The sequence below is a fragment of the Pan paniscus genome, chromosome Y, assembly GCF_029289425.2.
Source record: "Pan paniscus chromosome Y, NHGRI_mPanPan1-v2.0_pri, whole genome shotgun sequence".
In the NCBI taxonomy this organism is placed as follows: domain Eukaryota; kingdom Metazoa; phylum Chordata; class Mammalia; order Primates; family Hominidae; genus Pan; species Pan paniscus.
Genome location: NC_073273.2, coordinates 32,408,416 through 32,480,504, shown reverse-complemented (window position 1 = coordinate 32,480,504; position 72,089 = coordinate 32,408,416).

The window sequence follows — 72,089 nt, the reverse complement described above, 5'->3', positions numbered from 1 at the left end:
TCTCCTATTTGGGAACAATGCCCAGGCAAGGGAATCTCTTTCCTACTGTTTTCTAAGAACATCAGGGGCTTCCTCCAAACTCTTCACCCACTCCCTCCACTAATCCCTTCTCCCTCAGGGACACGGGCACAAGCCCACCTCCTGTGTGAAGATCCTGCCACAGGATGGCTCTTTGGTTTTCTGCGGGTATCCAGACAAGAAGCTAAAGGTGAATGCACTCCGGAATCCAGGAGCACTGGCGATTTTCTCTCCTTAGCTCAGCAAGCATCCCCACAGATATCCCTCATCCCACCCCGGGCCCCCTGAATCCATACCATAAAATGTATGTCACTTTGTTTAATTAAGGACTCCGCTGAGTATTTAATCCCTATTTAAAGATGATGTTTATTTTATTTTTGAGTTTAAATTAATCAGCCTCAGGATACAGAATTAGATAAGGCTGGGATTTATCTCCCCTGGAATGACTTATTTCACATCAAGGCTTCTTAACTCTTTGGCTGCAGAGGGGAAGTGCCTGTATCTTTCTCTGCAGAGTTGCCTAGGGCTGGCCAGGTGAACAGACACGCTCTCTCCTCCCCATCGTGCCAGCCAGGGCACGGTGTGTGCTTATGATGCAGGGAGTTAGAATACTAGCCTTTTCATCACAACAGTCATAAATCCTCACACAGGGAAATAGAGATAATATACAAGTAGGAAAAAAAAGAAAAAGAAGCAGTCTTGAATTCTGCTACCTAAAGATAACCATTGTTACCGTGTAGGCAAGCTTCCTTTCATGCTGTGTCAAGTGTTTAAAATATATGCCTCAATATTACAAACACACAGGACTATGTAGAGGATAATGATATCAAACTTTCATGTACCTCCCAGTTAAAATTCAAACGTGGTAGCTTTTGGATGACTTTGCTCCAGAGTTTAAGGGAAGAAAACTATGGATTCAGCCATAGTGTTCATCCTGACGCTCGAATCATATGTCCCTTTTCTAGTCCAGTTATCACCTCCCTCCCCACTATTGTGAAGTCAATGTGTGTCTTCCCATCCATGTTTAATACCTAGTGTGCATGTCCATGAAGAATGGATAGTGTTCTTTGGTCTGGTTTTGCAATTTTATACAAATAGCCGTCCATACTTACTCTCCGGAAAGTTGCTTTTCCCTTCAACAATATCTTCCAGATGAATCTAGAATTCTGCATTGCTGGTGAGCAGAGGATGGGCGACCCCCCCTGCAACCCCCACCCCAAGGTGATGCTGATGTTCTGGTCCAAGGCCTGCACATAGCCTGGTGAAGCTTGGGGTCTTGGGACAGGTCTGTTGTCAGCCCTTCCTTCCTAGGAAGCACAGCCAGATGACCTTGGGGCTGGAGACCTCACTATGCCCCTCGCCAGCAGTGCGCTCATCCGTCTTCACTCATCTTCATCAATATTTTTTATCGCACTTTCTGATATTGTTCCTGGATTTTGCTGTGCAGCTGAATGCGTGCCTTGTGTTTCCCAGCCCTTCGGGTCTCCTCCTCTGTGAATTGCTCCTGGCCCATATGTCTGTTGGGTCTTTGGGTTCTTCTTGCTGACTTGTAAGTGATATATTTTTTTTTTAGATGGAGTTTTGCACTTATTGCCTAGGTGGGAGTTCAATGGCATGATCGTGGCTCACTGCAACTTCTACCTCCTGGGTTCAAGTGATTCTCCTGCCTCAGCCTCCTGAGTAGCTGGGATTACAAGTAAGTGCCATCACTCCCAGCTAATTTTGTATTTTTCATAGAGACGGTGTTTCTCCATGTTGGTCAGACTGGTCTCGAACTCCCGACCTCAGATGATCCACCCATCTCATCTTCCCAAAGTGCTGGGATTACAAGCATAAGCCACCACGTCTGGCCAATTTTGATTTTAATGATCTGGATATCAAGGCTTTTTTGGCCAAATACCTTACAAATATGTTTTCCCTATTGGTGCACTCTATTGGTCCATTTTCACACTGCCGATAAAGACATATCCCAGACTGGGAAGAAAAAGAGGTTTAATTGGACTTACAGTTCCACGTGACTGAAGAGGTCTCAGAAACATGGTGGGAGTTGAAAGACACTTGTTTCATGGCAGTGCCCAGAGAAAAATGAGGACGATGCAAAAGTGGAATCCCCTGATAAAACCGTCAGAACTCGTGAGACTTATTCACTACCAGGAGAACAGTATGGGGGAACTGCCCCCATGATTCCAATTATCTCCCACAAGGTCCCACCCACAACACAGGAGAATTATGGGAGGACAATTCAAGATGAGATTTGGGTGGGGACATGCAGCCAAACCTTATCGTGCACTGTCTTTGTCTTTTAACTTTATTCATCGCCTTTTTTGTCAGATCAAAACTTCTACATTTAATACGACTGAATTTATCAGTAGTTTCTTTTATGGTGTCTGTGTTTTGTGTCATATTAAAAAAAGTTTTTCTCTGCTTAGTGTCATAAAATCTGTCCTCTGTTTTCTTCTAAAAATTGGAAATCTGCTTTTCACATTTTGTTTCATTTCCTTTGTCCTTTGATTCATAGGGATGTGAGGTAGAAATCTCTATTAGTTAATTCTTGCTTTGTAACTAGTAACCCCACACCTCAGAGGCCTACTACCACAGGCCACCATTTCTCACTCATGGGCATGAGTTGCTTGGGAGGTTTCAGCTCAAACCATGGTGGCTGAGCTGGATATGCTCCAAGTGTCTCTGATCCTCCTCGGGTTGGGGCCTGCCAGAGTGCCTTCTTCCCATGGCAATGGCAGGAGTACAAAGAACAAAGGGAAATGTGAAGGTCTCTTATCCTACCACCCAGGCTCAGAATGGGCAGTTTACCACATTCATTGGCCAAAGTGAGACACATGGCCAAACCAGAAGTCAAGGGCAGAAAGTTTAAGTATGAATCCCATCTCCACCTGCTATGATTTCCGGGACTTTCAACTTCTTAAGGCTGAATTGTTTTATTCTCACCTCCCCAGCCTGCAGAAAACACATTTTCTCCAGGACTCGTTGAGCCATAGGGCAGAATGATTGTAGTTGACAAGGACTAGATGGAACTCAAGGCTCCAGCCTCTGTGCAGTGGACAGGTGTCATCGGGCCACTGAGGCCACTTCCTTCCCCTTGTCCCCATCTAGGGCCTCTGTTCTGCTCCAATCTCCCTGTCATTCTGCCCAGGCCTCCTAGGCATCAGCCTCTTAATAGTTCCTGGCTTCATTCCCTCTCTTCACTTCTATTATGTGGGGGTTTCCATCATTATTTGGTGTAGGAGGACTGGACTGAGTCAACTCAGCCTGTCAAGTCCCCACTCTCAGCACCTGGGTACCCCTGAGTGCTCAGCATGAGTGGGATCCCCCGGTGTCTCCCTCCACAGCACGTTCTGAAGACATATGAGCTGGACTGACATTCAGGACACCTAAACGTTTGTTCCACCTCTGCCATGAAAGCTTCATTGGTCCAGGCAAATCATGGCAGCTCTCTATGCCTCATTTTTTTATTCCTCATACAATGGAATGACATAACCCTCAGTGCTTACCTAAGGGAGGAGAAATGATTCCCCTGCCTTCTCCCCATTTCTGCATTTGCCAGAGCATCAGATTTTTGTGTCTGGCCAAGAATATAGGGAAAGAAGAGAAGGTAAGCTTTGGGCACAAAGAAGACGTTTAGGGGTTTCACTTATGGAAAGAAAGTCAGAAGGCAGAGAGGGGTGATGGAGCATGATCTTGGACCAATGGTGAGGAATTAATGAAGTGCAATGTTCATGGGTTAGGTTGTGTAGCAGCCTGGGTCCCATCAAGAGATAGAAACCACATAGTGGGTCTAACGGGGAAGTGTAGTATAAAGGATTGCAACTATGATAAAAGAGTCACTGTAAGACATAAAGCAACTCTGCCTGGTGCCCTATTGGAAAGAGAGGTACCCAAGGAAGCACAGATTTGAAAGGTGTTCAGATGTCATAAAATGTTGTTCAGCCACCACATAAGAGACGTTTGTGGATTTGGGCAGGCTGGAGCTAGTCAGCAGCTTTTGCACAAGCACTGGGCCACCCACTGGAGTGCAGGTGAGGGAGCTGGCCATGAGCTGCTGGAATGCAGGGGAGGGAGCGGGCCGTGAGCTGCTGGTTTGCAAGGGAGGGAGTGGGCCATGAGCCACTGGTGTGCAGGGGAGGGAGCCGGACATGAGCTGCTGGTGTGCAGGGGAGGGAGCCGGCCAAGAGCCACTGGTGCAGGTGAGGGAGCTGGCCATGAGCCGCTGGAGTGCAGATAAGGGAGCTAGCCGTGAGCCACTGGTGCAGGGATGCATGGTGGGTGTCTGGCTGCCTTTGTAGGGCAGGAAGCCTCCAGAATGCATGAGTGCAGGTTCTGGCAGAAGGAATGGCAGCTCTGTGAGGACCCTCTAGAATACAAGTCACCGTGTGCGGGTTGCACAAGGGGTACAAGAGGGGGTCTGGGAAACTTTTCAGGAACCTTCAGATCACATGGGCCCTGCTGCGTTTTGGTTTCCATGTCGAGATGTTGCAAGCCAAGGTTATAAGGTGGCTGAGGGACCACGCCTAGGTCTGAGGTTGGGGATTGAACATGATCAAGGCCCAGACAGAGAGCTCCTGCCCCCTGGAGTCTCTCCATCCTCTACCTAGATGCCTGCAGAATGTTCACTTCCAGAAGGTATATTGAACAGTGTTTCCCAGTTTATCACAGTGCACATATTGAAAGGTACACTAGGAGCTTGGAGGCAACAGACTGAAAACTGACACTGGAGATGCTGGCTCATAGCAATGAAGAGAAGCTGAAAAGGAGTCGGAAGGAACTAACAGTAATTTTACATCGATGATCTGCATCTTTGTTTCGATGGTTTGTGGCAACCAAAATGACTACTCTTTCTACCCTCCTAGTTCAGACATAGCCTGAGACTTTTTTTTTTTTTTTTTTTTTTTGAGATGAAGTCTCACTCTTTCACTCAGACTAGGATGCAGTGGCCTGGTCTCAACTCATTGCAATCTCCACCTCCTGGATCCAAGTGATTCTCCTGCCTCAGCTTCCAGACTAGCTGGGGCTAACAGGCACCCGCCACCACGACCGGCAAATTTTCGTATTATGAGTAGAGATAGGGTTTCTCCATGTTGGTCAGAGTGGTCTGGAACTCCTGACCTCAGGTGATCTGCCTGCCTCTGCCTCCCAAAATGCTGAGACTACAGATGTGAGTCACTGTGCGCGGCGGCCTGAGACATTTTGGGCAACAGCTGTGACAGAAGAAATGTGCATCCCTTCCGGGCAGGGGATTTAAGAAGTGGCTCATGGCTGATTATGTTTTATTTGCTCTGTTACTGGAACTGTGGGAGCATCTTCTGGGATAAGGGTCTATCTGTTTGAGGCTCTGAATGACTACGACCACCAGAGCCCCCTTGTTGACCCGTGATGGATGTGAAATCAATTCAGAAGTCAAGGCCGGGTGTGGTGGCTCATGCCTGTAATCCCAGCACTTTGGGAGGCTGAGGTGGGCAGATCATGAGGTCATGTAATCAAGACCATCCTGACTAACACGGTGAAACCCCGTCTCTACTAAAAATATAAAAAATTAGTTGGGCATGATGGTAGTTGCCTGTGGTCCCAGTTACTCAGGAAGCTGAAGCAGGAGAATCTCTTGAACTCAGGAGGTGGAGGTTACAGTGAGCTGAGATTGCACCACTGCACTCCAGCCTGGGAGAAAGAGTGAGACTCCATCCACTGCACCCCAACCCCTGCAAAAAAAAAAAAGAAAAGAAAAGAAAAGAAAAGAAAAGAAGTCCACTTTGCTCTTGAAGCCACTGAGGTTTGGGGGCTTATTTGTTACACAGAATCACCTGTCCTGACCAATGCATGACTCATTTCATCCTTGGCACAGCCCCTGAGAGAAGGGTCTTTATCCTCATTTCACAAATGAAGAGTCAAGTCTCAGAGAGGTTAGCAGCTTGAGCAAGCTCGCACAGCCAGAGGTGGAGCTTGGATTTGAATCCTGGTCTGTCTAACCTCAAAGACTGAAGTGGGGATGATAATAAGTTGTTGTTGTTGTTTGCCTGTCACCCAGGTGATGTAACTCTTGTCTAGGCTCTGCCTACAGGGGCTTTGTAACATATCTCTGCACTGATCCCCTAGGTGATGTAACTGTTGTCTAGGCTTTGCCTACCGAGGATTTGTGATGTATCTCTGCACTGATCACCCAGGTGATGGGACTCTTGTCTAGGCTCTTCTATCCTTGGATTGTAACCTTGCAGGATCTTGAACTCATATCCTTTCAGGGATTGTAGAAGTGAAAACATCAAAGCTGCCATGATCAAGTTGTAGAAAAGTGGGCAATATTGCCAAATGCAAAATATCTGGGCTATATTTTGGTCTGAGATCACCATTTGAGATTTGTGGAAGTTAGGGAATATGGAGGCCAACTCCCGTAAGGATGTTGTACAAGACTCCAAGCCCTAAGTCAATGATCTCAACCCTGTGGATCAGCACTCTCCACTTAATGGGACTTCTTAACCCATTTGGTACTACTATAACAAAATACCATAGACTAGGGAATCTATAAAGAAAATAAATTTATTTCTTAGGGTTCTGGAGGTGAGGAAGTCCAAGGATGAGGGCGTCTGCATCTGGTGAGGGCCTTGTTGCTGTGTCATCTCATGGCTGAAGGCAGCAAAGCAAGACTTTGAGAAATAAAGAGAGCCAAAGGGGCTGAACTTGCTTTTAATACAAGCGCACTCCCAAGATAACTAACCCACTCCCCAGATAACTAACCTATTCCTGAGATACTAACATTAATCCATGCATGGGGGCAGAATCTCATAACCCAATCACTCTTATTAGGCCCCACCTCTCAACACTGTCACTTAGAGGATTAAGTTTCCAACACTTGAGCTCTGGGGGACACATGAAGACCATACATGGGGTATTGGTGAGTATATGGGAGGGACCAGTCATGAATATTTTGGCTGAGAGTTGTGTTTGGGAGCTGAAGCCATGCTCCATCATGACAGGGCACACATAGACCTTTGAATGCTCTGAGGAATGAATATTGAGCAGTGTAACTCATGGCAGAAGGTGGAATATTTAAAAGGCAGAACTGCCTGGGTCAACTAAAAGAGTGAACAAACAGCCTGTAGCCTGTGGCTGGCTCCTCTTCTCTTCCCATCCCCACCTTTCATCTTTCTCTCTTTCTTTCCCTCCTTTCCTCTCTCTCTCCCTTCCTTCCCTCCCTCTTTCCTTCCTTCCTTCCTTCCTCTACCTTCTTCTTTCTCTCCCTCCCTGCTTCCTTGTTTCTTTCCTTCTTTCTCTTTCCCTCTTTCTCTCCCTCCTTCCTTCCTTCTTTCTCTCTCTCATTTCCTTCTCTTTCTTTCTCTCTCTCCCCATCTTTCCCTCCATCCTTCCTTCTCCCATTCTTTCCTTCCTTCTCTCTTTCTTTCTTTGTCTCCTTCCTTTCTTCCTCCCTCCTTCCTGCCTTCCTTTCTTCTCTCTTTCTTTGACTGATGTGTTCTGAGCACAAGCACCCTGTGGGGTCCTAAGTGGTACCAAAATTGACTCAAGAATCAAGAAGAAATAGAAAACCTAAGAAGTACTATAACATGAAGGACATAAAATTTCTAGTAAAATAAAATCTTTCGCAAGGGAAGGACTATGCCCGATAGTTGTATGAGCAAATTTTACAGACTTTCAAAGAATGGATCATTCTAATTATGTCCCAAACAACTGTAGCTAGGAATATTAATGATTGATTTTTCAAGAGCTTCATTTCCTAAAATCTGTAGGTTCAAAGGTAGATTGGAATGTGTTGGAAATCCTCAAATGTTGTGCAGTTCCTTGGAGTTTTAGCATTAAAAAAGAAAGGCCTTGCCTGCATTAACTTTGAATTTTGTGACAGTTATCAGTTAATAGAGATACTCTATGCATTTATATACACTCTGATTTTATAGGAATAGAGGCATATCAGACACGTGGCTCTCCACCCAGGTTTTTTTCCTTTGTAACATATCTTGGACATCATTTTTGAGCACCCTTTTAAAAGTTATTTTTTTAAATAGCTGCATAGTAGTCTATCATATGAATAACCATAATTTCATAAACAGTAAGGTGATAATCATTAATGTGATTCATAAACATTAAGGTGATTTCTAGACTTTTGTTAATTAAAAAGGTGGTATAATACTTTCTCCCATTCATACATAATTCCAGGCATCATAAGTATGTCTGTATGGTAAATTTCTGGAAATGAAATTGCTGAATCAGAGAGTATTTCCATTTATAATTTTGGTATATATTGTTTAATCACAATTGATATAGTTTGTACTAATTTATAATCCCAGTAACAAATGTGAGTACCACTTCAAACTCCACAACTTCACTGGCAGTGCTTGAAGTCATGATGCATATTGACAGCCTCCCTTCAAGTAAAGTTCTATTAACTCTACAAAAATTTTATAAATGTCAGACGTTACATTTCCAGATTGTTTTGTGGTAACCAAAAAGAATTCACTTTTTAGCAATTAGTATATCACATTGAGACAAAATATATTTGTGATAAATATCACTATTGTTACATATTTAAAACATCTCAAGTATTAAGAAATCATACTTTAGTTGGGGCCAAACTGGCCGATTAGAAGCAGCTGCGTCCCACGGCTCTCACAGACAGCAATGAAAACTGTGAGTGAATTCTTCATCTTCAATTGAGGTATTCAGATTCTTGCATTGGAACTGACAAGGCAGACAGCTCGACCCTTAGAGAGTCAGGAAAAGCCAGTGGGTCTATGACCCACCCAGGTGTGGCACGGAGCTAGCCAAGCCCTCACACACAGGCAAGGGAGGCCATGAGTGATTGTGCGACTCTGCCCGGGAAACCATGCTTCTCCGATGGATCTTTGCAACCTGCAGATCAGGAGGTCCTCTCATGAGCTCAGCCACCATGGCCTTGGGTTTGAAGCACAGAGCTGTGTTGAGTCTCAGCGGAGTGCTTCCTGGTTTACTGGGGTGTGCATGGAAACCCAGGAATTTTGCATACTCTGCCTGGAGAATTCCAGCAAAGTGGGAGATACATCTGTGCATTCCCCAAGGAAGGGGGCTGAATCCAGGGAGCCAAGTGACATCATTCTGAGGCCCCACTCCCACAGCACCTCACAAGACCCATTGGCTTGGAATTCCAGCTGGCCAGTGGAAGCAGGCTGGAGATAGCTGGAGGTGGACTGAGTTCCCAGGGGGAGGAGCAGCAGCTCTATCTTTGGTTTGAGTTGGCCTCTGTAGCCTGCTGGAACCAGGGACCAGTAGGAGTCCCCTATAACACAGTACAGCTGTTGTGACTGATCGTGGCCAGGCTGCTTCTTTAAGTGAGACTGAAATCCATCCCTCTTCACAGGACAGGGCCTCTCCATCAGAATTTTAGCAAGTCCAGCCGGAGTTCTGTGGATGGAACTCGGATTTCTCCCTGGGATGAAGTCCCCAGGGAGATGGGTAGCTGCTGTCTCCCCAGTTCAGCCAACTGAACCTTTTCAGCCTGCTGGCTCTGGAGACTCCTGGGGGTCAGAACAGCACACCTGCTATGCCTAAGGGCAGCCAGACTGCTTCTTTAAGCAGTCCCTGATCCTGTTCCTCCTAACTGGGTGAGACCTCCCAACAGGGGTCTCCAGACACCTCTTACAGGTGCGCTCTAGCTGGCATCAAGTCAGTACCCCCTTGGACTGGTGCTCCCAGAGGAAGGATCAGGTTGCCATCTTTGCTGTTTCGCAGCCTTCACTTGTGATACCTCCAGGTGCAGGAGAGACTGAGGTGGCTAGGGTCCAGAGTGCACCCCCAAAAACCACAGCAGCCCTAGCCCCAGAGAAGAGTGTTATGACTGTTAAAAACAAACAGAAAGCAACAACAACATCAATAAAAAGACCCCACAAAAACTCCGTTCATAGGTCAGCAACGTCAAAGATCAAAGGTAGATAAGCCCACAAAGATGAGAAAGCATCAACAAAAAAATGCTGAAAACTCAAAAAGGCAGAATGCCTCTTCTCCTCTAAATGACAACAACACCTCCCCAGCAAGGGTACAGAACTGACCCAAGGCTGAGATGGCTGAATTGACAAAAGTAGGCTTTAGGAGGCGGGTAATAACAAACTTCTCTGAGCTGAAGGAGCACGTTCTAACTTAATGCAAGAAGTTAAAAATATAAAAGAACACAGTAGTTGATAACCAGAATATTCAGTTTAGAGAGGAACATCACTGACATGATGGAGCTGAAAAACACAAAATGAGAACTTCACAACGCAACCACAACTATCACTCACAGAATAGGCCAAGTGGAGGAAAGAATCTCAGAGCTTCAAAACTATATGTCTGATATAAGACAGGAAGAGAAGAATAGAGAAAGAAGAATAAAAAAGAAAAACAAAACCTTCAAGAAATATGGGATTATGTAAAAAGACTGAACTTAAGACTGATAAGGCTACCTTGACCCACCACAATCAAGATGGCTTCATCCCTGGGATACAAGGTTGGTTCAACACAGGCAAATCTATAAATGTAATTCATCACATAAACAGAACTAAACACAAAAAAACACGATTATCTCAATAGATGCAGAAAAGGCCTTCAATAAAATTCAACATCCCTTCATGTTAAAAACTCTCAATAAACTAGGTATTGAAAGATCACACCTCAAAATAATAAGAGCCATATATGACAAACCCACAGCCAATATCATACTGAATGACCAAAAGCTGGAAGCATTCCCTTTGAAAACTGGCACAAGAAAATCATGGCCTCTCTCACCACTCTTCTTCAATGTAGTACTGGAATTTCTGGCCAGGGCAATCAGGCAGGGTAAAGAAATAAAGGTATTTAAATAGGAAGACAGGAAGTCAAATTATCTTTGTTTGCAGATGACATGATTCTGTATCTAGAAACCCCATCATCTCAGCCCAAGAGCTTCTTAAGCTGATAAAGCACATCAACAGAATCTCAGGATACAAAATCAGTGTGCAAAAATTGCTAGTATTCCTATATGCAAACAACAGGCAAGTAGAGAGCCAAATCGTGAATGAACTTCATTCACAATTGTGACAAAGAGAATAAAATACATAGGAATACAGTTAGCAAGAGAAGTGAAGAACCTCTTCAAGGAGGACTACAAACCACTGCTCAGACAAATCAGACAGGACACAAACAAATGAAGAAGCATTCCATGCTCATGGATAGGGAAGAATTCATTCCTGAAAATGTCTATACTGCCCAAAGTAATTTATAAAGGAATTCAATGCTATTCCCATTAAACTACCAATGACATTCTTCACAGAACTAGAAGAAACTATTTTAAAATTCTCATGAACCAGAAAAGAGCCCAAATAGCCAAGGCAATTCTAAGCAAAAAGAACAAAGCTGGAGGCATCACAATACCCTACTTCAAACTACAATATAATGCTACAGTAACCAAAACAGCATGGTACGGGTACAAAAACTACCAATGAAACAGAATAGAGAACTCTAAAATAAGACCATACACACAAAACCATCTGATCTTTGAAAAATCTGACAAACACAAGCAATGGGGAAGGGATTCCTTATTTAATAAATCATGTTGGGAAAACTGGCTAGCCATATGCAAAAACTGAAACTGGACATCTTCTTTATACTTTATACAAAAAATAACTCAAGATGGAATAAAGACTTAAACATAAGACCTAAAACCATAAAAACCACAGAAGAAATCCTAGGCAATACCATTCAGGACATAGGCATGGGCAAAGACTTTGTGACTAAAACACAAAAAGCAATGGCAACAAAAGCCCAAATTGACAAATGGGATATAATTAAACTAAAGAGCTTTTGCACAGCAAAATAAACTATCATCCAAGTGAACAGACAACCTACAGATTGGGAGAAAAATTTTGAAATCTATCTGTCTGACAAAGGGCTAATATCCAGAATCTACAAAGAACTTAAACAAATTTACAAGAAAAAAGCAACCCCATCAAAAAGTGGGCAAAGAAAATGAGCAGACACTTCTGAAAAGAAGACATTTATGCGGCCAACAAACATATGAAAAAAAGCTCATCATCACTGGTCATCAGATGAATGCAAATCAAAACCACAATGAGATATCATCTCCCGCCAGTTAGAATGATGATTATTAAAAAGTTAGGAAACAGCAGATGCTGATGAGGCTGTGGAGAAACAGGAATGCTTTTACAATGTTGGTAGGAGTGTAATTTAGTTCAGTCATTGTGGAATACAGTGTGAAAATTCCTCAAAGATATAGAACCAGAAATACCATTTGACCCAGCAATCCCATTATAGGGTATATACCCAAAGCATTATAAAATATTATACTATAAAGACACATGAACCGTATGTTTATTTCAGCACTGTATGTTTATTTCAGCACTGTTCACAATAGCAAAGACTTGGAACCAACCCAAATTGCCATTAATGATAAAATGGGTAAAGAAAATGTGATACATATACACCATGGAATACTATGCATTTATGTCCTTTCCAGGGACATGGATGAAGCTGGAAACCATCATTCTCAGCAAACTAACACAAGAAAAGAAAATCAGGCCAGGAGCAGTGACTCATGCCTGTAGTCTCAGAACTTTAGGAGGCTGAGGTGGGGAGTTTGAGATCAGTCTGACCAACATGGAGAAACCCCATCTCTACTAAAAATAAAAACAATTAGCCAGACATATTGGCACATACCTGTAATCCTAGTTACTTGGGAGGCTGAAGCAGGAGAATCGCTTGAACCCAGGAGGCACAGGTTGTGGTGAGCCGAGATCACAGCATTGCACTTCAACCTGGGCAACAAGAGTGAAACTTTGTCTCAAAAAAGAAAAAAAGAGAGAGAAAGAAAAAGAAAAAAGAAAAGAAAACCAAACACTGCATGTTCTCACGCATAAGTGGGAGTTGAACAATGAGGACACATGGACACAGGGAGGGGAACATCACACACTGGGGCCTGTCATGGGGTGGGAGGCTAGGGGAGGAATAGCGTTAGGAGAAATACATACGTAGATGACGGGTTGATGGGTGCAGCAAACCACCACGGCACGTGTATAACTATGTAACAAACATGCATGCTCTGCCCATGTATCACAGAACTTAAAGTACAACAAAGAAAACTGCATAAATGCATAACAGCTAATATATTATAATGAAATGTCAACTATAATCCCAGCTCAAAGACAACACCATAAAATTATGAAGAGCTCTCCACAAATCTCTAAATTTATGTCCTCATAAGGTCACATTTCTATTTCTTCTTGAACAATTTCTTCATTTTAGCTATGATTTAGTGATAGTAAGATGGTAATAATGAGGAGAAAATTCTCCCAACATTCCATTGAGAAAATTCTTCCTCCTTTCACCACACACCCGAGTCATAAGCAGTCACTTCTTATGTAGCTGAATAACAGATCCTTGCCCAGCTGAGTCTATGAGTTGAATCCATGTATGTGAGATAAGGACCCCAAGGAGAAGTAATAAGCTGGGAATGCCATCAGCTCATCTTTCTTCAGGCCTATATTTGTCATTGTCACTTGTAGAAGCAGGACAGCCCTGGCATTGGGATTGGTAGTAACAGAGAGTGTCAAAGGGAAAACTGAACTTCCCTAATTTTTGGAAAACAGCACATTGGAAACAGATGGGCTCCAACGTTTTCCATGTGTGAGGTCATTGTCCCAGGTAGCCTTGCTCAGGACATTTCCTGTCAGCAAAACAGAAGTCAAATGATAATTCTACCTTCCAAGAGAATAGAACATAATGTCAGATTTTCTCATGGATTCCCACAAGTTCAAGAAACTTTCATGGCCTTATTTAACTGCTTAAGCATTTCAACTAAAAAATTATTTGTCTTTCAAATACACAGGAATCTGTTTGGAAAAATTTTAACCAGAAAAATGTGGAATTCTAAAGTAAAAAATGCATAAGGCCATAAAAATTTTTTATATCTTTTTATTTATATGTCAACTGGGGGAAAAATTCTCTGAAGTTTCCTTTTATATCATTAAAGACTTATTCTTTATTACCAGCAATACAGGGTGACTTATTCACGTTGAATCTTGAAGGTAAACTTTAACTTAATTTTAAGTTTTGGCAAAATTTTTAGCATTTCTCAGTCACCTACCATTATTTCATCTCAGAAACCAAAGTCTCAATTTCATCTAGACCTTTGAAATATTAAAATAGAAGGTTAAATGTTTCAAAATAGTATTCATGTAGAGACTTACATATGTGGACCAGGAATCTCCATGTATTTCAAAGTTTATGAGAACATAACAAATGTTGATACACATATTTAATTCTGAAGTAAAAACTTACAACAAATAAAACAAACAAATCATGAAAATTTTGTAGGTTACACATTTTATATCTAAAAATATAGATATGAAACACTCAAGGATGGATAAAAGAAGAAATCACAAGAGCAAATATATGGGGACAAATTAAAAACATGAAATACCAAAAGTTAGGAGATACATCAAAAACGGTATCATAAGGGAAAAATTTATAGCTATAAATGATTATAAAAAATAAGATACCAAATCAACAACTTTACTCCTAAGGAACTAAAAACAGAGAGAAAAAGAGGGACTATTAAAGAGGGACAACTAAAAGCTAGCAAAAATTTTTTAAAAAGATAAAGTTTGCAGTGGAAATAAGTGAAATAGAGAATAGAAAAACCATATCAAAAATCAACACAACCTAGTTTGTTCTCTGAAAAATATCAAAAGTGACAAAATTTTATCTAGATTGACTAAGAAAGAAAGGGAATATTCAAATTACTAAACTCAAAAATAAAATGGGTATATTACTAACAAATTTTTGGAGTAAAAAAGGGGTGTAGGAGAGTACCATAAGGAACTATACACTAAAAAATTGAATAGCCTAAATAAAATGAACAATTTCCTAGGAAAAAAACCTACTAAGACTGAATCAGAAAAGTTGAATAAACCTATTCAGCAAGGAGATTCAGCAGGAAGATTACATCAGTAATCAAAAACTCAGCAACAAAGAAAAGCTTGGACAAGATGGCTTCACTGTTAAATTCTACCCAATGTTTAAAGCAGAATTAACACCACTTTTTCTCAAACTGTTTCAAAACGTTGAAGAGGAGGTAATTTTTTCTAACTTATTCTATGAGGCCAGTATTACCCTGGCACCAAGCCAGAAAAAGGCACCATAAGAAAACTACAAACAAACATCCCTTATAAATGCTGATGCAAAAATCCTCAACAAAATACCAGCAACTCAAACTTAGCGGTACATTAAACGGATTATACACTATGAATGAGTATAACTGACCCCTGAAATGAAAGTATGTTCCAATACATGAAAATCAGTGTAATATCGCATTAACATAAGGAAAAAACCCTCATGTGATCATCTTAAGCAAAGAAAAAGAAGCATTTGTCAAAATTTAACGCACATTCATGATAAAATATACTTAATAAACTATAAAAAGAAAGAAAACACCTTACATAATGCTGTACAAAAAACAAAGCAAAACAAAGAAACACAGCTAACATGGTGAAAGACTGAAAGCTTTTACCCTAAGAGCAAAAACAAGGATGCCTGCGTTTACTACTTCTATTTAATATCTGTTTGATGATGACATAACCTTATATATTAAAAATCTTTCAGTTTCTGTGAAATAAACTCTCAGATGCAATAAATAAAATTCAGCAAAGCTGGAGGATAGAAAACAATACACAAAAATCAGTTGTATTTCTACAATAACAATAAACTATCTGAAGAAGAAATCAAGGCAACAGTATCATGTATGATAACATTAAAAGAATGAAATACGTAGAAACCCACTTAACCAAGGAAATGAAAAACCTGTACAGCAAAAACTATAAACATGGCATGAAAGTATTAAAGATGACAGAAATAAATGAAAAGACATCATGTGTTTATGGACTGGAAGACAAAACCTTGTCAAGGGGCCATTGTTATCTGTAGTCATCTACAGATTCAGTAAAATCACTATAAAAATTCCAATATTTGCAAAAATAGAAAAACCTATTCTAAAATTCAGTTGAAATCTCAAAAAACCCCAAGCAGCCAAATCAATCTTAAAAACTGACAAAGTTCGAAGACTAACATCTCCTGGTTTCAAACTTCAGTATGCAAAACAATGCTGTAGCAGCATAGAGACAGACACAAAGACCAATGCAATAGAAATAAATAACAAAAAAATATAGTCATGATTTTTAACAAGGGCGTCAACACTGTTCAATGGGGAAAGGACGGCATTTTTTTAAATGGTGTTAAAAACGGATATATACGATTCTGTGAAGAAAGGCATTGGTAGCTTGATAGGGATGGCATTGAATCTGTAAATTACCTTGGGCAGTATGGACATTTTAATGATATTGATTCTTCCTATCCATGAGAATGGAATGTTCTTCCATTTGTTTGTATCCTCTTTTATTTCTTTGAGCAGTGGTTTGTAGTTCTCCTCAAAGAGGTCCTTCACATGCTTTGTAACTTGGATTCCTAGGTATTCTATTCTCTTTGAAGCAATTGTGAATGGGAGTTCACTCATGATTTGGCTCTCTGTTTGTCTGCTGTTGGTGTATAAGAATGCTTGTGACTTTTGTACATTGATTTCGTATCCTGAGAATTTGCTGAAGTTGCTTATCAGCTTAAGGAGATTTTGGGCTGAGAAAATGGAGTTTTCTAGATATACAATCGTGTCATCTGTAAATAGGGACAATTTGACTTCCTCTTTTCCTAATTGAATACACTTTATTTCCTTCTCCTGCCTAATTGCCCTGGCCAGAACTTCCAACACTATGTGGAGTAGGAGTGGTGAGAGAGGGCATCCCTGTTTTGTGCCAGTTTTCAAAGGGAATGCTTCCAGTTTTTGCACATTCAGTATGATATTGGCTGTGGGTTTGTCACAGATAGCTCTTATTATTTTCAAATACGTCCCATCAATACCTAATTTATTGAGAGTTTTTAGCATGAAGAGTTGTTGAATTTTGTCAAAGGCATTTTCTGCATCTACTGAGGCACTAATTTAAAGTTCATATGGAATGAAAAAAGAGACTGCATCACCAAGTCAATCCTAAGCCAAAAGAACAAAGCTGGAGGCATCACACTACCAGCCATCAAACTATACTACAAGGCTACAGTAACCAAAACAGCACGGTACTGGTATCAAAACAGAGATATAGATCAATGGAACAGAACAGAGCCCTCAGAAATAATGCCGCATATCTACAACTATCTGATCTTTGACAAACCTGAGAAAAACAAGCAATGGGGAAAGGATTCCCTATTTAATAAATGGTGCTGTGAAAACTGTCTAGCCATATGTAGAAAGCTGAAACTGGGTCCCTTCCTTACACCTTAAACAAAAATCAATTCAAGATGGATTGAAGACTTAACTGTTAGACCTAAAACCATAAAAACCCTAGAAGAAAACCTAGGCATTACCATTCAGGACATAGGCATGGGCAAGGACTTCATGTCTAAAACACCAAAAGCAATGGCAACGAAAGAAAAAATTGACAAATGGGATCTAATTAAATTAAAGAGCTTCTGCACAGCAAAAGAAACTACCATCAGAGTGAACAGGCAACCTCCAAAATGGGAGAAAATTTTTGCAACCTACTCATCTGACAAAGGGCTAATATCCAGAATCTACAATAAACTCAAACAAATGTACAAGAAAAAAACAAACAACCCCATCAAAAAGTGGGCAAAGGACATGAACAGACACTTTTCAGAAGAAGACATTTATGCAGCCAAAAAATACATAAAAAATGCTCATCATCACTGGCCATCAGAGAAATGCAAATCAAAACCACAATGAGATACCATCTCACACCAGTTAGAATGGCAATCATTAAAAAGTCAGGAAACAACAGGTGCTGGAGAGGATGTGGAGAAATAGGAACACTTTTACACTGTTGGGGGGACTGTAAACTAGTTCAACTCTTGTGGAAGTCAGTGTGGTGATTCCTCAGGGATCTAGAACTAGAAATACCATTTGACCAAGCCATCCCATTACTGGGTATATACCCAAAGGACTATAAATCATGCTGTTATAAAGACACATGCACACGTATGTTTATTGTGGCATTATTCACAACAGCAAAGACTTGGAACCAACCCAAATGTCCAACAATGATAGACTGGATTAAGAAAATGTGGCACATATACACCATGGAATACTATGCAGCCATAAAAAATGATGAGTTCATATCCTTTGTAGGGACATGGATGAAATTGGAAATCATCATTCTCAGTAAACTATCAGAAGAACAAAAAACCAAACACCGCATATTCTTACTGAAAGGTGGGAATTGAACAATGAGATCACATGGACACAGGGGAACATCACACTCTGGGGACTGTGGTGCGGTGTGGGGAGTGGGGAGGGATAGCATTGGGAGATAGACCTAATGCTAGATGACGAGTTAGTGGGTGCAGTGCACCAGCATGGCACATGTATACATATGTAACTAACCTGAACAATGTGCACATGTACCCTAAAACTTAAAGTATAATAATAAAAATAAAAATAAATAAATAAATTAAAAAAAGATCAGAAATTAGAGATCCAGAAGGATTAAATAATTTTCTGAAGGACATTTGATGTAAGATTTAAGTCTAGAGTGTGGAATTTTTTTGTACTGGTGATTAGAAGGTGAAAACAGCATTCACAGCTATCAGAATTTATTGAATGTTGGGGATTTCCATGCCCTTGGTTATTTTTCTAAGTGGGGTAAGCTATTTACCAGTTAAGGTACACTTGCTACATTGACAGAAGATTTCAGACAATGCAAAAATGGAAACAATATGTCTGAATGTTCAGGTACGTTGCAAGAACTCATAGGCCCATTCACTGAATTAGTCTGTAGACATGCTTTTGATCAGGGGGCTAAACTGGGTCCGTGGGATGCAGTTTATTACAAGTAACAATGGCAGAGAGAAACTGAGATTTTTGGTATTTTATCATAGGAAGCAGATATATTCTCATGGTCAGGAGGGCAGTCTTAGCTTTTGGAGTGTTTGGGAGCGAGCTGGGGTGCTCTTACTCTCATTCTGATACTGCTGGCTTCTAGATTGTTCTTCCCTCTCTGCTGCCACTAATTATGAGCCCAGGAGAGGGAACTCAGAAACTATTCCTAAGTAACTTTGCTCTAAGAAAGACCAGTTGTGCAGACTCTTGACTACCTTCTTCAACCAAGTTTAATGTCTTTCTTGATCAATCCAATCAGAAGATTCTAAGTAAGATAAGCATTCATGTCCATAAATGAAAAAATCAAAAGAAATAAATATGCCTCACATATTTTGGGGGCTGTCTATTATTTGCCATGTATCGTAGTAATTGATTCAAATGTGCAGTTGACCATTTACAATTAGCTTTTCAAAAAGCACCAGTTATTCCGATTGTATTTTCATTGCTCCGTTGTTAAAGAAGACAACTGTGTAAGAATTCATGAATATGTATGCAAATTCATTCTTTTTTATTTTTTCTTAGCATTATCCCTGGTAATCTTTATAAATTATAACTTACAAATTTATTTCTTTCCTTCATCGATTTGAGATAAGAGTTCTTAAACTTATATTGAAATCAGAAAGAGTTTGTACATGATATTAAAATGATCTTAAGAAGCACTTTTCCCATACATGTCTTATTGCTTTTGTGGTTTATGTCCTGTATGAGGGACTTGCTTATGATTGGAATTGTTAGGTCTTTTTATATCTTTAAATATTTTGTGATTATTATTCCATTGTGCCCTGTAAGTCTTGTGGTTGATGTGCTTGTATGGAAAACAGAAACCAATGTATGTACCAAACACAATAAATGTCCTTTCACTTGTTCACCAAAAAAAAAAAAACCACAATGGATATTTACATCTATCTATCTATCTATCTATCTATCTATCTATCTATCTATCTATATGTATATATATTTATATGTATGTATGTATATTTATGTATGTGTATATATATGTGTGTGTATATATATGTGTGTATATATATGTGTATGTGTATGAGTGTATATATATATATATATATATATATATATATATCCCAAATTAGCTTTTTGTCTGTCATGTATGTTGCAGATCTATTTCCCCAGTCTGTTGACTTTTGACTTTGAGGTATTTTTCTCTCATAGAAAATTTTAAATTTTAGGGAGTCAAATACAACCTTGGCGCCAATCTGGTTCCCGCACTGACCGGCCTGCTTGAGCACGATTTCCTTCATGGCCAAGGCGGGATTAGAGCGGCAGGAGAAACATAAGAAGGAGGAGCAGATGCGCAGCTACCTAGCCCGCCGTCCACCAACGCTGAAACAGCCCCGCACCCACCTCCGTCAGCCTCAGATTCGGCTCCCAGAATAAGCAACAGCTTTACTTCCACACAGGTGTACCCATTTGTTAATCCCTTGGCGTTGAACGTCTGTTGGAGAGCTCCGATATCCTTGCTGTGGTCCTTTCCATGTTGGGGAAAGCTGGTCAGCTGGAAAACTTCCTCCCACATCTTTAGTAAGACTAAATCCCTAGCTGAGCTGAAACTGAATTTTCCTCCCATGTGGTAGGGGTAGACTCTTGTTTCCATATTCACAAAGTGCCTTTGCACCTGTCCTAGATTGATGACATACTTTTGTAATTGAGGAGTCTTTTCATCTATTAGGAGACCTGTGCTTAGGAAAGGTCTTCCAAATGTTAACTCAACAGGATTTAATTATAAGTTTTACTTTGGAGCAGTTCAAACCCGCAGTAAGCTATGGGTGTTAGAGATAGTCAGGCGTCTGATTTAGCTAGAGTCTTCTTTATAGTAGGATTAGTCCTTTCACCTTTCCAGAGGACTACGGTCTGCACACAGAGTAAAGGTAATATTGGATTCTTAAAGCTGAGGATAGGTGTTGGGATACACCAGCTGTGAAAGATCGGCCATTGCCACTTTGTAGGCTTTTAGATTACCCAAACTGAGGAGTTATTTCTTCTGGTAAACATTTTTCAGATGGGGTGGGGAATGTCTCGATCTAACCAGTGAAGTTATCAGTAAGCGTTAGCAAATATTTGAATCTCCTGCAGAAAGGTATCTAAGTAAATTAGAGTTGCCAGTTCTCACCTGGATAGGTTTCTCAATTTTGGACAGGTTTACCTGGAGAAGGAGAAAATTGCTGGCCGTTTGGGTCATGTCAGGCACAGAGCTCACAGGGCTGAGTCACCTGTTTTGGTGTCTTGAAAAGATTTAGCCCTATAAACAAATGAGATATTAACAGAAACCAAGAATTCCTTCTGGGGTGAAAAGAATCATGAAAGTGCTGAATTATATTCCTACAATTGGTACTTGGCATTAGTAATTTATTACTATCATTCAGCCAGCCAGAGGGGCCCTGGACTGAAATGAAATCCCTGGCCCATTTTTCTTCTTCTTCAGAGTGTTCTGGCTCAGTTCTATGTATGCTTGCCAGCACGCCCATAAGCTTCATTGACTCTTTCAGTGCAGGGGCCTTGGCTGCTTCATCTACAAGGGCATTTCCTTTTATATGGTCAGTCTCTCTCTTGATGTCCTCTGCAATTAATTATAGTCACTTTTTGGCAGCAAAGCAACATTCTAACAAGCTCAAAATCTGAATGATGTTGTAGGGAAAAGCCCTTGGGGGTCAGGAGCCCCTACCCATTCCAAATTGCAGCATAAACATGAAGCACTAAAAAGTCATACTTGGAATCAGTGTAAATGTTAACTTTTAAATCTTTCCCAAATACAGGGGCTGAGTAAGTTCAATTAACTCAGATTTTCGAGCTGAGGTCGAGGCCAGCAAGACTTGTGCCTTGATTCTCTTGAGCTGACTACTAATAGCATATCTACCCCTCCTGTTTTCCTGATGCATAAAACAACTTACATCTGTTAACCACTCTTCCTTGGGATGGTCAAGGGGCTCATCTCTCTTAAGTCTGGCCTGCTAGAATAAATTTGTCTCATAACCTGTGACATGCTTTGGCTGTGTCCCCAGTCAAATCTTATCTTGAATTGTAGCTCCCATAATTCCTGTATATCGTGGGAGGGACCCAGTGGGAGGTAATCTAATCGGGGGATGGGTCTTTCCCATGATGTTCTCGTAACAGTGAACAAGCCTCATGAGATCTGATGGTTTATTTATTTATTTCTGAGATATAGTCTTGTTCTGTTGCTCAGGCTGGAGTGCATTATCATGACCTTGGCTCACTGCAAACTCTGACTCCTGGGTTCAAGCTATTCTCCTCACTCAGCCCCCGAGTAGCTGGGATTACAGGTGCCTACCACCATGTCTGTCTAATTTTTGTACTTCTACTGTAGATGGGGTTTCACCATGTTGGCCAGGCTGTCCTCGATCTCCTCACCTCAGGTCATCCACTGCCTTGGCCTCCCAAAATGCTAGGATGACAGCTGATGGTTTTATAAAGGGGAGTTTCCCTACACAAGCCCTTTTGCCTGCTGCCATGTAAGAGATGAGACTTTGCTCCTCATTTGCCTTCTGCCATGAGTCTGAGGCTTCCCGGAACATGTGGAACTGTGAGTCAATTAAACCTCTTTTCTTTATAGATTACCCAGCCTCAGATATGTCTTTATTAGCAGCATGAGAACAGACTAATACAACCTGTATGCCAGAAAGGCTAGAAGCTCCTGAGGACACTGGCAGATAAGTAGCTGGGTTTATGGTTTGGCAGCCTTTAAGGGTTATGTCTGGAGTGTCTAGCAACAAAGCCTGATACTTTCATAAATGTTCTCCTATTATCCACTGCTGCCCTTTAGCTTCTAGGATTACCTTCCCTTGATGTGGGGTCAAAAACCTGTAGGTGCTGTTCTAATGTTAGTTTATTAGCTTTGCCTGCTAGAAAAGTGGTAGCAGCAATAGCTCTAAGACACAAAGGCCACCCTGAGGCCACGTGGTCTACCTGCTTAGAAAATTAGGCTACTGGCCTTGGAATGTCCCCCAGTTTTGGGACAAGATTACCCAAGGCCTATGCTTTGCTTTTTGGTCACATAAAGAAAAAATAGTTCATCCAACTTGGGGACTCCCACAGCTGCAGCAGAGCCCAATTTCTCCTTGAGAGTATTGAAGGTTTGCTTGCAGTTGTCATTACATTCTAGGAGCTCTAAATCTTTCCCTTTAGTGTATCATATAAAGGCTTGGCTACATGCTCAAATCTGGGCACCCATAAGCAACAGTACCCAGCCATCTCCTAAAAAAGCCCACAGTCATTTTTTGGACAAGGACCCTTGGGTGACTAAAATAACTTTTTTATCTTCTAGGGATGTTGATCAGTTCCAGAGGTTAAGACAGATTCCAAATATTTAAGTCTTTCGGTCAAAATCTGAGCCCTGTATGGTGATGCAATATATCTGCAATTTCCCAGGAAATTTCCCAACTTAACATTATTATTACGAGTCTTCGTTAGTTGGGCTAGCAATGAGCAAGTCACCTACATACTGAATAATTTTGTCCTTTTCCAATTGCAGATTTCTTAAGTCCTTAACTAGAGCATTTCCCAGTAAGTGGGGGCTATCCCAGAACCCTTCAGAGATGACTGTCCAGGTTAGTTTTGAGGCTGAATGAATATCTGGATCAGTCCATTCAAAGGCAAACATATTATGAATCTGGATGCATTGAGATCCAGAAAAGTGCATCTTTCAGATTTAAGAATGTAAACTAGCTTGCATCACCTGGGACTTGGTAAGTATTGCGGACAATGAGGTGTATGGAGACAACTGCATTTCTTAATGCTCTAAGGATTCTGACAAATCTGTACATGCCATCAGGCTTTTTATCTGGTAACATGCGAGTATTGTAAGGAGACTCACATGGCCTTAATAACTCATATGGCAAGAATTTGGCAATAAGGGGTTGAATTTCCCCCATGCTTCTTGCCTTAAACTGTATTGTCTTTTCTGAGGTCGGAGAGCACTAGGCTGAAGTTGGATTTGAATGGAGGAGGTGTTTAGTGCATTTTCCAGAGCCTGTGTGGCCCAAACCTCAAGATTTACTTGAGACAACACCTCAGGTGGTAAATGTGACAGCTCATTCTTAACTTCTTTTTTCCCCTGAGGGGTCAGGAACAAAAGTAACACTTTCTATGCTTCATGATCTGTGAAGGTGACCATGACTTTGTCTCCTGAGTCAATAAACCTCTCCCCAGTAAGAGGTCAGGCAACCAGACATTACTAAAAAGGCAGGTGAGAAACTAGAGGCTCTGGAGGACAACTTAGAAGATACAAAAAGGAGTGTTTTGGGGCTTGTCCATCATGAGAAGACAGTAGTCCATTGTATTGAATCAGGACAGAGTAATATGCTCCCACACCTAATACGAAGTTAATACTCCTACCTTCTACTTCAAGAGTCACCTGAGGCTCCTCCATTTCTCCGTAGCTAATAGTCCAATGGGAGCAGAAGTAGGAAGTGTCAGGCCCTGCCACTTTTGAGTCTGCTGGGCTCTGATGATGGCTCCCTTGGAAGCACAGTGCATTTCCTTTGACAGTGGCTGACCTTCCTACAGAAGGCACATTGATTTACTTCCAAGGTGCGGTGGCCCAGAGGCACAGACTGGGACTTTCACCTTCTCACTTCCTCTGTGAGGGCCAGGGGTTAAGGGGATGCCTCTGAAGTGGTGGAGAGCACAAGGCTGCAGCTAGAAGCTGGGACTCTTGGAAGATTTGCTTTATTTTATGTTTTGTCTGCCCAATCCCTCTGATGGAAAACTGCAAAATCCAAGTCTAAAATCTGATCCATGGGAATCTGGAAGCCTAAGACTGTTTTTGGCAGCTTCCTGCAGATATCAGGGGACCGTCGCTATAAATTAAACTCCTAGCAATGCCTGTCTCTTTTTGGAGTCAGGGTCAGTGTTAGTGTATTTCCTCAAGGTCTAAATTATCCATCCTTGTAATAAGGCTAGGTTTTCATCTTTTTCCTGGTAATTTTCCAGACTTTATAAAAATTAAAAAGCTGTATCACACTTTTTTAAAATTCCTTCACGGAGTCAATCATAATTTTTCTCTATATATCCCACTTTCTTCCTAATTTATTTGTCTAGATTCTAGTCCTCTTTTGGGTCCTAGTCAGGCACTGCTGTGCCTCCTACTTGATAGGTGCCATGCCTCTGGTTGCAGGCTGCCAGCCTATTAGCATGTGCTCTAGCCACTCCCATAATGCACTGCTTTTCTACCATCCAGCAGCTAAACATAAATATATGCAAATCCTGCCTGGTCAGATCACACATCAAGGTTAGCCTTTTAAATTTGTCTGTGAATTCTCCTGGAATCTCTGAAAACTGTTTTAGTTTTTCCTTGCATATGGCTAATTCAGATGTAGAAAAGTGTACATATACATATATAGTGTGGGGAAAAGAAAGAGAGATCAGACTGTTACTGTGTCTATGTAGAAAGAAGTAGCTATAAGACACCCCATTTTGTTCTGTACTAAGAAGAATTCTTCTGCCTTGAGATGCTGTTAATCTGTAACCCTAGCCCCAACCCTGTGCTCACAGAAACATGTGCTATGTTGACTCAAGGTTTAATGGATTTAGGGCTATGCAGGATGTGCTTTGCTAAACAAATGCTTGAAGGCAGCATGCTTGTTAAAAGTCACCACCACCCCCTACTCTCAAGTACACAGGGACACAAAACACTGTGGAAGGCCACAGGGACCTCTGCCTAGGAAAGCCGGGTATTGTCCAAGGTTTCTACCCATGTGATAGTCTGAAATATGGCCTCATGGGAAGGGAAGGAACTGACCATCCGCCAGCCTGACACCTGTAAACGGTCTGTGCTGAGGAGTTTTAGTAAAAGAGGAAGGCCTTTTTGCAGTTGAGATAAGACAAAGCCATCTGTCTCCTGCTCGTCCCTGGGCAATGGAATATCTCAGTGTAAAACACGGTTGTATATTCCATCTACTGAGATAGGGGAAAACTGTCTTAGGGCTGGAGGTGAGACATGCTGGAGGCAATACTGCTGTTTAAGGCATTGAGTTGCTTATGTATACACACATCAAAAGCACAGTACTTTTTTCTTTACCTTGTTCATGATGCAGAGGCATTTGCTCACATTTTCCTGCTGACCCTCTCTCCACTATTACCCTATTGTCCTGCCACATCACCCTCTCTGAGAAATGCCCGATAATGATCAATAAATACTAAGGAAACTCAGAGACTGGTGCCAGCGCAGGTCCTCCGTATGCCGAGCGCTTGTCTCCTGGGCCCACTTTTTCTCTATAGTTTGTCTCTGCATCTCTTTTCACAAGTCTCTTATTCCACCTGATGAGAAATGCCCACAGGTGTGGAGAGACAGGCCACCCCTTCAATATAGTGTCGCTATTATCATCTGTCACTTCCCAGAGAGGGCAAACATTCAACTTTGTCAGCTGATAAGGGGCCCCACTGCATGTTGTTCTGGTGAAGATCGGGTGTTTCGAGAGTGGGGTATGTATGTAAGACAGGACTCAAAGGGCAGGGAGAAGAAGATGACCAGAAACTAGATAACCCTGGAAAACTAGAAGAAATTTATATCATGTTGCACACCTCACTAGAACTGGAAGGAATCTGACTATGTTCTTATGGGGTTCTTGGACTGGCAGGGGGAGTTCAGCCCCAGCTAAGAAAAGCCTAATATTAGGAGGCACTTGCTTTGAAAGGGTAATCAATAACGTGCCGTCCCTATTTTGTCTTTTCCTCCATCAAACATATAGAAGCCCATTTTAATTTTTTATCCTGACCAAGCATCAGAGAAGCCTGTATATAATGTATTTCCTCCCTCTTAGTTTCTCTTCTATAAAACAAATTAAGCTGCAAAATAAGAGTCAGATCAAACAGGGGAAATGGGAAGGCTGTAATTTGTATATTGTAATGTATTACTCCATTTTCACACTGCTATGACAAAACTGACAAAACTCTCTCAGGAAAAAAGTGATATGCTGGGTTTAGAAAGTAGGGTCCAGCTGCCCTATACCAGCTCATCAAAGATGGCATTATGGCTAAGAAATGAGAGAAAACTGTTAAGAAAAAGTCTCATGTTCTCCATCTAGAGGGTAATTGTTTGCAGAGGGTTGTCATATAAGAGGCTGTCACTAAACAGGCATATCTGATCTTATCATGTAGAGCTCTTAAGTACCATATTTCAATTTCTAGTCATAATGATGGCGAGGTTACTGCTGATCTTTTTGAATAATTAAGGTACAAAAATACTGGGTTCCAAGGCAATTCTTTTTTTCAGTGTCACTTGGACCAGTGGCAAATTAAACTAGCAGTCAGTTAAGAGTCAGAGGATAGCTGAGGAAAGTAAAAGCTAAACTATTTGGGGCCTCTGTCCTGGGGCAGCCTCCAGGCTACTACAAAACAGAGGCGGTAAGCAGAAAGGTGACAAGATGTACAGCACTCAGGTGAGGGACAGAGAGCACAAGGTGGACAGTCCAAAAAGAGAAAGTGGCAAACATCCTGTTTAGCCAAATCCACTCTTCTCAATATTCCCCAGGGCCTCTAACCCTGTGGGCTTGGCCTCTATTCTGAGTATGATAATAGTGGATAATCATTCTTGCCCACCAGAATGGCTTCACGACTCTAAAAGACAGACCACTTGCCAGGTGTCAGCTGATTTTCTGTGTGGATTGTGTCCGTTCATGGTGTTGTTGAAAGGTATCACTGGAAAAGAGGGTCTTGATATAAACCACAAAGTAGTATTCTTAGGTCTTCTGCAGGAAAAAATTTGAGGTGAGTCAGAGAGCACAGTGAAAGAAGCAAGTTTATTAGAAATTACTCCATTACAGACTTGGACTTCTTCAGAAAACAAGAGCAGGAATGCATTGTCTTTTGTTAGTGTCTCTACTTATAATTAACTATAAACAGAAAGAGTTATAATTAAACTTGGAAGGTGCAGATGTAGTCACTAAAGTCTGGACTATTGGTTTTAACAATAACCATTAACCCATTGACCTAAGCTAGCTCATTAATAATATCCTTACAAAAAAATGCTGCACTCCTAGGACATTTATACATTTTTCAGGCTTGGTGGAAGATGTCTTGTATGACCACAAATATTCTGCAATTGTAATTTGTGGCCAGTTAAAAATTGTGACTATTTTCAGACCATGAACATTAACCTTCTGGATGTCTTATGAGTACCTAGCTACTCATATTAAGATAGAATATTCTAGTCTTGTTTATTAAACTAGAAGCTAAGTAACCATGAGTTCCTCTAACACAGCAAGTCTACTCCTCAGGGAGAAAATGTATTTCTCAGGAATTTTGTGCATTTTGTTTGATGGCATTTGGTACGTTTACCAAAATGGCAGAAAAGAGTGAAATTAGTCCTCAAAGATTTCTCAAGATTGGATATAAAGTAAACAAAATAATTGTACTTAATATGCAAGTTGGTACAGTTGGTATTGAAAAGAAACTTTGTTTGAAACACAATGAGATTTTTATTTTTACTTATTTTATTATTATTATTATCAATTATTATTATTATTTTGAGACAGAGTCTTGCTCTGTTGCCCAGGCTGGAGTGCAGTGCACCATCTTGGCTCACTGAAATTGCACCTCCTGGGTTCAAGCAATTCTCCTGCTTCAGTCTCCCAAGTAGCTGGGATTACAGACATGAATCACCATGCCCAGCTAATATTTGTATTTTTAGTAGAGATGGGGTTTCACTCTGTTGGCCAGGCTGGTCTCAAACCCCTGACAACAAGCAATTTGCCCACCTTGGCCTCCCAAATTGCTGGGATTACAGGCATGAGCCACCACTGCTAGCCACAATGAGGTTTTTAAATAATTCTGATTTCCTGCTGTTGAGCAGGGAGCTGAGCAAATTCAACAGATCATGGTCCTAAACTAGGGGAAGACTGAGGACAAACTCTGGAACACATGTGATTAAATTAATTACAATGGACACCAAATCAAATTTAATGAGGCTGTACCTCTTAGTTTCAAGATGTTTCCCTTCATTTTAAAATGTGGTGTTATTCCATGGAAAAGAAAACTAGTGTTTATCTCCAGAGTAAAGAACAGAGTTCCCTGCAGGGATTGATTGACTGAGAACTATGACTCGGTATTGAAAATCCTTCTTTTTTCCATTTATAAACTAAAAATAAATTTCTAAACCCCTGTTGACTAAGTGGACCTCTCTTCTTGGATAGGGACATTCCAAAATTAACCTGAAAAGCTAGTTCAAGCCATGGGTCACACATGCCTCATTATACTCTCCTCCCTTTGGTTTTAATTTTAATTTCAATTTCAATTTTTAATTTATCTTTGTGGGTACATAGTTGGTGTATATATTTATGGGGGTACATGACATACTTTGATGCAGTCATGCAATGAGTAATACATAATAAAAAACGGGGTATCTCTTCCCTCAAGCATTTATAGCTTGTGTTATAAACAATCCAATTATACTCTTTTAGTTTTTTTAAATGTGGAATTAAATTATTTTTGACTATAATCACCCTCTTGTGCTATCAAATGCTGTCTTATTCTTTCTTTCTAACAATTGTTTTTTTACCCATTTAACATCCCCACTATCCCCTTGTTCCCTCCCTGCCCTTCCCAGTCTCGTAACCATCCTTATAATCTCTATCCCTATGACACCAATTGTTTTGAATTTTAGCACCCACAAATAAGTGAGAACTTGTGACATTTGTCTTTCTCTGCCTCACATTTCACTTAACATACTTTCAGTTCCATTTATGTTATTGCAAATGGCAGGCTCTCATTCTTTCTTAGAGCTGAATAGTACTCCATTGTGCATATGTACCACATTTTCTCTATTCAGTCATCTGTTGATGGACATTTAGGTTCCTTCCAAATCTTGGCTATTATAAACCCTGCTGTAGCAAACATGAGAGTGACAATAGGTCTTTGATTTACCAATTTTATTTCTTGTAGGCATATACTGAGCAGTGGGATTGCTGGATCATATACTAGCTCTATTTTTAGTTATATCGGTAACATCCAAACTGTCCTTAAATGTGCTCCCTACAGCAGTGTACAAGGATTCCCTTCACTCCACATACTCACCAGCATTTGTTTTTCACAGACTTGTGGATAAAAGCCACCTTAACTGGGGTGAAATGATATCTCATTTTGGGTTTGATCTGCATTTCTATGATGATCAGTAATGTGGAGCACCTTTTCATTTGCCTGTTTCACATTTGTATGTCTTCTTTTCATAAATGTCTATTTAAATTTTTTGTCCACACTTTATTTGGGTTGTTACTTTTTTCTATGGAACTTTTTGAACTCAATATATTGTAGTGTATTAGTCTGTTTCTGCACTCCTATAAAAAATACCTGAGATTGTGTTACGTATTTATTTACTAAGATGAAGTCTCGATCTTTTACCCAGGCTGAAGTGCAGTGGTGCAATCTCAGCTCACTGCAACCTCCACCTCCTGATTCAAGCAATTCTCTGCCTCAGCCTCCTGAGTAGCTGGGATTACAGGCACTTGCCACCATGCCTGGCTAATTATTGTATTTTTAGTAGAGATGGGGTTTCACCATCTTGGCCAGGCTGATCTTGAACTCCTGACCTCGAGATCCACCGGCCTCAGCCTCCAAAAGTTGTGAGATTACAGGCATGAGCCACGGCACCTGGCAAGACTGGGTAATTTATAAAGGAAATGGGTTTAATCGACTCACAGTTCCACATGGCCGGGGAGGCCTCAGGAAACTTACAATAATGGCACATGGGGAAGTAGTCACCTCTTAAATGACAGCAGGCCAGAGAGCATGTATGTGAAGCAAAGGGGGGAAAGTCCCTTATAAAACCATCAGATCTCATGAGAAATCACTCATTATCAGAAGAACAGCATGGGGGAAACCACCCCCATGATTCAATCACCTTCTAACAAGTCTCTCCCTCAACATATGGGGATTAAAATGCAATATGAGATTTAGGTGGGGACACAAATCCTAACCATATCATGTAGCTATTAATTGCTTTTCAGATGGATAATTTACAAATACTTTCTCCCATTCTGTGGATTTTCTCTTCACTTTGTTTCTTGTTTCCTTCACATTAAAAAGGCTTTCTGACTTCCTGTAATCCCATTTGTCCATGTTTGTTTTGGTTGTCTGTGCTTCTGGGGCATTATTTAAGGAGTTTTTGCCCAAACCAATGCCCTAAAGAGTTTTCCCAATGTTTTCCTGTAAAAGTTTGATGGCTTGAGGCATTAGGTTTAAGTCTTTAATTCATTTTAATTTGATTTTTTAAGTGGCAAGAAATAAGATTCTAGTTTTATTCTTCTGCCTATGGTTTGCCAGTTTTCCCAGCCCTATTTATTACAAAAACTGTCTCATTTTTTATTGTATGTTCTTGGCACTTTTGTTGAAAATTAATTTAGCTGTCCCTCCCATAGGATTCCAGAACACTGCTACGAGGGTCTGAATGTTTGTCCCTCGCATAGGATTCCAGAACACTGCTGCTGGGTTCTAAATGTTTGTGACATAGGGTTCCAGAACACTGCTATGAGGGTCTGAATGTTTATTCCTCAAAGGGGATTCCAGAACACTCCTGCTGTGGTCCGAATGTTTGTCCCTCACATAGGATTCCAGAACACTGCTATGAGGGTCTGAATGTTTGTCCCTCATACAAAATGCCAGTTTTCCCTCCCCTATTTATTACAAAAACTGTCTTATTTTTTATTGTATGTTCTTGGCACTTTTGTTGAAAATTAATTTAGCTGTATGAGTTTGTTTCTAAGGTCTCTACTTCATTCCATCTGTCTTTACATCTGTTTTTATGCTAGTATCATGTTGTTTTAATTACTATAACTTAGTAGTATAATTTAAAACCAGGTAATGGAATTCCTCCAGTTTTGTTTTATATACTCAGCATAGCTTTGACTATTATGGTGTTTTGTGATGTTTCCATAAAAATTTCAGAATTTTTTTTTTCTATATCTGTGAGGAATGTCTTCTTCTTCTTCTTCTTCTTTTTATTATTATTATTTTTTTTAGATGGAGTCTTGCTCTGTCACCTAGACTGGAGTGCAGTGATGTGATCTTGGCACACCGCAACCTCCACCTCCTGAGTTCAAGCGATGCTTTGCCTCAGCCTCCTGAGTAGCTGGGATTACAGGTACCCACCACCATACCTGGCTAATTTTTTTCTATTTTTAGTACAGGTGGGTTTCACCAAGTTGGCCAAGCTGGTCTTGAACTCCTGACCTCGTGATCCACCAAATTTGGCCTCCCAAAGTGCTGGGATTGCAGGCATGAACCACTGTCCCTGGACTGTTATTTTGATAGAGATGGCATGAAATATATAGATTGCTATGGATTGTATGGAGGTGTTTTAAAAATACTGATTCTTCCAATCTGTGAACATAAAAATATCTTTCCAATTTTTGGGTCGTTTTTCATTTCTTTTATCAGTGTTTTACAGTTTGAATTGTTGAGAACTTTTATTTATTTGGTAAATTCCCACACATTTTGTTTTATTTGTGGCCACTGCAAATAGTATTACATTTTTGAATTCTTTTTCAGTTTGTTGAGTATTGACATATAGAAATCCTACTGATTTGTGTATGTTGATTTTGTATTCTGCAAATTTACTCAAGTTATTACTTCTAATAGTTTTTGTGGATGTATTAGGCCATTCTCATATAGCTATAAAAAGTAATTAGTGACTGGTTTATTTATAAAGAAAATAGGTTTAATCAGTTCATGGTTCTACAGGCTGTACAGAAAGCATGGTGCTGGCTTCTGCTTCTGGGGAAGCCTCTGACAACTGACAAGGTGACAAATAAATCTGGGGTTTGCACATCACATGGTAAGTGCGAGGGCGGGGGGAAGAGCAACACACACTTGTAGATAACCAGCTGTCATGAAAACTTACTATTGTGGGAATGGCACCAAAGTAAATGATGCCAAACTGTTCATGTAAATCTTGCCCTCATGATTCGATCACCTCCACTCTAGGCCCACTTCCAATATTGAGGATTATATTTCAATATAAGATTTTGGTGGGAATACACATCCAAACTGTATCATTTTGCCCATGGCCATTCCAAATCTCATATCCTTTCATATTTCAAAATACAATCATGACTTCCCAATAATCCCCATTAACTAATTTCAGCGTTAACTCAAAAGTCAAAAGTCTCATCTAAGACAAAGCTAATTTCTTCCTCCTATAAGCCCGTAAAATAAAAAAACAAGTTAAGTTCTTCCAAGATACAAATGAGGCAGAGGCATTGGGTAAACACTCCTATTCTAAAAGGAAGAAATCAGCCAAAAGAAAGGTGCCACAGGACCCATGAAAGTCTGAAACCCAGAAGGGCAGTTATTGAATTGTAAGGCTCCAAAATAATTATTTTTGATTCTGTGTCCCATTTCCAGGGAACACTAATGCCTTGGGAAGATTCTACCTTGTGACTTTGCATGGTTCAGCCCCCACAGCTGCTCTCATGGGCTGGCATTCTGTGCCTCTGGCTTTTCAAGCTGCAAGATGCAGGCTGTAGCTAGATCTACCATTCTGGAGTCTTGAGGACAGTGATCCTCTCCTCACAGATCTACTAGGCCATGACCTAGTTGGGAGCCTCCCTGGGGACTGTCACCCCACATTTCTTTTCTCCATTGTTTTAGTAGAGGATCTCCATGAGGGCTCCACCTCTGAAGCATGCTTCTGCCTTCACACCCTGGCTTTTTCATACATCCTTTGAAATAAAAGTGGAGGCTCCCAAGTCTCAACTACTTGCTTTTGTAAACCCACAAGCCTAACACCACATGGAAGCTACCAAGGTTACGACTTGCACCTTCTGAACCAGTGACTGGAGTTGTAACTGGGTCAATTTGGGCTACACCTGGACCTGAAGCAGTGGCCAGGATGTAGGGAGCCTTGTTCCAAAGCTACCCAAGGCAGCAGGTCCTAGGCCTGATCCCAGAAACTATTCTCTTCTTTCAGGCCTCAGGGCCTGTGACGGGGGGCTGCTTTTTAGATTTCTAAAATGCCTTCAATTCCTCTTTCCCATTGTCTTGGCTATCAAGACTTGCTTTTTTTTAGGTTATACAAATATCTCTAACAAGTGGTTGACCCATGTCCTGCTTGAGTTCCTCTTATAAAAGCTTTTTTGAGTTCAGCCACATGACTAGGCTGCAAAGTTTTTAAGCATTTACACTATGCTTCTTTTGTAAGTGTAAGTTACTACTTATTTTATTTTTTATTTTTATTTTTTGCTAGAACATGTGAACATAGGTTGTTAGAAGGAGCCAGGCCACATCACAAATGCTTTGCTGCTTAGATATTTTTCCAACAGAAACCCTAGATCATCAATTTCAAATTCAAACTTTTCTATATCCCTAGGGCATGACAGAAATTCGGCCAACCACCTTGCTAAGACGACATGCATGACTTTTGTTTCTGTCCCAATAAGTTTCTAGTTTTCATCTGAGACCTCAGCCCGGCATTCATTGTCCAGACCACTATCCACATTTTGGTCACAGACATTCAACCAGTCTCTAAGAAAATATCAACTTTCCGTGATTTTTCTGTCTTCTGAATCCTACAAACTCTTCCAACTTCTATCTGTTTACCCAATTACGAAGCTGATTCCACATTTTGGGGTTTCTTATAACCATTTTCCATTCCTCGGTGCCAATTTTCTGTATTAAGCTATTTTTCCATCACTATGAGAGTGGGACTAGATAATTTACTTTTTACGTAGTAGGTTTAAGTGGCTTATGATTCTACAGCCTGAGGAGAAGACATAGCACTGGAATATGCTTCTGGGGAAGTCTCTGGAATTTTGCGGTCATGGCAGAAGTTGAAGCAGAATCTTGCACATCACAGGGCAAAAAGCAGGAGCAAAAAACAGAGGGGAGAGTTGTTACACAGTTTTAAATAAGCAGATCTTATGGGAACTCACTCACTATCATGAGGATAGCACCAAATGGGATGGTGCTAAGCCATTTATGAGTAATCCACCCCAATGGTTAAATCACCTTTCGCCAGGCCCATCTCCAACATTCAGAATTACATTTAAATATGAGATTTGGGGAGGGGACACACATTCAAACCCTATCAGGGGAGTATTTATGCTTTTTCCCATATAAGATTTTATCATTGGCAAAAAAAACCCAGGTAATTTGACTTCTTTTCCAACTGGGATGTGTTTTATTGCTTTCTCCTTCCTGTCTGATTGCTCCAGATAGGACTTTCAGCATTACATTGAATAACAGAGGTAAAAGTGGACATTCTTGTCATCTTCCAGATTTTAGAGTAAAGGCTTTTAGTTTTTCCCCACTTAGTGTGATGCTAGCTGTGGGTCTGTCATATATGACTTTTATTATGTTGAGGTATGTTCATTCCATACCCAGTTTTCAAAGTGTTTTATTATTAAAGAATATTAAATTTTATCAAAATTTTTTAGCATAATTGAAATGATTATATGGATTTTGTCCTTGTTTTATTTTTTTGTTTTGTTTTGTTTTTTGAGATGAAGTCTCCCTCTGTCACCCAGGTGGGAGTGCAATGGCATGATCTCAGCTCAATGCAACCTCTGCCTCCCACGTTCAAGTGATTCTCCTTCTTCAGCCTCCCAAGTAGCTGGGATTACAGGTGCCCACCACCATGACTGGCTATTTTTTGTGTTTTTACTAGAGACGGGGCTTTGCCATGTTGGACAGACTGGTTTCAAACTCCTGACCTCAGGTGATCCACCCACCTTGACTTCCCAAATTGCTGGAATTACAGATGTGGGCCACTGTGTCTGGCCCCTTCATTCTCTTTATGTGATCTATCACATTGATTGAGTTGCATGTTGAACCATCCTTGCATCCCTGGGATAAATCTCACTTGGTCATTATGAATTATTTATTTATGTATTGTTTAATTCAGTTTGCTAGGTGTTTTGCAAATTTTTGCACCAATATTCTCAGATATGGGCCTGTAGTTTGCTTTTTTAAATATGTCTTTGTCTGGTTTTGATATCAGGGTAATACTAGCCTCAAAGAATGAGTTTGGAAATGTTCTTTCCTTCTCTAGTTTTCAGTCTGGTCCTACAGACTTTTTTATTAAGGCATTAATTTTGTTAACTGTTATTGGTCTGTTCAGGTTTTAGATTTTTTCCTAGTTCAATCTTGGTAAGTTGTGTATGTCTAAGAATTAATTTCCTCTAGGTTTTCTAATTTGTTGGCATAAAATTGCGGATAGTATTCATTAATGAAACTTTGCTTTTCTGAAGCATTACTTGTAATGTCTCCTTTTTCACCTCTGATTTACTAATTTGTATCTTTTTTTGTTTTTCAGTTAGCCTGTTTAAATATTTATCAATTGTTTTACTTTTCAAAAAATCAACTTTTTCTTTTATTAATTCTTTACATTATTTTCATCATTTTAACTTTATCTACTTCTGCTCTAATCTTTATTATTTCTTTTCTTCTAATTTTGGGTTAGGTTTGGTCTTTTTATTCTAGTTAATTAAAATGTATTGTTAGGTTATTTATTTGAAGATTTTCTGTTTTTTATGTAGACACAGTTATAAATTTTCCTTGTATAATAGTACCTCTTTTACTATATTCCATAGCTTTTTCTATGCTATGTTTCCATTATCATTTGTTTCAAGAAATTTTTCTGTTTTCTTCTTAACTTTTTTATCAGCCTACTAATCATTCAGGAGCATATTGTTTAATGTCTATGTGTTTGTATAGTTTCTTAAATTCCTTTTTAAATGATTTCTAGTTTTATCCCCTGTAGTCAAAGAAAATGCTTGATATTACTTCAATTTTTTGGAATGTTTTTATACTTGTTACATAACATATGGTCTATCCTTGAAAATAACCCGTGTGCAGAGGAGAAGAATGTGTATTATGCAGCTGTTGGATGAAATTTTCTGTAAGTATCTATTAGGTTCATTTGTTCTATAGTACAGATTAAGTCTGATGTTTCTTTGTTTATTTTCTGTCTGGAAGGTCTGTCCAATGACTAAAGTGGGGTGTTAAATTGTCCTGCCAATATTGTATTGAGGTCTCTTTCTTTAGCTCTTATAATATTTGCTTCATTTATCTAAGTGCTTTAGTGTTGGGTGCATATATATTTTCAATTATTATATCCTCTTGATGAATTGATCTCTTTATTATTATATAATGACCTTTTAATTTCTTCCTACGGTCTTTTGTTGAAATTTATTTTTGTCTGGTATAAGTATGGCTAGTTCTGCTCTTTTTGGTCTCTATTGGCAAGGAATAACTTTTTTCATCCTTTTATTTTCAGTCTAAATGTATCTTTATAGATAAAGTGTGGGTTTTTTTGGTAGGTCACAGATTATTGTCCTGCTTCTCTATCTATTCATCCACTATTTTTCTTTTGACTGGTGTATTTAGTTCATTTAAATTCAATGTTATCAGTGATAAGAACTTACTCCTGCCATTTTTTAAATTTTTTTCTGATTGATTTTTGTTCTCTCTTCCTTCTTCCCTTTCTTCCTGTCTTCCTTTTAGTGGAGGTGATTTCTCTTGAATTATAATCTAATTTCTTGCTTTTTACTTTTTGTACATCTGTGGTACACTTTTTGATTTGAAATTACCATGAGGCTTGAAAATAACATAATACATTATTTTAGACTGTGGACAATTTAACATTGATTGCATAAACAAAGAAACAAGCAAAACGGAGGTTGGAGCCAAGATGTCTGATAGCAGCAACTCCAGTCTACAGCTCCCAGAATGAGCAACACAGAAGATGGGTGATTTCTGCGTTTCCCAATGAGGTACCGGGTTCATCTCACTGGAGAGTGTCAGACTGAGGGTGCAGCACAGTGAGTGCAGTGCACCGAGCATGAGCAGAAGCAGGGTGAGACATCACCTCTCCTGGGAAGCACAAGGGGTCAGGGAATTCCCTTTCCCAGTCAAAGAAAGGGGTGACAGATGGCACCTGGAAAATTGGGTTATTCCCACCCTAATACTACACTTTTCCAGTTGTCTTAGCAAACGTCACTCCAGGAGATTATATCTCATGCCTGGATTGGAGGGTCCTATGCCCACAGAACCTCACTCATTGCTAGCACAGCAGTCTGAGATCAAACTGCAACGTGGCAGCAAGGCTGGGGAAGGGTCCCCTGCCATTGCTGAGGCTTGAGTAGGTAAAGCATCCGGGAAGCTCGAACTCGGTGGAGCCCACTTCAGCTCAAGGAGGCCTGCCTGCCTCTGTAGACTCCACCTCTGGGGGTAGGACATAGCCAAACAAAAGGCAGCAGAAATCTCTGCAGACTTAAATGTCCTTGTCTGACAGATTTGAAGAGAGTAGTGATTCTCCCAGCTGCAGCTGGAGATCTGAGAACGGGCAGACTGCCTCCTCAACTGGGTCCCTGAACCCCGAGTAGCCCAATTGGGAGGCACCCCCAGTAGGGGTGGACTGAAACCTGACATGGCTGGGTACTCCTGTGAGACAAAACTTCCTGAGGAACAATCAAGCAGCAGCATTGGTGGTTCACCAGTATCTGCTGTTCTGCAGCCACAGCTGCTGATACCCAGGCAAACAGGGTGAGGAGTGGACCTTCAGCAAACTCCAACAGACCTGCAGCTGAGGGTCCTGACTGTTAGAAGGAAAACTAACAAACAGAAAGGACATCCATGCAAAAAATCCATCTGTACATCAAAATCATCAAAGACCAAAGGTAGATAAAACCACAAAGATGGGGAAAAAACAGAGCAGAAAAAACGGAAACTCTAAAAATGAGAGTGCCTCTCCTCCTCCAAAGGAATGCATCTCCTCACCAGCAATGGGACAAATCCAGATGGAGAATGACTTTGATGAGTTGAGAGAAGAAGGCTTCAGACGATCAAATGACTTCAAGCTAAAGGAGAAACTTTGAACCCATGGCAAAGAAGTTAAAAAGCTTGAAAAAAAATTAGATGAATGGCTAAGTAGAATAACCAATGCAGAGAAGTCCTTAAAGGACCTGATAGAGCTGAAAACCATGGCACAAGAACTACGTGATGAATGCCCAAGCCTCAGTAGATGATTCAATCAACTGGAAGAAACGGTATCAGTGATGGAAGATGAAAGGCATGAAATGAAGTGAAAAGAGAAGTTTAGAGAAAAAAGAATAAAAATAAATGAGCAAACCTCCAAGAAATATAGAACTATGTGAAAACACAAAATCTACATCTGATTGGTGTATCTGAAAGTGATGGGGAAAATAGAACCAAGTTGAAAAACACACTGTTTATATTATCGAGGAGAACTTCCCCAATCTAGGAAGGCAGGCCAACATTCACATTCAGGAAATACAGAGAATGCCAGAAAGATACTCCTCGAGAAGAGAAACTCCAAGACACATAATTGTCAGATTCACCAAAGTTGAAATGAGGAAAAAATGTTAAGGGCAGCCAGAGAGAAATGTCAGATTACCCACAAAGGGAAGCCCTTCAGACTAATAGCTGATCTCTTGGCAGAAACTCTACAAGCCAGAAGAGTGGGGGCCAATATTCAACATTCTCAAAGAAAAGAATTTTGAACCCAGAATGTCATATACAGCCAAACTAAGCTTCGTAAGTGAAGGAGAAATAAAATCCTTTACAGACAAGCAAATGCTGAGAGATTTTGTCACCACCAGACCTGCCCTAAAAGAGCTCCTGAAGGAAACACTAAAAGTGGAAAGGAACAACCTGTACCAGCCCCTGCAAAAACACCAAATTGTAAAGACCATCGATGCTAGGAAGAAACTGCATCAACTAATGAGCAAAATAACCAGCTAACATCATAATGACAGGATAAATTTCACACATAACAATATCAACCTCAAATGTAAATGGGCTAAATGCTCCAATTAAAAGACACAGATTGTCAAATTGCATAAAGAGTCAAGAACAATTAGTGTGCTGTGTTCAGGAAACCTATCTCATGTGCAGAGACACACACAGGCTCAAAATAAAAGGATGAAGGAAGATCTACCAAGCAAATGGAAAACAAAAAAAAGGCAGGGGTTGCAATCCTAGTCTCTCATAAAACAGATTTTAAACCAGCAAAGATCAAAAGAGACAATGAAGGCCATGACATAATGGTAAAAGGATCAATCCAACAAGAAGAGCTAATTATCCTAAATATATATGCACCCAATACAGGAGCACCCAGATTCATAAAGAAAGTCCTTAGAGAACTACAAAGAGACTTAGACTCCCACACAATAATAATGGGGGGGTTTAACACCGCACTGTCAATATTACACAGATCAATGAGAAGGAAAGTTAACAAGGATATCCAGGAATTGAACTCAGCGCTGCACCAAGCGGACCTAATAGACATCTACAGAACTCTCCACCCCAAATCAACAGAATATACATTCTTTTCAGCACCTCACCACACCTATTCCAAAGTCGACCACATAGTTGGAAGTAAAGCACTCTTCAGCAAATGTAAAAGAGCAGAAATTATAACAAACTGTCTCTCAGACCACAGTACAATCAAACTAGAACTCAGGATTAAGAAACTCACTCAAGACCATCCTGGCTAACACGGTGAAACCCCGTCTCTACTAAAAATACAAAAAATTAGCCAGGCGTGGTAGCAGGCGCCTGTAGTCCCAGCTACTCGGGAGGCTGAGGCAGGAGAATGGCGTGAACCCGGGAGGCGGAGCTTGCAGTGAGCCGAGATCGCGCCACTGCACTCCAGCCTGGGCGACAGAGCGAGACTCCGTCTCAAAAAAAAAAAAAAAAAAAAAGAAACTCACTCAAAACTGCTCGAATACATGGAAACTGAACAACCTGCTCCTGAATGACTACTGGGTATATAACGAAATGAAGGCAGAAATAAAGATGTTCTTTGAAACCAAAGAAAACAAAGACACAACATACAAGAATCTTTGGGACACATTCAAAGCAGTGTGTAGAGGGAAATTTATAGCACTAAATGCCCACAAGAGAAAACAGGAAAGATCTAATACGGCACCCTAACATCACAATTAAGAGAACTAGAGAAGCAAGAGCAAACACATTCAGAAGCTCATAGAAGGCAAGAAATAACTAAAATTAGAGAAGAACTGAAGGAAATAGAGAGACAAATACCCCTTCAAAAAGTCAACGAATGCAGGAGCTGCTTTTTTGAATAGATCAACAAAATTGATAGACTGCTAGCAGACTAATAAAGAAGAAAAGATAGAAGAATTAAACAGATGCAATAAAAAATGATAAAGGTGATATCACCACTGATCCCACAGAAATACAAACTACCACCAGTGAATACTATAGAAACCTTTATGCAAATAAACCAGAAAATCTAGAAGAAATGGATAAATTCCTGAACACATGCACTCTCCCAAGACTAAACAAGGAAGAAGTTGAATCTCTGAATAGACCAATAACAGGCTCTGAAATTAAGACAATAATCAATAGCTTATGAATCAAAAAAGCCTAGGACCAGATGGATTCACAGCCGAATTCTACCAGAGGTACAAGGAGGAGTTATTACCATTCCTTCTGAAACTATTCCAATCAATAGAAAAAGAGGGAATCCTCCCTAGCTCACTTTATGAGGCCAGCATCATCCTGATAGCAAAGCCGGGCAGAGACACCACACAAAAAGAGAATTTTAGACCAATATCCTTGATGAACATTGATGCAAAAATCCTCAACAAAATACTGGCAACCCGAATTCAGCAGCACATCAAAAAGCTTATCCACTATTATCAAGTGGGCTTCATCCCTGGGATGCAAACTGGTTCAACATAGGCAAATCAATAAATGTAATCCAGCATATAAACAGAACCAAAGACAAAAACCACATGATTATCTCAATAGATGAAGAAAAGACCTTTGACAAAATTCAACAAAATTCATGCTAAAAACTCTCAATAAATTAGGTATCGATGGGACGTTTCTCAATATAATAAGAGCTATCTATGACAAACCCACAGCCAATGTCATACTGAATGGGCAAATACTGCAAGCATTCTCTTTGAAAACTGACAGAAAATAGGGATGCCCTCTCTCACCTCTCCTATTCAATATAGTGTTGGAAGTTCTGGTCAGGGCAATCAGGCAGGAGAAGGAAATAAAGGGTATTCAATTAGGAAAAGAGGAAGTTGAATTGTCCCTGTTTGCAGATGACACGATTGTATATCTAGAAAACCCCATTGTCTCAGCCCAAAATCTCCTTAAGCTGATAAGCAACTTCAGCCAAGGCTCAGGATACAAAATCCATGTACAAAAATCAGAAGCATTCTTATACACCAATAACAGACAAACAGAGAGCCAAATCATGAGTGAATTCCCATTCACAATTGCTTCAGAGAGAATCAAATGCCTAGGAATCCAACTTACAAGGGATGTGAAGGACCTCTTCAGGGAGAGTTACAAACCACTGCTCAATGAAATAAAAGAGGATACAAACAAATGGAATAACATTCCATGCTCATTGGTAGGAAGAATCAATATCATGAAAATGGCCATACTGTCCAAGGTAATTTATAGATTCAATGCCATCTCCATCAAGCTACAAATGACTTTCTTCACAGAATTGGAAAAAAGTACTTTAAAGTTCATATGTTTACTCTTTCCATTTGAGATTTTTGCACCCCATAATTACCATGTTATAATATTCAGTGTTTTTCCATATGCTATTGCTAGTGAGTTCTGTACCTTCAGATGATTTCTTCTTGCTCACTTTTTTTCTTTTAGGTTAAGATATCCCTTTAGCATTTCTTGTAGGACAGGTCTGGTGTTAATGAAATCCCTCAGTTTTTTTTTTTTTTTTTTTTTTCTGTCGGAAAAAGTTCTTATTTTTCTGTCAAATTAAAGGACTTTTTTGTCAGATACATTATTCTAAAGTAAAAGTCTTTTTTTCTTTAGCTTTTTTAATACGTCATGCCAGTCTCCCAGCCTGTAAATTTTCCCCTGAAAAGTCTGCTGTCAGATGTATTGGAGTTCCACTGAATGTTATTTCTTTCTCTTCTCTCGATGCTTTTAGAATCATTTCTTAATCCTTAACCTTTGGGAGTTCAGTTACGTGACTTCAGGTGGCTTCTTTAGGTTAAATCTGCTTTATGTTCTGTAACTTTCTGTTACTCGAATATTGATATCAAACGTTGAGGAATTGTTTAATATTATTTATTTAAATAAATGTTCAACTCATCTCTTTTTCTACCTCCTCTTTAAGGCCAATAACTCTTAGATTTGCTATTTTGAGGCTATTTTTTAAATTCTACAGACATGCTTTATTTTTTATTCTTTTTTGTCTCCTCTGACTTTGTATTTTTAAATAGTCTGACTTTAAGTTCACTAAATCTATCTTCTCCTTGTTCAATTCTTTTAAGTAATTCTGATCCATTCTTCAGTATGACAATAGCATTTTAACTTCAGAATTTCTGCTTTATTCTTTTTATTTCAATCTCATTGTTAAATTTATCTGATAGAATTTTGAATTCCTTCTCTGTGTTATATTGTACATTTCTTTGAATTACCTCAACCAGCTATTTTGGATTTCCTGTATGAAAAGTCACATATCTCTGTTTTTCCAGGATTTGTCCCTGATGATTTATTTAGCTTGTTTGGTGAGGTCATGTTTTCCTGGATGGCCTTGATACTTGTAGATGTTCATCTGTATCTGGGCATTGAAGAGTTCAGTCTTTATTGTAGTCTTCACAGCCTGGGTTTGTTAGTGCCCATTATCTTTGGGAACACTTTCCAGGTATTCAAAGAAACTTGGGTCCCAAACCCAATAGCATGGTAGTTTATGCAAACACATAGAGGTACTGCCTTGGTAGCCTTGGATTAACATCAAGAAAAATACTCCTTATTTATCAAGTAGAGACTCTTGTTCTCTTCCCTTACTTCTCAAATCACCAGTCTCTCTTTCTGTGCTGAGACATGTGAAGCTGGGGTTGGGGTAACATAAGCACTCCTGTGGCCACCACCACTGAGACTGTGCTGGTTCACACCTGAAGTAAGCACAGAACTTGGTCTCATGCAAGGCCCACTGCAACCACTACTTGGCTACCATATAAGTTTATTCAAAGCCCTAGGACTCTGTGATTAATAGGTGGCAAAGCCAGCCAGGTTTGTGTCTCTGCCTATAGGGTGGCAATTTCACCTAGCCATGAGTGTGTCCACAGATGCTACTTGGGAGCCAGAGATTAAAGCATAGAATCTTCAAAATTTACCTGCTCTTCTATTTTACCATAGCAAACCTGGCACTTTGGGAATAAGACAAAGTATTTTCTACTCTTCCTTCCCCTGTCTGCAGGCAGAAGAGCCTCTTTTATGACTGCCAACACTACTGGCTCATGGGGGATTTCCACCAAATCATCATCACTTTCTCAATTAAAGCACGAGGACTCTTTAATTAGCTTGTGATAAATTCTGCAATACCTGGGACTCAACCTTTGGCCCAGGGCAAGGGCAGAGATGTTGACCAAGAAGACCCTAGGCCTGGATTCAGGACTCTAAGAATTGGCTTGGTGCTCTACCCCACTGTGGTTGAGCTGGCATATCATGTGCAATGCAGAGGTCCCTTTACTTTCCCCTTTGCTTTTCTCAAACAGAAGTCTTTCACCATAGCTACCACAGCTAGAAATGTACTGGGTCACACCTGAAGTTAGCGCTTCTCAGAGCCCAATGCCCATGGTGTATTACCTGGTTGTCACTGTTTTTTATTCTGGGTACAGGGGTTCTTTAGTCAGCAGGTGATGAATTCTGCCAGGTCTTTACTGACATGGCAGCACTGAGTTTAATGTAATGTCCTCCAGTCACTGTGCTCTCCCTCTCCCAAATTCACTGGTTTCTCTGTGTTGTGTGGCTGCTGCTAGGTGGGAGTGGAGGATTGGTATTGTGAGTACTCCCTTAGCTCTGGCTGCTGTCTCAGTAGACCCCATTTTCCCCACCCTCCACATTCCACTGGCTCTGAGCCCAGCTCGGAATATGACTTGCCTAATAATTGAAGTCCTTGTGGCCTAGACTGCCCCTTAAGTTCTCCTAGAGTCCAATAGCACGTCAACTCATGGTGGCAAGACTTGTAAAAACTCAAGCTCCCAACACTAGGATGGGAGGTTTTCCTCTTTCTAAGGCCAATACAAGTGCTCCCCCCATTGGCAAATGTCAGCTGAGAACAGTCTTGTTCTGCTTTTCACTGTGAGGGGGTAGTACTGAATTTTTTGCGAAGCCTCACAAATTATGCTCTCCCTCTCCCAAACATAGTATCTCTGCACCATGTAGTCACTACTGGTGGTTGAAAAAGAGGTAGCATCCGTGCTTCTAGACCGTCTCTTATTTGTTTGTCTTCTCCAATGTCTGTTTCAGTGATTTGAAGTTAATACCAGGTACTGTGATTGCTCACCCAGTTTTTGGTCCCTTTGACAGTGATTCGTGAATGTAGTGAGTTGTGAAAATTTGGTGTTTGGTGTGGTGGATGGGAATGTAGGCCTCTATTCTGCCCTCTTATTCTGTCTCTGCCTTAAATTTTTAGATTCAGGGAGTATATTTGCAGGTTTGTTACATGGATATATTGTGTGATGCTGAGCAATGTGGGATATTATTGATCCCATCACCTACGCAGTAAGCATAACACTCATAGTTTCTCACCCCCTACCCTCCTCCTTCCCTTCTTCATCTAGCAGTTTTCAGTGTCTATTGTTGGCGTCTTTGTATTCATGGGTACCCCATGTTTTGATCCTACTTATAGGCAAGAACATGTGGTATTTGGTTTTCTGTTCCTGTATTAATTTCCCTAGGATAATGGCCTCCAGAAGTATGCATGTTACTGCACAGGACATAATTGTATTCTTTTTAATGTGTGCATAGAATTTTATGGTGTATATGTGACACACATTTCTATCCAATTTATTGATTCACCGATAAGTTAATTCCATGCCTTCCCTATTGTGAATAGCAATATGATGCATATACAAGTGCGTGTGGGGTTTCTTTTTGTAGAATTTTTAATTTTCTTTTGGATATATACTCAGTAATGGAATTGCTGGTTGAATGGTACTTCTGTTTTAAATTCTTTGAAAAATCTCCAAACTGCTTTTCACAGTGGCTGAACTAATTTACATTCTCACCAACAGTGTATAAACATTTCATTTTCCCTGAAGTCTAAACAGAATGTCCTTTTTTTTTTTACTTTTTAATAGTAGCCATTCTGACTAATATCAGATGGTATCTCACATTGATTTGCATTTCTCTGATGATTAGTGATGTTGAACATTAAGAAAACAACCCCATTAAAACATTGACAAGGGACATAAGGAGACATTTCTCAAAAGAAGATGAGCCAGGCACAGTGGCTCATGCCCATAATCCCAGCAATTTGGGAGGCTGGGGTGGGTGGATCACAAGGTCAGGAGATCGAGACCATGCTGGCTAACATGGTGAAACCCTGTATCTACAAAAAATACAAAAAAATCAGCCGGGTGTGGCGACGGGCGCCTGTAGTCCCAGCTATTCTGGAGGCTGAGGCAGGAGAATGGCATGAACCTGAGAGGCAGAGCTTGCAGTGAGCCAAGATTGCACCACTGCACTCCAGCCTGCGTGACGGAGTGAGACTCCGTCTCAAAAAAAAAAAAAAAAAAAAAAAAAAAAAAAGATACATTAGTCGTATTCTTATTCTATCACAATAAGCTGCATTTCCTTTGCAAATACAAGATCAAACCATTTGAAAAATCACTTTAATTGAAGGGATTGACAGTATGTTTCCCCTTCTCTATCTCTTTTCCTCTTTTGTGATTTTTTTTTCTGATCACTATGAATCCACTCAGCAGAGTAATCTCCATTCTTAATCTGTGTGAATTGTGGTGATGAGCTAGTCAGCTCTCTTAAAATCACTAACCAAAAAGTTTTAAATTTCCTAGTTAGTAATACATTTTTAGCATGTCACAAAGTCTTCTGGTCCAGGCATTATGGATTATGATGATTAGTTCTCTGGATTTCTATAAGCTTTGAAGTTAAGAGGTAAAAATCTAAAATAAATTGGGCTTCAGACTATTTATACATTTATTGGGTTTGGTAATTATTCCATAGGAAAACAGATGAAAGACTTTTGTAGAATTCAATTCTTCTTCACCATATTTAGGGTTAAAAGATGGGAATTATATTGATGTAATTGACAGACTGAATTAACCTCAGTCATCACATGTTATTTTTCTAGAGTTTGTTTAATGGTGCTGATATTCTCTTCAATATATCCGTGCTTAGCTTGGGTTTCTGGGGGAGAGATGAGTAGCTAAGACTACCCATCTAATGCATAATTTTCATTAGTTGGAATAAGGTGTGATATGATAGCCTTCAAGGTGATGCCCTCAATTTCTTTCCTCCTTACATGCACATGCTGCTCTTTACATTGACAGTTAGAGTCGAATCTCCCATTTCTTGAATCTGTGCTGGTCACACTGACTTGCTTTATCAATAGGATGGAGCAGAAGTTGTATTCTAGGAACTCCAAGGCTAGGTCCTAAGAAGCTTTGTAGTATTTGCCTGTGTGTCTTGGGACCAACTACCACGTAGTGAGCACTCCAGATAACATAGAGAGGTCATATAGGCATCACACTCAGCAGCCAATATGCACTGCCAGCCATATGAGTGACCCGTCTAGGCTCTTTAGCCTAGTTGAGCTTTCAGGTGTGTTCAGCAGCAGCCAACCAACTGCAACCGCAAGAAAGACTCCAAAAGAGAACTTTTGTAGTGCCCATCAACCCACAAAACCATGAGAAACAACATTATTTAAAGTCACTAAACAAATAATAACAATAAACAATTAATAAATAATTCCTTAAGTTTTGGAATGGCTTACTATTCAGCAAGAGTTGGCTAGAACAAGTACTAAATATTGCACAATACTGAATAAGTGTAAGTTTAGTTGTATAATATACTTCTACATTTTAAAGCCATTGACATTTCTGGAAAGAGTGCAAAAGTGAGCACTGATTAAATGGTTCCCAAAAGAAGTTGTCTGTTGTATTTCAAAATCATCATTTGCCAATGGGAGCTGTATTTTGTTTTTGGTAAATATATATTTTTATGTTCACTTTTAAAAATATACTAACAATTTTTTAGAAAGGCATATGCTATTTTGAAAAAAATTTGAGCAAACCAGAGAAGTGTAAACTTTAAGGCTCTAATCATATTTGTATGCTATTTAACCCATAAATCCAAAGTCTGAAGACAAAGTCTGATGTTTATCTAATACTGATATTTGGATAAATAAGTTAAGCTAACAATTTTCTTTTTAAATGATAGGCCTTATAACTGGTATGATGTTATGATGTCTGCAGTGGATGGGATCAAACCATAATAATATTTTCTCTTTAATACTTCTTTAGAACATTAAGTGAGAACCAGAGAGTCTAAAACTGGGTTACACAGCACTAATAAAATCAGAGTGACACTTACTCTGCAGCAGCAGGACTGGAATTCTTGCTGTTGGGGTTGGTGGCAGCAAGCTCAATTATGGGTGTCTCCTGCTTCATGCTTGGATGGTGTGTTGGAACATTTCCTGTTTAGAACTTTCTAACACTTCCTGACTAGAGCTGTTTAAAATAGAAACAAACCCCTCTGATTTTGAATGTAGCCTATTTATTATGATAATTTCTTCATATGTTTCTACTTTTTAGATTGTGGCTTTCTTGTAGACAGAAATCGTATCTTATACCTCCTTTCCTTCAGCAGCCATGTGCTTGGCACCGAGTTGAATTGTCAGGTTTGTTGAATAAGGAAAGTAAAATTATACTAGAATTAAACTATTAAATTCATCAATTTTACTCAGAAAATATATAGCTAAGTATGACGTATGAATCAATTCAGTCACTGATTCAACAAACATTTTTTAAGTGACTACAGTATGCTATGAGCTAGGAATATGGCAGTAAACAAATCTCACCTTGTCTTAAACTTCAGTGGATCCAGAAGTCTCTAGAAGTTTAATTCTTGCTCAATCAGCAATTCCTTTTCACTGAAGACTTGACAAGAAGGTTTGAGAAGGCAAGAGTGTGTGAACTCAGCAGATGTTTGTGATGCACCTACTGTGTGCCAGAAGCTGTAGTGTCACAGGGTCTGCCTGTGTCTCCTAGGAAAGGTGAAAACCAAGGAAAATATTTTAAACAACAAATAATGCCAAGTATGCATTGTGATGGAGAGGGAAAGCGTTGGATCCCAAGAGTATAACAGGCACTGAGCCTAGCATAGGGTCCAGACATCTCTGGCATGGTGCCCTCCTAGGTCGTGGTTGTCCTTCCTTGTTGCTCCTGCTGTCTGCTTCAGTTACATCTGCTTCTCTGCATTTCTTCATTTTACAGTGTGTGGGATGCAGTCATCTCTGAACAGGAATAGGCAACTGTGCACCTGTTATGCCATGCTTGATGCTCTGCATTGATGTACACTGGGCCCAGGTTTCCCTGGTGGACTGCTTGGGCCATTCTTGTCATCTGGCTCTGAAGTCTTTGTTCACAGAGGTGCACTTGCCAGATGGGGAAGCCAGAGATCTTGGGTCCTCTGATGAGGCCACTCTCACCCTGCTTATCTTCCCTGACATAGCTAACAGATGAAGCTCAGGTGGGCGATGCACCTCAGGCCACAGTGTGGACTGTTGTAACCAAGCGAGTTACAGAGGAACGCCACACTTTGAGACAAATTAAGGAATCCTTTATTAGCCAGCGACCGAGAGGCAGCTAACGCTGAAAATTCTCTTGGCCCCGAGGAAGGGGCTGATTTTTTTTTATTCCGTGGTCTAAATAGGGGAGGGGGGAGTTTAACTGAAACAATTTTTATTGAAGCAGAGCTGGCAAATACTTAAAAAATTAATTGGTTACAAAAGCAGTTACACAACAAAGAAACAGTTCCAGGTGCAGGGACTTAAACTATCACAAAGAGAGAAATGCAGGGGTTTGGGGAGACATTCACCAAGCACGTCCCTAGGAGCTGCTGGTGCAGCTTGCCTCAATATCTTATCAGTATGTGCATTCCTGGATGTGCTTTGAGTCAGTTTACACTAGTTATGCCCTTAAGGGAGGGAGGTAAAGGGGGCTGCACATGAAGAAACTAAAATAGAGCCTGTCTGGCTCTCTGTCTGCTAGGGGAGAGTCACTCAGGTTAAAACAAGGTAAGGTATCATATAACCATGTACAATTCTTCAAACTCCAGCTTCAACTCTCTTTCTTATTGCTCTCTTAGGACAGAATATTTAGATCAGAATAAATGAAAGTAATGTTATTAGGAGATAAGATTAAAATCGATCCCATTTGTAAAAAGGGAAGTAGATTATTTGTGAACTGTAATGCTTTTTCTTAGTGAAGAATCACCTTAAAACTTGGAACTTCGATACAAGATAAATCCTTCATTCTGCAAAAGTTTAGTAGCAAACTATATACCAAGACTGTGCTAGGTACTAGGGATACATGGTTGAATACATGGTATAAGATGTCTTGGAGTGTCAGATAGTTTCATATAAATGGCTCATGCAGTATAGAGACAGTGTGGTAAAAAGAGGCTACTGAGATGCACAGAGGACAGACAATAAAGCATCTTTGAATGGTAGATAAATGTGTTTGGACTTTTCACTCAGGGCTGTTGAAGTTTTTGAAGGTCAGTGGTCTCAGAGTTTTGGTGTTTTCAAGCCCTGCTAAGTTCTTTGTTTCTAGCTGATGATTGGCCACCATTACTGATCATCTATTGGCTCTGTCTGATTCAGCAATCCCACCACTGAGTATTTATGCAAAGGAAAAGAAATCAATCTATCAGAAAGATAACTATACCTGTGTATTTGTTGCAACACTATTCACAGTAGCACAGATATAAAATCAACCTAAATGTCCATCAACAAATGATTGGAGAAAGAAAATGTAGAAAATATACACAATGAAATACTATTCAGGCATAAAAAACAATAGAATCATAACTTTTTTGCAGACACATGGATGAAACTGGAGGCCATTTTTGTAAGTGAGGCAAGCCAGACACAGAATAAACATCATATTTTATCACTCATTAGCAGGTGCTAAAAGATGTGTAGATATTGGTGTAGAGAGTGGAATAATGGAGACTCAGGAGGGTGAGGGGATGGAAGGGGTGAACAGTGAGAAATTACTTAATGGGTACAATGTGCATTATTCTGGTGATGGATACCTAAAAGCCCTGAGTTCACCACTATGCCATCCATGCTTACAGCAAAATTGCACTTGGAACCCATAAATTTACACACAAACAGTCTTAGAACTCTCTCTCTTCTCTCATAAGACTCAGAGCTCAATGATCCCCTTGGATCTCCTCAGACTGCTGAGTTTTGATTTTCCTACCTAAGGTGATTTTGGGCAGAGACAAGGGAGTGTTTCAGGAAGATGTTCTCAGGCACATGCTTCTAAAGAAACATTGGAGGCTCTTCAAGTGGCCTTTATCTAGTCACTGCTTTAAGCAAGGAATAAAACATCTGTGGCTAAAATTTGTAAAACTTTGTTTCCCACCCACATTCAGACCTGACAGAAGAGATTTTAGGATTTTAAGGGAACAGCTTTTTCCTGACCCAAAAGTGCACAGTAGTGCAAAGGCCAATGTCACATAAGTACCTTTTCCCCATCTGTAAAATAACTTGCAGATACTATTCCCACAGCTGGAATCAGTACAATGTTTTGACTGAGGTATTGGAAACACCTATGAGCTCATTATCATTTGAACATATGAGTAAAATTTAGGCAGAATTTTACTTGAAATGATTATTTATGCAATTTTTTATTGACTGATTTATTTTGTGGTTATTTCAAATGATAAAAATCAGTTAATTGTGTTGTAAGAAATATTTACAATAACACTTGGTCTTGGTTATCTCACATGATGAATTGAAGATTAAAGCAAAATAATTTATCTTAGGGAATTCTGTGACAGTTTCTCTTTCACTTTGCTTTAATAATGACTTCAAACTGTCGTACATATATAGAGAACTCCTGACTAAAGAGAATTTTTTTGACTATTGTGCTATGTTTTTGTAACTTTTTAAGATCTAGAGGAACATACATTTAGTCTCAGTTGGCCAACTAAATGTTATGGAGTCAGCTTCTGTGTTATGTGCTGAGCATTGAAGGATCGGTGGAAACAAGGCTGCTGCTCTCACAGAGTCTGCAGAGAAAACCTGATGGAGTGTGTCAGGGAACATGCTGGGAGCATCCCAGGATGCCAAAAGCACACACAGATGGAACACCTGCCTTAGAACAGGGGAGGGTCAGACAAGGAGAGGTGTCAGGAAAAACAAGGAAAGTTTAAAATGCAGGAATAGAAACACACTTGAGAAATCCATGGGGAATGAAAAGAGAATGGCTGAGCAGCAGCAGATCGTCAAAAAGGAAATCAAGAAGGAGCAGCCAAAGAGGTTGATGGAGAACCAGGAGAAAGAAGGTGACACTGATGCCAAGGGAAGGAAAATGTTTCAACAATTCTGGAAAAAATGACATGCTCTGTCTTAACCTTGCTGTTTCATGAGTCATATAGCCACATTCCAGGTTCTGAGAAGTCCAGCACTAAAGATGTTTCTTTTAGTTTGCTTAACCCAGAATTTGCCAGAATAATCTGGGCTCAGTGTGAATGTGTGTGCATGTGTGTGCCTGTGTGTTCTACTAATAACTCACTGAGGCTGGTGCTGTATGCAACATAATTTTTAAAACACTGGTTTTATCCATCTTTTTGTTCAGCTGCAGCAACACTTACAAAGGTCAACTTTGATCATGTCTCTTTGTTACTAAAGGAAACAAAACAAACTAATGAATAAAGCCCACCTGGCAGTGGCTCCTCACTACCTGTATGACGGAGCCCACCTGGCTTCTCCCTGTGCTGACCTGGCTGTGCTGTCTTCTGCCTGCTGCTTTGCCTCCCCTTTCCTCCTGGAGAAGGTAGAGATGCTCTGAGCTTTGGCCTATCTGGAGCATGTGTCCTTTCCCTCATGTGTCCCATGTTTTCCTGAGTCCACTTTAATCTTGTTTAAGGGTATAGAACTTTTCTTAAAGCTTTTGGTCAGGTCTTACTCTCTATGCTGTCTTCTGCCACTTCTACAATGTACATACTTTACTGATACATTAATTATGCTATACCAGCCCAGGTTTTTACTTCTATATCTTTTTATATCATCATCTTTTTTCTTAGAGCTTAGTTCACTTATTTATTCAGTCTTTCCACAATATAATTGTGTGTCATATAATTTCATATTCATTTTCATTGGTGTTTATATATCTTTTCTGTAAAAATGGAGGCTTTCTAAATAGATCTTCATTAATGTTGAAAGAACAAGGTTTTAAGTCTTGGTCTTAGCCAAAAGGAGTTCCCCACATTACCAGGAGGGAAAGAAACACTTGCATTGTTGCATTAGATATTCTTACAGAGAAAGAACCATGTGTAATGGAAAATTGCTAACTTTGCCTCAGGGAGACCAGGTTGATTCACTGAGAAAGTTTGAATTGGTTTAGAAGGCATAGTTCTGAGTTTTCTAGAATCACAAAAGTTAGAGTAGGGCATAAGAAGTAATGCCCATATCAAAAAATTAGAAATATCTCAAATTAACAACCTAACACCACAACTGAAAGAATTAGAGAAACAAGAAGAACTCAACCACAAAGCTTATAGAAGACAAGAAATAACTAAAATCAGAGCTGAATTGAAAGAAATTGAGACATGAAAAACTGTTCAAGAGATCACTTAATCAAGGTTTTTTGAAAAAATTAATAAGATAGATAGGGCACTAGCTAGACTAATAAAGAAGAAAAGAGAGAAGATTCAAATAAACAAAATTAGAAATGATGAAGGGAATGTTACCACTGACCCCAGGGAAATAAAAATAACAACCAGCAACTACTACGAGCACCTCTATACAAACAAACTAGAAACCCTAGAAGAGATTAATAAATTCCTGGACACATATACTCCTCAAGACTGAACCAGGAAGAAATTCAGTCTCTGAACAGACCAATTATGAGCTCCAAAAATTGAATCTGTAATAAATAGCCTACCAACCCCCCAAAAAAGCCCAGGACCTGGTAGATTAACAAATTTTAACAGATGTACAAAGGAGAGCCAGAACCAGTCCTACTGATACTATTTCAAGAAATAGAGGAGGAGGGGGTCTTCCCCAACTTGTTCTATGAGGCCAGAATCATCCTGATACCAAAGTCTGGCAGTGACACAACAAAAAAAGAAAATTTCAGGCCAGTAGCCTTCATGAATATCCATTCAATAATCCACAACAAAATACTTGCAAACTGAATCTAGCAACACATCAAAAGGCTAATTCACCATAGTGAAGTAAGCGTCTTCCCTGGAATGGAAGGTTGGTCCACCATGAGCAAATCAATAAAATGTGATTCATAACATAAATAAAACTAAAGATAAGAACCATGTGATTGTCTCAACGGATGCAGGAAAAGCTTTCAGTAAAATTCAACAAAACTTCATGTTAAAAATTCACAATAAATGAGATATCAAAGGAACATACCTCAAAATAATAAAGGCCACCTATGACAAATTCACAGCCAACATTATACTAAATGGGCAAAATGTGGAAGCATCCTCCTTGAAACCCGCACAAGACAACGATGCCCTCTCTCACCACTGCTATTCAACATAGTATTAGAAGTCCTTTCTGGAGCAATCAGACAAGAGAAAGAAATAAAGGGTATTTAAATAGAAATAGAAGTCCAACTACCTCTGTTTGCAGACAATATAATTCTCCATCTAAACCCTATAGTTGTGAACCAAAACCTCCTTAAGCTGATAAACAACTTCCACAAAGTTTCAGGACACAAAATCAATGTACAAAACTTGCTAGCATTCCTATACACCAAGAAGAGCCAAGCTAAGAACCAAATCAGAGAGGCAATTTTATTCACAAATTCCACGAAAAGAATAAAGTACATACAAATACAGCTAACCAGGGTGGTGAAAAATCTCTACAATGAAAATTACAAAACACTGCTCAAAGAAGTCAGAGAAGACACAAATAAATGAAAAATCATTCCATGTTAATGGAGAGAAAGAATTAATATTTAAACGGTGTACTGCCCAAAGCTATTCCTATTAAACTACCAATGACATGCTTCACAGAAGTAGAAAAAAGCTATTTAAAAATTCATATAGAACCAAGAAAGAACCTAAGTAGCCAAGGCAATCCTAAGCAAAAAGAACAAAGCTTGAGGCATCACATTACCTGACTTCAAAATATACTACAGCACTATAGTAACCAAAACATCACGGTAGTAGTACAAAAACAGACACATACACCAGAGGAACAGAATAGAGAGGTTGGAAGTAAGACCACATACCTACAACTATCTAAGCTTTGACAAAGCTGGCAAAAACAAGCAAAGGGGAAAAGATTCCCTATTCAATAAATGGTGCTGGGATAACTGGCTAGCCATATGCAGAAGATTGAAGTTGGACTTCTTCCTTATACCATACACAAAAATCAACTCAAGATGGATTAAATACTTAAATGTAAAACCCAAAACTATAAAAGCCCTGGAAGACAACCTAGACTATACCATCCTGGACATAGAAAGAGGCAAAGATTTCATGATAAAGACACCAAAAACAACAAATACAACTATTGACAAGTGGGATCTAATTAAACTTAAAAGCTTGTGCTCCACAAAAGAAATTATCGATAGAGTGAACAGACAACCTATAGAATGAGGAAAAAATATTTACAAACTATGTATCTGACAAAGATCTAATATTCAAGATAAGGAATTTAAATTTACGAGAGAATAACAAAAAACCCTATTAAAAAGTGGCCAAAGCCCTGACTTCTGAATGGCACTTCTGGACCCAGCCAGGGACTGAGGGATCTCACTGCCCTAAAGGAAACAACACAGGCCTGGCTGGCTTTGCCACCTGATAATTGTAGAGACCAAAGGCCTTGAGTGAACATAGTCAGTTGTCAGAGAGTGCACGCAGCAGGATTTGAGCAAGACCCATGCTGTGCTAGCTTTAGGTCTGATCCAGGGCAGTCATAGTTGTGGTGGCCACGGGTGCTTGTGTCTTTCTTCTCCCAGCTTTAGGTGGCTTAGAACAGAGAGAAATACTCTGTATCTTTGAGAGAAAATAAGGGTAGGGAAAAAGAGTCTCTGGCTAGTAATCCAGAAAATTATCCTGGATCTTGTTGAAGGCTGTCAAGGTGGTGCTTCTCTGATTCTGGAAGAATTACAGCATTATTAGGTATAAGGTGCCCCATAAAGCAGATATGGCTTAGATCACAACACCTAACTCTTTTCAAATGCGTGAAAAGCCTTCCCATGAAAGACAGCTACAAATAAACCCTGACATTGAAGACTACAATAAATACTCACCTTTTCTCTCTTTAAATTTTATTTTTTAAACCTCTCATATGGTGCTGCATGCCCAAGATTTTAATGTCCCGACACTGAAGAACATCTACTAGCATCAACACCATCCAGGAAAACATGACCTCACCAAGTGAACTAAATAAGGCACTGGGGACAAATCCTGGAGAAAAAGTGATATGTGACATTTCAGACAGAGAATTCAAAATAGCTGTATTTAAAAAAAAAATGAAAGAAATTTAAGATAACAAAGTAAAGAAATTCCAAATTTTATCAGCTAAACTCAACAAAGAGATTGAAATAGTTACAGCAAATTAAGCAGAAATTCTGAGCTGAAAAATGCAATTGGCATGCTGAAGAATGCATTACAGCCATGTAATAGCAGAATGGATCAAGCAGAAGAAATAGTGAGCTTGAAGACAGGCTCTTTGAAAATACATAGAAGAGACAAAAGAGAAAGAATAAAAACAACAAGTCATGCCAACAGGATCCAGAATATAGCCTCACAAAGACAGATCTAAGAGTTATTTGTTATAAAGAAGATGTAGAGAAAGAGGCAGGGGAGGATCTAGAAAAGAGCCTCACAAAGACAGATGTAAGAGTTATTGGCTTTAAAGAAGATGTAGAGAAAGAGGCAGGGGTAGAAAAATTTATTCAGAGGGATAATAACAGAGAACTTTCCAAACCTAGAGAAAGATAACAATATCCAACTACAAAAATGTTATAGAACATTAAGCAGATTTAACCCAAAAAAGACTACTTCAAAGCATTCAATAGATCTTCCAAAAGTCAAAGATAAAGAAAAGTTCTAAAGGAAGAAAGAGAAAAGAAACAAATGACATACTGGGGAGCTCCAACACGTCTGGCAGCAGACTTTACGGTGGAAACTCTACTGGTCAGGAGAGAGAAGCAATAAATATTTAAAATACTAAAGGCAAAAAAAAAACTTACCTTAGAATAGAATATACAGTGAAAATATTCTTCAAATAAAAAGAAGAAATACTGACTTTTTCAGACAAACAAAAGATGAAGTATTTTATGAATACCATACCTGTCCTAAAGGAATGCTAAAGGGAGTACTTCAATCAGGAAGAAAAGGATATTAACGAGCAATAAATGATCGCCTAAACGTAAAAAAAAAAAAAAAAAAAAAAAAAAAAAAAAATCCTCACTGCTAATAGGATACACAACAAAACAGAATATTATAACACTATAACTGTGTGGTGTGCAAACTACTCTTATTCAAAGTAGGAATACTAAATAATATCCAAAAGTAATAACTACAACATTTCAAGACACAGCACAATAAAATATAAACAGAAACAACAAAAAGTTTAAAAGTTAAGGGATGAGCGCGACCCGTCCTGAGCCGGCAGATGTGGTGGAAACTCCGGAGCCGGGGAGCTGGAGGAAGAACTGGAGCGTGGGCGGAAGGGAGGCCGCCCCAGAGCTGGAAGCCTGGGCAGGGGACTGAGGCCTCTGGCGCCCCCCAGCAACAGCACGGCGGCGCCACATTGGTCCTGCGCCAGGTCTGGCCGCCGGTGACGGCGGGACTCGCCGGGAGGCCGGCGGTGCTCGGGTGTACAGGGAGACAGCTGCCCTGGGGCACAGGCTAGCGGCTCTGGGGTTCCCGGATCTGAGACCCGCTGCCCCGGGGTGGCGGTGACGCCTGGAGTCGTGCGGGCGTGGCTGGGACGGGCTCTTGGGGCAGCCAGGCGCCGCTGCTAGCGTCTAGGCCACACCATCCTGAACGCACCCGCTTGCCTCTGATCTGTTGAAGCTAAGCAGGGTCGGGCCTGGTCAGTACTTGGATGGGATTCCGCCTGGTAATAGCAGGTACCTTGGGCTTTTGGCTTCCCGCTCCCTCCCTCTTTCCCCCTTTAGTCTCAGTGCTTCACAACCCCGCCCCACCCCCTCCCCGCCCCCCCCACCGCCTCTGCTCCCCCTTGACAGCCCACGCTTCCCAGCTGAAGCCCGGGACCTCCTCCTGAAGATCCGCGACTGCAGCACAGCCAGGCAGCAGCATCCCACCTCTTCCGACTCGCAGCAGCCCACCAGGAGCCTGGCTACAACCCGGGCGGGACGGGACCGACCCCGAGGGCGCAGGCGCGGGTTCCCTGAGGTCGCAGGTGTCTTCAGGCTCCCTGGACTCCCAGGAAATTCTATTCATTCATCCAGCGCCGCTGCAATCGTCCAAGCCGGGGGAAGGGGCGGGCAGAGGCAGCGGGTCCCACAGACCCCAGCCAAGACCTCCGCTCCAGAACCCGTGGGCTGCTTTCCCCAGGGGAAGGACATTGTCTTCGCCAGCCACGAGGAAATCCGTCTCTGTGCACCTGGTTTCCCAAGGCCACCGACTTCGTGTAAACTCCAGTCCTGAGGACAGGAGAGAGACCCAGGCCTCACTGCGTGGACATTCTTGGCGCCGCGGCTCCCGCCAGAGGGACGAGCACACTCTACAAATCTCGGGGCCCACTGCACCAAGGAGATAGAAAGAAGCAAACAAAGGAAGGACCCTATGAAACGCTCCCCTGAAGCAACCAACCAATCCAAGGAAAAAAAAAAAGCACGTCTCAGGGCTCCTTTGGTTTTCCCGCGTGGGGGGCCCTGACCCCCTGTTCTAGCCCAGCCCAAGCACCTTCCACCCCACCCCGGCCTGCTCAAAGGTGCCCTGTCTACCTGAGTAGAGACTCCCTCTCCATGACTCTGTCCCTCTCCCTCTACAACTCCCTCACCCTCTCCCTTTCTCTACTTCCCCCTCCACCTGGCACTCCACTGTTGAGCTCTCTTTCCCTCCCCTTCTCTCTCCTCCCCCCTTCTCTGTCTCTCTCTCTATCGCTGTCTCTCTCACTCTCCCTCTGGTTCTATTTCTCCATTCCTGCCTCCCTTGCTCTCCTTCTGTAGCAGGAGGAGCCGCAGACAAAACCCTTCAGACACCGAGTTGTAGAAGGAAGGCCTTTATTCAGCTGGGAGCATCAGCACTCTCACATCTCCAAAAACCGAGCTCTCTGAGTGAGCAATTCCTGTCCCTCTTAAGAGCTTACAACTCTAAGGTGGTCCGCGTGAGAAGGTCGTGATGGATTGAGGAAGCAGAGGGTATGTGACTGGTGGCTGTATGCACCGGTAATTATATCAGAACAAAACAGGACAGGGATTTTCACAGTGCTTTTCTATACGATGTCTGTAATCTATAGATAACATAACAGAGTAGGTCAGGGGTCGATCTTTAACTACCAGGCCCAGGGTGTGGTGCAGGGCTGTCTGGCTGTGGATTTCATTTCTGCCTTTTAGATTTTACTTCTTCTTTCTTTGGAGGCAGAAATTGGGCATAAGACAATATGAGGGGTGGTCTCCTCCCTTACTTCAAGCTATCTGTGTCTGTGTCTTTGTGTGTCCATGTGTGTGTGCCCAGGTGTGGTGTGTGTGTCCATGTGTGTCTGTGCACGTGCACCCGTGTGTATCTGTGTGTGTTGGGGTGGGTTTGCTCGTGGTGGTGGTGGGGTGTGTCTTGGTGACCGTCAGCCCCTCTTTCTAGGGATCAGGCTGCTGGGGCTCTAGTGCCAGCACGGGGAAAAGCAGAGCCTTCCCTCCCCATTGGCCAAGGTCAGGTCCTGGTCAGGACAAGCGACAATGGTGTGGGCGTTGTGGGATAAAGGGCCCGTGGGGCTGGGCCGGCTGTTAGCCCCTGGGCAGCACTGGCAGCTCTGGGTGTGTGGGGCAAGAGGGGGTCTTGCAGGAGGGGAGGAGAGGGATCCAAAACAATTTTTCCGCTGCAAGGAGGAGGACCGGAGGGGATCCCAGGACCATGGGCCCTTGGCCCTGACGCCTCAGAGCACGTGCCGTCCTGAGCCAGCCCGATGTGTTGGAAGCTCTGGAGCTCCCCTGGAGCATCTGCAAAAAGGGAGGCCACGTGGTGTGCCTGGAACCTGGGCAGGGGACTGAGGCCTCTGGCTCTCCCATGCAGCAGCAGGGCAGCACCGTGGCGGTCCTGCACGTGGTCTGACCGCAGGCGAGGTAGGTGGCTCTGGAAGGCCGGCAGAAGGCGCAGCACGGCGGCCAGTGGTGCTGGGGCCTTGATGGGGAGAGCAGCCCGGCTGCGAGCGAGCAGCTCTGGGGCCCTGGATCTGAGCCCCTTGGCCCCGAGGGGGCGGTGATGCCTGGAGTGGAGCAGACATGACTGGGCTGGGCTCCTGTGGCAGCCAGGTGCCACTGTGGGTCTTTATGGCCATACCACCCTGAACACATGGGATCTCGACTGATCTTGGAAGCTAAGCAAAGTCGGGCCTGGTTAGTACTTGGATGCGAGACCCCCTGTTAATACTGAGTGTTGTAGGCTTTTGGCTCCCCGCTCCCTCCTTCCCCCTTTTGTCGCCATGCTTCCCAACCACCCCCTGACTCTACTCCCACTTTTCCACGCTCCACAACGCATAGGCTGCTTTCCACGGGGGAAGGACATTGCCTTCGTCAGCCACCAGGAAAACCATCCCTGTGCACTTGGATTTCCACTGCCACTGACTTCGTGTGAAATCCATTCTCAAGGACACAAGAGAGACCCAGGTCTTGTGCGCTGTGAGCATGCTCGGCGTTATGGCTCCCGAAAGATGGACAGGCACACTCTGCAAATCTCAGAGCCTACCGCATCAAGAAGACAGAAAGGAGCAAACAAAGGAAGGACGCTACCAAACACATCCCCAAAGCAACCAACAAATCCAAGAATAAACGTCTCAGGGTTCAGTTGGTCCTCTCTCTTGGACGGCCCCACCCCCCTGTTCTGGCCCAGCCCAAGCACCCTCCACCCTACCCTGGCCTGCTCAAAGGGGCCCTGTATATCTGGGGCAGAGCCTCCCTCTCCAAGGCTCAATTGCTCTTGTTCTCTGGCTCCCTCACCCTCTTTCTCTTCTTCCCCCTCCACCTCTCGCTCTTCTGTCACCTTCTCTCCCTGTCTCTCCACCCTCTCTGTCTCTATCTCTCTCTCTCTCCCTTTGTTTCTATCTCTCCATCCCTCTCTTCAAGCTGACTGTGTCTTTGTGTGTGTGTCCATGTGTGTCCATGTGTGTGTGTGCCTGCGCGCATGCACCCCTGTGTATCTGTTTGTGTGTGAGAGGATGTGTTTTCTCCTGGTGGTGGTGGGGTGTTTCTGGGTGTCTGTCAGCCCCTCTTTCCTGGGATCAAGCTGCTGGGGCTCTAATGCCAGTGTGGGGCAAAGTACGGCCTTCCTGTTCTGTTGGCCATGGGCCAGGTCTTCCTTGGGACAAGCGACAATGGAGTGGGCATTGTGAGAAAAAGGGCCCGCGGGGCTGGGCCAGCTGTTCGACCCGGGCAGCCCTGGTGGTTCTGGGTGTGTGGGACAAGAGGGGGCCTTGCAGGAGGGGCAGCGAGGGATCCAAAACAATTTTTCCATGGCAAGGCAGAGGGCCAGAGGGGAACCCAGGACCCTGGGCCCTGGGCCCTGACACCTTGGAGCACATCTCGTCCTGAGTGGGCCCCAGGTATTGGAAGCTCGGGAGCTCAAGAGCCAGGGTAAGGCCTGGACTGTCAGTGAGAGGGTGGCCGCCTGGGGAGTCCAGAGCCCTGGCAGGGGATGGAGGCCTCTGGCACCTCTGCGGTCCCACGCATGGTCTAGCCGCCAGTGACAGTGGGACACTGTGGGAGGTCGGCGGAAAGTGCAGTGCGGCACCTAGTGGTGCTTGGGCATAGAAGGGGAGAGCAGCCCAGCCACAGGCAAGCAGCTCTGGGGTACCTGATTCCAGCCTCAAAGCCCAGAGTTGATGGTGATGCCTGGAATCAGGTGGACATAGCTGGACCGGGCTTTTGGGCCAGCCACGTGCCACTGCCATTGTCTATGGCCATACCACCCAGAAAGTGAAAGAGACCCAAGCCGCGGCCCATGGGCAGGCTCAAAGCCACTGCTTCTGCCACAGGGCCGGTGCACTCTACAACTTTCAGGGCCCACAGCTCCAAGAGGACAGGGAGGAGCCAACAAAGGAATGACGCTACAAAATGCACCCCCAAAGCAACTAACCAATCCAAGTAAAAAGACTTCTCAGGGTTCCATTGGTTTTCCTGCGTGGGCGGCCCTGTCCCCCTGTTCTAGCCTGGCCCAGGCACCCTCCACCCTACCCTCGCCAAAGGGGCCCCTGTCTACCAGAGCAGAGTCTCCCTCTCCAAGTCTCTGTTTCTCTCCCACTCTAGCTCCCTCACCCTCTCCATTTCTCTACTTCCCACTCCAGCTTGCTTGCTCTCTGTCTCTCTCAATTTCCCCGATTCCTCTCTGTCTCTCTCTCTATCACTGTTTCTCACTCTCCTTCCTTTTCTATCTCTCCATCTCTCTGTCCCTTGTTCACCTTCAAGCTGTCTGTGTCTTTGTGTGTCTGTGTGTGTGCTTGTGTTCCCACGCATTTGCCCGTGTGTGTCTGAGTGTTTGGGAGTGGGTTTGCTAGTGACTGTGGTGGGGTGTGTCTGGATGACCATCAGTACCATTGTCCCAGGATCAGGCTGCCAAATCTTAGCGAGTGCGTGGGTGTCACAGTTGCCGTAATAGTCTCATACAGGCAGGTGTGTGGATCTTGTTTATTTTTGTGTAGACAAGGAGAGTGAAACTACAGAGAAAAGAAATGTCCCATGCATCACATCTTGATGAAGGATTCCTGTTTCCTGCAAAATGGGGAGTCTCCAATATAGCCTGTTTGAAAACTGGAAAGGAGAACACCAACAAGATGCTGGTCTTCCACGCATTACTGGAAGTTTCTGGGGCATGACAGAGCTCAGGAAACAGTCAACACGGTCACTCTTTCGGGGGTGCAGAGACTTCTCCTCAGCCCACTGTCTGGCACTCCCTAGTGAGATGAACCCAGTACGTCACAGGGAAATGCAGAAATCAACCCTCTTCTGCATCGCTCATGCTGGGAGCTGTACACCGGAGCTGTTTCTATTCAGCCATCATCCTGAGAAACTTCTTTGTGATGTGTGCATTCATCTCACGGAGTTGAAACTTTCTTTTGATTGAGCAGTTCTGCAACACTGTTTTTGTAGAATCTGCAAGAGGATATTAGGAGCATTTTGAGGCCTATTGTGGAAAAGGAAATATCTTCACATAAAAACTATATAGAAGCATTCTGAGAAACTTCTTTGTGATGTGTGCATTCAACTCACAGAGTTGAACCTATCTTTTGATTGAGCGGTTATGATACTCTCTTTTTATAGAATATGGAAGTGGGTATTTGGAGCCCTTTGAGGCCTATGGAGGAAAAGGCAATGACTTCACATAAAAACTACACAGAAGGATTCTGAGAAACTTCTTTGTGATGAATAAATTCATCACACAGAGTGGTAACTTTCTTTTGATTGAGCAGTTTTGAAACACTCTTTTTGTAGAATCTTCAAGTGGATATTTGGAGCGCTTTGAGGCCTGTTGTGGAAAAGGAAATATTTTCACATAAAAACTACACAGAAGCATTCTGAAAAACTTCTTTGTGATGTGTGTATTTATCTCACAGATTTGAAACTTTCTTTTGATTGAGACTTTTTGAAACACTCATTTTGTACAATCTGCAAGTGGATATTTGGAGCCCTTTGAGGCCTATTGTGGAAAAGGGAATATCTTCACTTAAAAACTACACAGAAGGATTTTGAGAAACCACTTGGTGATGAATAAATTGATCACACAGAGTTGAACCTTTCTGTTGATTGAGCAGTTTTGAAACACTCTTTTTGTAGAATCTACAAGTGGATATTTGGAGCACTTTGAGGCCTATTGTGGAAAAGGGAATATTTTCACATAAAAACTACACAGAAGTATTCTGAGAAACTTCTCTGTGATGTGTGATTTCATCTCACAGTGTTGAAACTTTCATTTGATTGAGCAGTTTCGAAACACTCTTTTTATAGAATCTGCAAGTTGATATTTGGATCCCGTTGCAGCCTATGGTGGAAAGGGAAATACCTTCACATAAAAACTATACAAAATCATTCTGAGCAACTTCTTTGTGATGTGTGCACTCATCTCACAGAGTTGAACCTTGCTGTTGATTGAACCATTTTGAAACACTCTTTTTGTAGGATCTTCAAGTGGATATTTGGAGCGCTTTCAGGCTTCTTGTGGAAAAGGAAATATCTTCACGTAAAAACTACACAGAAGCATTGTGAGACACTTTTGTGATGTGTGCATTCAAGTCACAGAGTTGAACTTATCTTTTGATTGAGGAGTTTTGAAACACCCTTTTTATATAATCTGCAAGTGGATATTTGGAGCACACTGAGGCCTATTGTGGAAAAGGAAATATCTTCACATAAAAACTGCATAGAAGCATTCTGAGAAACTTCTTTGTGATGTGTGCATTCATCTCACAGGGTTGAACCTATCTTATGACTGAGCAGTTTTGAAACACTCTTTTGGTAGAATCTGCAAGTGGTTATATGGAGAGCTTAGAGGCCTACTGTGGAAAAGCAAATATCTTCACATAAAACTACACAGAAGCATTCTGAGAAACTTCTTTGTGATGTGTGTATTTATCTCAGAGATTTGAAACTTTGTTTTGATTGAGACCTTTTGAAACACTCTTTTTGTACAATCTGCAAGTGGATATTTGGAGTCCTTTGAGGCCTATTGTGGAAAAGGAAATATCTTCACATAAAAACTACACAGAAGCATTCTGAGAAACTACTTTGTGATATGTGCATTCATCTCACAGAGTTTAACCTTTCTTTTGATTGAGCAGTTTTGAAACAGTCTTTTTGTAGAATCTGCAAGTAGATTTTTGGAGCGCTTTGGGACCTATTCTGGAAAAGGAAATATCTTCACATAAAAGCTACACAGAAGCATTTGGAGAAACTTCTTTGTGATGTGTGCATTCAACTCACAGAGGTGAACTTATCTTTTCATTGCGATGTTTTGAAACTCTCTTTTTCTGGAATCTAGAAGTGGATATTTAGAGCCCTTTGGGGCCTATGTTGGAAAAGGAAATATCTTCAATAAAAACTCTACAGAAACATTCTGAGAAACTTCTTTGTGATGTGTACATTCATCTCACAGAGTTGAACCTTTCTTTTGAGCATTTTTAAAACACTCATTTTGTGGAATCTGCAAGTGGATATTTGGAATGCTTTGAGGCCTATGGTGGAAAAGGAAATATCTTCACATAAAAACTACACAGATGCGTTCTGAGAAACTTCTTTGCCTTGTGTGCGTTCATCTCACAGAGTTGAACCTGTCTTTTGATAGAGCAATTTGGAAACACTCTTTTTGTAGTATCTGCAAGTGGATATGTGGAGTGCTTTGAGGCCTAAAATGGTAAATGAAATGTCTTCACATAAAAACTACACAGAAGCATTCTGAGCAACTTCTTTGTGATGTGTGCATTCAACTCACAGAGTTCAACCTATGTTTTGATTGAGCAGTTTTGAATGTCCCTTTTTGTAGAATCTACAATTAGATATTTGGAGCCCTTTGTGGCCTATGGTGGAAAAGGAAATATCTTCACATAAAAGCTACACGGAAGCATTCTGAAAACCTTATTTGTGATGTGTGCATTCATCTCACAGTGTTGAAACTTTCTTTTCATTTAGCAGTTTAGAAGCACTCTTTTAGTAGAATCTGCAAGTGGATATTTGGAGCCCTTTGTGGCCTATTGCTGTAAAGGAAATATCTTCTCATAAAAACTACACAAAAGCATTCTGAGAAACTCCTTTTTGATGTGTGCATTCATCTCATGGAGTTGAACCTTTCTTTTCATTGAGGAGTTTTGAAATTCTTTGTGTAGAACCTGAAAGTGACTATTTGGAGGGCTTTGAGGCCTATGGTGGAAAAGGAAATATCTTCACATAAAAAATACACAGAAGTGTTCTCAGAAACTTCTTTGTGATGCTTGCATTCACCTCAAAGGGTTGAACCTATCTTATGACTGAGCAGTTTTGAAGCTCTCTTTTTGTGGAATCTGCAAGTGGATATTTGGAGTCCTTTGCAGCCTATCGTGGAAAAGAGGATATCTTCCCACAAAAACTACCCAGATGCATTCTGAGAAACTTCTTTGTGATGTGTGCATTTTTCTCACAGAATTGAACCCTTCTTCTAATAGAGCAGTTTTCAAACACTATTTTTGTAGTGTCTGCAAGTAGATATTTGGAGCACTTTGAGGCCTATTGTGGAAAAGGAGTTATGTTCACATAAAAACTACACAGAAGCCTTCTGAGAAACTTCTTTGTGATGTGGGCATTCAGGTCACAGAGTTGAAACTTTCTTTTGATTGAGCAGTTTGGAAACACTCTTTTTGTAGAATCTGTAAGTGAATATTTTGAGCGCTTTGAGGCCTATTGTGGAAATGGAAATACCTTCGCTTGAAAACTGCATAGAAGCATTCTGAGAAACTTCTTGTGATGTGTGCATTCAACTCACAGAGTTGAACTTATCTTTTGGTTGAGCAGTTTTGAAACTCTCTTTTTGTAGAATCTACAATTGGATATTTGGAGTCTTTTGTGTCCTATGGCGGAAAAGGAAATATCTTCATATAAAATCTACACAGAAGCATTCTAAGAAACTTCTTTGTGATGTGTGCATTCATCTCACAGAGTTGAAAATGTCTTTTGTTTGAGCAATTTAGAAGCACTCTTTCAGTAGAATCTGCAAGTGGATATAAGGAGCCCTTTGCAGCCTGTTGTGGAAAAGGAAATATCTTCACATAAAAACTATGCAAAAGCATTCTGAGAAATTCATTTTTGATGTGCGCATTCATCTCACAGAGTTGAGCCCTTCTTTTGATTGAGCAGTTTTGAAACTCTCTTTTTGTAGACTCTGCAAGTGGCTATTTGGAGGGCTTTGAGGCCTATGGTGGAAAAGGACAAATCTTCACATAAAAACTACACATAAGTATTCTCAGAAACTTCTTTGTGATGTGTGCATTCAACTCACAGAGTTGAACCTGTCTTCTGATTGAGCAGTTTTCAACCACTCTTTTTGTAGGGCCTGCAATTAGATATTTGGAGTGCTTTTAGGCCTATTGTGGAAAAGGAGTTATCCTCACATAAAAACTACTCAGAAGCATTCTGAGAAACTTCTTTGTGATGTGTGCATTCATCTCACAGGGTTGAATCTTTCTTTTGATTGAGCAGTTTTGAAACACTGTTTTTGTAGAATGTGAAAGTGGATATTTTGAGTGCTTTGAAGCCTATTGTGGAGAAGGAAATATCTTCACATAAAAACTACACAGAACCATTCTGAGAAACTTCTTTGTGATATGTGCATTCATCTCACAGAGTTGAACCTTTCTTTTGGTTGAGCAGTTTGGAGACACTCTTTTTGTACAATCTACAAGTAGATATTTTGAGCACTTCAGGGCGTATTGTGGAAATGGAAATACCTTCATTAACAAACTGCACAGAAGCATTCTGAGAAACTTCTTTGTGATGTGGGCATTCAACTCACAGAATTGAACCCATCTGTTGATTGAGCAGTTTTGAAACTGTCTTTTTGTGGAATCTGCAAGTGGATATTTGGAGACATTTGCATCCTACGGTGGAAAAGGAAATATCGTCACTTTAAAACTACAAAGAAGCATTTTGAGAATCTTCTTTGTGATGCGTGCATTCATCTCACAGTGTTGAACCTTTCTTTTGATCGAGCAGTTTTGAATCTCTGTTTTTCCAAAATCTGCAAGTGGATATTTGGAGAGGTTTGAGGCCTATTGTTGAAAAGGAAATATCTTCACATAAAAACTACACAGAAGCATTTGCAGAAACTTTTTGTGATGTGTGCATTCATCTCACAGAGTTGAACCTATCTTTTGATGGAGCAATTTTGAACCTCTCTTTTTGTAGAATCAGCAAGTAGATATTTGGAGCGCTCTGAGGATTTTGGTGGAAAAGGAAATACCTTCACATAAAATCTACACGGAATCATTCTGAGAAACTTCTATGTGATATTCCATTCAACTCACAAAGTTGAACCTATCTTTTGATGGAGCAATTTTGAACCTCTCTTTTTGTAGAATTGGCAAGTGGATATGTGGAGCCCTTTGTGGCCTATTTTGGAAAAGGAAATATCTTCACATCAAAACTACACGGAAGCATTCAAAGAAACTTCTTTGTGATGTGTGCATTCATCTCACAGAGTTGAATCTTTCTTTTGATAGAGGAGTTTTGAAACACTATCTTGTAGAATCTGCAAGTGGACCTTTGGAGTGTTTTGAGGGCTATTGTGGAAAAGTAAATATCTTCACATAAAACTACACAGAACATTATGACAAACTTCTTTGTGATCTGTGCATTCATATCACAGATTTGAACCTTTCCTTTAATTGAGCAGTTTTGAAAAACTCTTTTTGTAGAATCTGCAATTGGATATGTGGAGAGCTTTGAGGCCTATGGTTGAAAAGGAAATATTTGCCCATAAAAATTACATGGAAGCATTATGGGAAACTTCACTGTGATGCATGCATTCATGTCACAGAGATGAAACTTTCTTTTCATTGAGCAGTTTTGAAACAATCTTTTTGTAGAATGTGGAAGTGGATATTTGGAGTTCTTTGGGGCCTATTGTGGAAAATGAAATATCTTCACTCAAAAATTGGACAGAAGCATTCCCAGAAACTTCTTTGTGATGTGTGCATTCAACTCGGAGAGTTGAATCTTTCTTTTGATTGAGCAATTTTGAAACACTCTTTTTGTGGAATCTGCAAGTGGATATTTGGAGAGCTTTTGGGCCGCTAGTGGAAAAGGAAACATCTTCAAATAAAAACTATACAGCAGCATTCTGAGAAACTTCTTTGTAATGTGTGCATTCATCTCAGAGAGGTGAACCTTTCTTTTGATTAAGCAGTTTTGAAAAACTCTTTTTTCAAAAGAATCTGTAAGTGGATATTTGGAGTGATTTGGGGCCGATGTTGGAAAAGGGAGTATCTTCAAATAAAAACTAGACAGAAGCATTCTGAGAAACTTCTTTGGATGAGTGCATTCATTTGACAGAATTGAAACTTTCTTTTCATTCACCAGTTTTCAAACACTCTTTTTGTAGAATCTGCAAGAGGATATTTGGAGTGCTTTGAGGCCAATGGTGGAGAAGGAAGTATCTTCGCATAAGAACCACACAGAAGCATTCTGAGAAACTTTTTTGTGATGTGCGCATTCATCTCACAGAATTCAACATTACTTTTAGTTGAGCAGCTTTGACACACTCTTTTAGTAGAATCTCCAAGAGGATATTTGGAGCGCTTTGAGGCCTAAGGGGAAAAGTAAATATCTTCACATCAAAACTACACAAAAGCATTCTAAGAAACTGCTTCATGATGTGTCCATTTATCCCACAGAGTTGTACCTTTTTCTTTGGATTGCACAATTTGGAATCTGTGTTTTTGTGGTGTCTGCAAATCGATATTTGGAGGGGTTTGAGGCCCACAGTGGAAAAAGTAATATCTTCATATAAAAACTAGACAGAAACATTTTGAGAAACTACTTTGTGATGTGTGTATTCAACTCACAGAGTTGAACATTTCTTTTAATGGAGCAGTTTTGAAACACTCTTTTTTTTAGAATCTGCAAGTGGATATTTTGATTGCTTTGTAGCCTCTGGGGTAAAAGCAAATTTCTTCATATAAAAACTAGATAGTAGGATTCTGTGAAACTTCTTTGTGATGTGTGCATTCATCTCACCAAGTTGAACCTTTCTTTTGATTGAGCAGTTTTGAAACACTCTTTTTGTAGAATATGCAAGTGGATATGTGAAGCGATTTGAAGTCTATGGTGGAAAAGGAAATATCTTCACATAAAAACTAGACAGAAGCATTCTCAGAAACTTCTTTGTGATGTGTGCATTCAACTCACAGAGTTGAACCTATCGGTAGATTGAGCAGTTTAGAATCTCTCTTTTTGGAGAATCTGCATGTGGATATTTGGAGCCCTTCACGCATTATGGTAGAAAAGGAAATATGTTCAAATAAAAACTATGCGGAAGCATTCAGAGAAACTTCTTTGGATGAGTGCATTCTTCAAACAGAGTTGCAACTTTCTTTGGATTTTGCAGTTTTGAAACATTCTTTTCATAGAATCTGGAAGTGGATATTTGGAGGGCTTTGATTGCTATCTTGGAGATGGAGATATCTTCACATAAAAACTACACAGAAGCATTCTTAGAAACTTCTTTGAGTGGTATGCATTCAACTCACAGAGTTGAACCTGTCTTTTGATTGAGCCGTTATGAATCTCTCTTTTTGCAGAATCTGCAAGTGGGTATTAGGAGTGCTTTGAGGCCTACTTGGGAAATCAAATATCTTCACATAAAAACTACAGACAGGCATTCTGAGAAACTTCTTTGTGATGTGTGCATTCAACTCACAGAGTCGAACCTATCTTTTCATTAAGCAGTTTTAAATCTCTCTTTTTGCAGGATCTGAGAGTGGATATTTGTAGACATTTGAGGCCTATTGTGGAAAAGCAAATATCATCACATAAAAACTACACAAAAGCATTCTGAGAAATTTCTTTGTGATGTGTGCGTTCAACTCACTGAGTTGAACCTATCTTTTGATTGAGAGAAGCATTCTGAGAAACTCCCTTTGACGTGTGCATTCATCTCACAGGGTTGAACCTATCTTATGATTGAGCAGTTTTGAAACACTCTTTTTGTAGAATCTGCCAGTGGATATTTGGAGCGCTTTGAGTCCTACCGTGGAAAAGCAAATATCTTCACCTAAAATTCTGAGAGTAAATTCTGAGAAACTTCTTTGTGATGTGTGCATTCATTTCACAGAGTTGAACATTTCTTTTGATTAAGCTGTATTGAAACACTGTTTTTGTATGATCTGCAAGTGTATCTTTGGAGCTATTTGAGGCCTACAGTGGAAAAGGAAATATCTTCACATAAAAACTACACAGAAGTATTCTGAGAAACTTATTTGTGATGTGCACATTCAACTCACAGAGTTGAACCTATCTTTTGAATGAGCAGTTTAGCATCTCTCTTTTTGTAGAATCTGCAAGTGGGTATTTGGAGCCCTTTGCGCCCTATGGTGGAAAAGTAAATATCTTCAAATAAAAACTACACAGAAGTGTTCAGAGAAACTTCTTTGTGATGAGTGCATTCACCACACAGAGTGGAACCTTTCTTTGGATTGAGCAGTTTTGAAACAGTCTTTTCGTAGAATCTGGAAGTGGCTATTTGGAGGGCTTTGAGGACTATTTTGGAGAAAAAGATATCTTCACATAAAAACTACAGTGAAGCATTTGAGAAACTTCTTTGTGAGGTGTGCATTCAACTCACAGAGTTGAAACTATCTTTTGATTGAGCTGTTTTGAATCTCTTTTTGCAGAATCTGCAAGTGGATATTAGGAGTGCTTTGAGGCCTACTGTGGAAAATCAAATAGCTTCACATAAAAACTACACAGAAGCATTCTGAGAAACTTCTTTGTGATGTGTGCATTTATTTCACAGTGTTGAACCTTTCTTTTCATTGAGCAGTTTTGAAACATTCTTTTTGTACAATCTGCTAGTGGATATTTGGAGCAATTTGAGGCCTATCGTGGAAAAGGAAATATCTTCACATAAAAACTACACAGAAGCATTCTCACAGAATTCTTTGCAGTGAGTGAATTCATCACACAAAGTGCAACCTTTCTTTCGATTGAGCAGTTCTGAAACACTCTTTTTGTAGAACTGGAAGTGGATATTTCGAGGGCTTTGGGGCTTATTTTGGAAAAGGAAATATCTTCCCATAAAAACTATACAGAAGCATTTTGAGAAACTTCTTTGTTATGTGTGCATTCAACCCACAGAGTGGAAACTATCTTTTGATTGAGCAGTTTTGAATCTCCATTTTTGCAGAATCTGCAAGTGGATATTTGGAGCACTTTGAGACATACAATGGAAAAGCAAATATCTTCAC